Source organism: Vicia villosa, linkage group LG4 (assembly GCF_029867415.1).
Source record: "Vicia villosa cultivar HV-30 ecotype Madison, WI linkage group LG4, Vvil1.0, whole genome shotgun sequence".
Lineage (NCBI taxonomy): Eukaryota > Viridiplantae > Streptophyta > Magnoliopsida > Fabales > Fabaceae > Vicia > Vicia villosa.
In genome coordinates, this window is record NC_081183.1 from 66,542,364 (window position 1) to 66,614,452 (window position 72,089).

At 37.4% G+C, this 72,089-nt stretch overlaps 2 protein-coding genes across 2 annotated transcripts; one reads left to right on the plus strand and one right to left on the minus strand.

Moving 5' to 3' along the window:
- The first annotated feature begins 20,439 nt into the window (after positions 1–20,439).
- On the plus strand, positions 20,440–20,928 carry LOC131597317 (uncharacterized). The gene has a single exon (XM_058870021.1). It carries the CDS (start codon positions 20,440–20,442, stop codon positions 20,926–20,928), a length of 489 nt encoding a protein of 162 aa, XP_058726004.1.
- Positions 20,929–27,326: 6,398 nt separating this feature from the next.
- On the minus strand, positions 27,327–29,366 carry LOC131597318 (uncharacterized). Its single transcript, XM_058870022.1, has 2 exons — positions 28,515–29,366; positions 27,327–28,253 (listed from the first exon to the last, which is right to left on the minus strand). The coding sequence occupies exons 1-2, from the start codon at positions 29,364–29,366 to the stop codon at positions 27,327–27,329; spliced, it is 1,779 nt and encodes a 592-aa protein (XP_058726005.1).
- Between the last annotated feature and the right edge of the window lie 42,723 nt (positions 29,367–72,089).

The following is a 72,089-nucleotide window of genomic DNA, read 5'->3' on the forward strand; positions in this document are numbered from 1 at the left end:
GGCAAGTTGTGATCCCGACCAAGAATGAAACTAGAACAGGACTCGGATGTTCACCAACATTCTCAAACTGCACCAAGAAGGATGAAACCCTTCGTCCGATCAAAGAAACGTTTCATAGTGGAGGGTTCCTTAACCCAATTCCTCAAGAGGTTAATGTCCTTATTGAAGAATGCATCGGAGAAGGTCTCTCCGATACTGAAGAAGAATGGAAATTTTATCTCAATGACTCGGGATACATACCTCAGGAAGAACCATATCCTCCTTCAGAGAAAACAAGTACTAAAGAAATTCCGCCTGTTCCTGCAGAGGTCTGGGACACCTTGGGACAACCAAGTGGATAATTTGATTATATGGTGAAATATACGGCACCTGAAAGTTCAAAGATTGCGATTGAAGATATCCAACCAACTGGATGGGGAGATTCCTTTGAATATAACAGTCAACCAGAAGAGGCTTACCAATGCTCTCAATTTTCTCAGCAGCCTGAAATTACTGAAGATTTCGGCTTCAACGCATCTACCAAGATTGATAACCCTGAAGATGGTTATTATCACGTAAATGCCATTTTTGAAGATGAAGGGGAAGATGGCCCCGCATTTGACTTGGAAAGTGTCTCTGACAATGAGTCTCTTCATCCTGAAGATTGGGAATTACATCCTGAAGATCCTGAAGATTGTGACTCATCTTATGCTCTTCAAGAAGTAGAAGAAGACCGTTTCAACTCTACAAAGAACAAGGTTGACAAACCAGGACCTTCGAATCCTACTCGACTAGTGGTCAATGTCAATACTGAAGATAATTCTGAGGGGAAGTTTCCTGAATACATAATACACAGAGGAGTTCGTTGCTACTGGAAAGCTGTCGACGTTCCGAATGTTGTTCGCCGCTCAAAGTAATCACCTCGCTGTTATTTTGACCTCCTGCCTAGCCCAAAGCAGAGAGATGTTTTATAGGGCTTTGCTTTTAAATGTTCCGCCCAAATAACTTTGTGTATAGGGCTTTGTTTTAAAAGTTTCCCTCTTTGTCCCGCCCAAGACAAATGAGTTTGTGTTTAGGGCTTTGTTTCAAAAATGAATCATAAATAAAGTGTCCTTTTGAATTCCCTACATTATATGTTTTATTTTTGCTTTTTTCTGGAAATGGTAATCCTAAAAAACCAAAAAAAAAACTTTTTCAAAAAAATCTGCATACACTCTTGCATTCATAAATTTTCTGAAATAAATATAAATCATATGTGCAGATTTACTATTGAAAAACCCATTGAATGCAATAACCCTATGCCCTCTCCCAACTTTGAGTTTCCTGTGTTCGAAGCCGAAGAAGAGGAAGAAGAAGAGATCCCGGATGAGATCTCTCGATTACTTAAGCACGAGGAAAGAGCCATTCTGCCTCACAAAGAGCCTTTAGAAAGAATCAACTTGGGTTCTGAATAAGACAAAAAAGAAGTGACCATTGGATCGCTGCTTGATGCTGATATCAAGAGTAAGTTGACAGACCTTCTCAAAGAATATGTTGACGTGTTTGCCTGGTCCTACCAAGACATGCCTGGGTTGGATACCAATATTGTTCAGCATTACTTGCCATTGAAGCCAGAATGTCCGCCAGTTAAGCAGAAATTGCGAAGGACTCACCCTGATATGGCTAACAAGATCAAAACAGAAGTTCAAAAGCAACTCGACGCAGGTTTTCTTGTCACCTCAGAATATCCTCAATGGTTGGCCAACATAGTGCCAGTTCCGAAGAAAGATGGTAAAGTCAGAATGTGTGTTGACTACCGTGACTTGAACAAGGCCAGTCCAAAAGATGACTTTCCATTACCACATATTGACATGTTGGTTGATAACACCGCTAAGTTCAACGTCTTTTCTTTCATGGACGGGTTCTCCGGTTATAATCAGATCAAGATGGCTCCCGAAGACATGGAGAAGACATCTTTCATTACCCCATGGGGTACCTTTTGCTACAAAGTGATGCCGTTTGGATTAAAGAATGCAGGCGCAACTTACCAAAGGGCAATGACTACTCTCTTTCATGACATGATGCATAGAGAAATTAAAGTTTATGTGGACGACATGATAGCCAAGTCCAGCACAGAAGAAGAACATATTGAATACCTTTTGAAGTTGTTTCAACGACTAAGGAAATATCAGCTTCGCTTGAATCCTAACAAATGTACTTTTGGGGTTAGATCTGGAAAACTCTTGGGTTTCATTGTCAGCCAAAGAGGTATCGAAGTAGATCCCGACAAAGTCAGAGCTATTCAAGAGATGCCTGCACCAAAAACTGAAAAGCAAGTAAGAGGATTTCTCGGACGATTGAACTATATCTTCAGATTTATCTCTCAAATGACTGCTACTTGTGGGCCAATTTTCAAGCTTCTCCGCAAAGATCAAGGGGTTGTATGGACTGAAGATTGCCAGAAAGCGTTCGACAGTATCAAAGAGTACCTGTTAGAACCACCAATATTGATTCCTCCAGTTGAAGGAAGACCATTAATCATGTACCTTACCGTGTTGGAAGAATCTATGGGTTGTATGCTTGGACAACAAGATGAAACCGGTAAGAAGGAGCATGCCATCTATTACCTGAGTAAGAAATTCACAGATTGTGAGTCTCGTTACTTCATGCTCGAAAAAACATGTTGTGCTTTGGCTTGGGCTTCAAAACGTCTCCGCCAATACATGATCAACAATACTACTTGGTTAATCTCCAAAATGGATCCAATCAAGTATGTCTTTGAAAAGCCTGCATTAACAGGAAGGATTGCCCGATGGCAAATGCTGTTATCTGAGTATGACATTGAATACCGTGCTCAAAGAGCGGTCAAAGGAAGCATTCTCGCCGATCACTTGGTGCATCAACCAATTAATGAATATCAATCTCTCAAGTTTGACTTTCCTGACGAAGATGTCATGTACTTGAAGATGAAAGATTGTGACGAACCATTACCTGAAGAAGGTCCTGATCCTGGATCAAGATGGGGCCTAATTTTTGATGGAGCAGTAAACGCTTTTGGCAATGGAATTGGGGCAATCATCATCACTCCCAAGGGTACTCATATCCCGTTCTCTGCCAGATTGCTATTTGATTGTACCAACAACATCGCAGAATACGAAGCTTGTATCATGGGTCTCGAAGAAGCCATTGACTTAAGGATCAAGATCCTAGACATATATGGAGATTCAGCTCTCGTGATCAACCAAATCAAAGACAAGTGGGAAACTTACCATCCTGGTTTGATTCCTTACAGAGATTATGCAAGACGTCTGTTGACTTTCTTCAACAAGGTTGAATTGCATCATATACCTCGAGATCAGAATCGAATGGCAGACGCCTTGGCTACTCTATCTTCCATGTTCAAAGTCAATCATTGGAACGATATGCCTACAGTCAGAATTACGCGCCTTGAAAGGCCCGCCTATGTGTTTGCAACTGAAGCAGTCATCGATGATAAACCGTGGTTTCACGACATCAAACGCTTCCTTCAAACTCAAGAGTACCCACTTGGGGCATCAAACAAAGATAAGAAAACTCTAAGGAAGCTTTCTGGCAATTTCTTCCTGAACGGAGATGTGCTATACAAAAGAAACTTCGACATGGTTTTGCTCAGATGCGTGGACAGACACGAGGCAGACATGTTAATGCATGAAATGCATGAAGGGTCCTTTGGAACTCATTCAAATGGGCATGCAATGTCCAAGAAAATGTTAAGAGCTGGATACTATTGGTTGACAATGGAATCTGACTGTTATAAACATGTGAAGAGATGTCACAAGTGCCAGATCTACGCAGATAAGATCCATGTGCCATCGACTCTACTCAACGTTCTCTCATCTCCATGGCCTTTTTCCATGTGGGGTATCGACATGATTGGAATGATTGAACCAAAAGCTTCAAACGGTCATCGTTTCATCTTAGTGGCTATTGATTACTTCATCAAATGGGTCGAAGCAGCATTTTACGCCAACGTTACAAGACAAGTGGTTGTAAGGTTTATCAAGAACAACATCATTTGCCGATATGGTGTTCCCAGCAAGATCATTACTCACAATGGTTCAAACTTGAATAACAAAATGATGAAAGAACTGTGTGAGGAATTCAAGATTGAGCATCATAACTCTTCTCCTTACCGGCCAAAAATGAACGGCACAATTGAAGCTGCCAACAAGAACATTAAGATGATCGTCCAGAAAATGGTCGTCACTTACAAAGACTGGCACGAAATGCTGCCATTTGCTTTACATGGGTACCGTACTTCAGTGCGTACTTCAACAGGGGCAACTCCCTTTTCTCTAGTATACGGCATGGAAGTTGTGCTCCCTGTAGAAGTTGAAATCCCATCAATGAGAGTCCTCATGGAGACTAAGTTATCAGAGGCTGAATGGTGCCAAAGCAGATACGATCAGTTGAACTTAATCGAAGAAAAACGTATGACTGCTCTATGCCATGGACAGTTATACCAAGCAAGGATGAAACAAGCCTTCAACAAAAAGGTTCGACCTCGTGAATTTCAAGAAGGCGACATCGTGCTTAAAAAGATCTTGTCTTTTCAACCAGATTCTAGGGGCAAATGGTCTTCTAATTACGAAGGCCCGTATGTTGTCAAAAGAACATTTTCTGGCGGCGCCATGACTCTTGCAACCATGGATGGTGATGAACTTCCACATCCTGTGAATGCTGATGCAGTCAAGAAATACTTTGTCTAAAAAAATACAAAAGAACAGCTCGGTAAGTCGAAAACCCGCAAAGGGCGACTTAGGCAAAAATGAGCGTCTCGGTGGACTGAAAACCCGAAAGGGCGGTCCAGGAAAAAATTAGAGACAATAAACAGAAAAAAATCATCCTGGTAGATTGAAAACCTGAAAGGGCAATCTAGGCAAAAATTAGGGATTCATGACAAAGTAACTGCATCAGTTCGTACTTCGTCACCTGAAGAGTCTTTTTCATCAAAGGATCTACAATCAAATCATCGCCAATCTGAAGCAACAAGCACAGTTGGAACTCAAAGTTGTTAGGGTGAATAGTGGTTATTGCTTTCAATGTAGCCTTTTCCGCATAATTACCATTTCCAACTTTTGTAAATACTCCATGGAATCACGCCTTTAGCTGATTACCATCCTATTAAATAAATTTGAGCCTTGTGCCCATTTGTTTGCAATCTTTAATTTCTTTCAGCTTGCAAAATGACGCTTTAATTGTGTTATTCACTTTTGAAAAAAAAAAGAAAAAATAAGTTTTAAATGAATTTACTTTTCCTTTCTTTTCAAAATAAAAGCGAAACTTTCCTTTGAGTTGTGAACAACGGAAGGAACATCAGCAGTTGTCTCCGTAAGATGAACAAAAGGATTCTCCCTGAAAATTGTTGAGACAACGGTATTCTGGTCCCAGAAAAGAATTCCTGAAGCAATTACCCCTCGAGGTAAAGAAGCTCTTCTATCCCCAGTGAAGAAGCTCTTCTATCCCCAGTGAAGAAGATCTTTCATCTCCAAGTGAAGAAGTCCTTCCATAAGAAAAGATGCTTATCTTCCCCAGAGAAGTTTAAAGCACCCAGCATCATTCATCACCTGTGTTATCTACACTGTGTTGAAGAACATTTGCCAAATATCTGGTTGAATTGCGACGTTGGTCCGTCTCTAGTATATACTTCTTTGTCTGTCAGTATCGTCAGCATGCATGTGACAATCATGACATTCATCATTCATACATATTAGCATCATTTATGCATTCTTGCATTTTTCAATGTTTGCTTTAAAATTACTTGTCTAGGATATATCTATCCTCAAAAAAAAAAAAAAAAAGAGAAACCAGTACGGGTGTGTCATCTCTCCAAGTAGGTTGTCACCCATAAACAGAAAAGAACATATCCTTTCTCCAGTTCCCCACTGAGATCATCCCTCGTGGAAGAAGGTTGCTTTAGTTTCTCCTCTCAAAACGAAGGAGAAAATCCCCAGTTGAGTTCATCCCTCATTGGGTACAAAGTCTTGTTTGACTGTTTCTTTCCAATTCATTCTTGGTTAGAACCTTGTCTTTACCAAAGATTCAAGTTCCGATTCCTCAAACAGAGTCGTGAAAAATAGAACCATAAGCAATAGCCTCATCATCTGAGCAGCTTATGTCTCTTTCAAAAGATTTTTCCTCTTTAGGAAATCAATCGTGAAGACCATGTGACAATCAGGGCCTTATTACTGTTCACAAGGCTAAATAACCAGTAATTTCCCTAGCAAAGTCTCCAGAATCATTTTATCACTCGGCTGATAATTGATCATGTCTTCAAAACCGCTATCACGAGGCTGGTAGTAGGTAACCTTTTGTTCTGGTTATATTATTTAAACATGTCTGTCACCATGCTGATAGTCGGTAATATTAACCGAACCTTTGAAATGTATTTACCTTGTCAAGTCTATCACAATGTTGATAGTCGGTAATACAGTTTCATACCTTTCACCTTCGCATTATTAAACAAGTGTATCCCCATGTTGATAGTCGATGATGTCGATAGGTAAGCTTTTCTTACAAAGCTATCATTCCCCGGTGAAGCATACACTTGCTTTCCCGAAAAGGAAAAAAACGGATTCTCTTCCTAAAACGGATTGAGACATCCTTCCCGATCTCTTTTCCCCAGCGGAGTCAGTTCTTGATATCCCCTCGGTAAAGACATCCTTGCATCATTCGCGATTTTGGTATCTTAGGTCCAAAATTCGCGTCTTCTGATATTTAAGTCTCTTCCACCCTATCAAAACGAAGATTTTTAATCTTCATCTCTCAGGTTGAAGAAACTTAAATAGGGGCATCTGTCATACCCCAATTTTTGACCTAAGATACCACCTCATATCATTTGCATATGCATCATTTGCATTTCTAACAAATTGCATAGCTTGTGTTTGCTACTTGTGCTCAGCAGGGTTTAATCAAGAAGCACTCATCAGTACAAGCCACCATCAATTAGGGTTTTGTTCTCCCTTCATCTCAAAGGAACTATCTTCATCAACAATCAACATTTGGTCCTCAAAGATTCACTTCAATAAGCTCAACAGCTTTGAATTGACCAAATTAGGGTTTTGACTGAAGACAGCATACTCCTGACTTTTGCTCAGAATTTGACCTAATGGCTTGGGTCATGACTTCAAGACCCTAAGTGCATTATCTTGACCTAATTTATTGGTTCAAAACATCCCTCATACAGAGATTGATCAAACAAATCTTCAGATTAGGGTTTTGAACTATCAGGGACTGAAAATCAGGGATCACATTTGGGAAACCCTAAACAGCTCCAGGGCATCAATCAAAGGCTTCAATCATCTTCAAATAATCCCTATGACAACATACAATGGAAATTGTATCTCAATTCAAGACCTACAGTCATCAATTTCATCTGGTCGACAATTAGGGTTTTTGACCTAATTCATATGAACAACTGATTTTTTAATCAGGACATGGTGCCACAACTCAAACCATGGCTCAATATCCTCTAATGCCTCAATATTATCCATTCATACCATTCATTTGGTGAGGATAGCTTGGTTCATTTGAAATCTCCAAAAACACGATTCGTCTGAAAAAGTCAACTGTACAAGATCACCATTGACTTTTGGGGAATTTTGGTCAACCATGACTTTTGAAGTTTTGAATCATCAATATATGATGTATGAAGTCATTTGATCAATAAAAATCAAGAAAATCAATCAAGAATCAAAAAGTCAAAAGTTTGACTTTCCATACTTAGAAAAATTCTAAGTGTTTTTCAATGGTTTTTTCCAAACTTTGGAAGGGAATTTCTCAAAATTTCACCTACAAACTGAAAAAAACTTCCAACATGAAAGTTGTAGATTTTGATCCAATAAACAACTTTGACACATATAATATTTTTCCAAAAGATCAACCATTTAAGAGATATGGAGCTTCAAAGTTGGTATCTTTTGAAAATTTCACTTAAAACCTCACTTTCTTCAAAGTTCATAGATCTTTTTCACCCATTTCCTTAAAGGTCTTGAAGAAACTTTCAACTAGGGTTTTGAAGTACATAACATGAGCTTTCCAAAATGTCCAAGAGCATAAAAAAATATGGAGTGTAGCTATGGTTTGGAATTTTGACATTAGAGGTCATTATGCATGAAATTACAAGCCATTTTCACTAAGTTCATACACTATATGGCCTATAACACAAGTGATGACACACCAATGCAATAATTGGAAGATATTTTTCTGGTTTGAGATCAGAATGGAAAGAGATAAGAAGCTTAGAGAAATAACCATGGTTAAGTCACTTTTAACCATATGCATTAAATGTGAAAGATTCCATTTTATCTCTTAAGCCAAATCATCACTCTTTGATCCACTTGCAAGGGCTTGTATTCAGAAAGCTTGGCCTATAAATAGAGGTTCAAATCACTCTTCAAATCACACCAAAACCTCATAATCATAGGTTTTCTCTCTTCTTTCTTAAGCTGCAAGTTTCATGAGTTTCAAAGAGGAAGAATTGCAATTTCCATCTCTTGCAATTTCTGAGCAAAGTGAGGGTTCTAACATCTCATAAACATCATATGTGATGTGTTTGATCCACTCACACACCCCAAATCACCCCAAAACTCAGAATCATCATCTCACCTCCATGTTTGCATAAAGTGAACCTTAACATGCCAATTCTCACATCAAGCCATATCTGCCCAAACTATCACTTCTACCACCCTCCATATACTTCATATGAATGATCCAAACACTCACATATGACCTGTAACCCCATAATCTTCAAATTCGATTCACACTCCAAGGCTCTACAGATCGGGTTCCATAGCTTAGCACAGGTGAATTCAAATTGTTCCAAGCATCCAGACACCTCCCATAATCATCATTGAAGCTATCCAGATCATCACAAGGCGTCTGTAACACCTCCAGATCAAAATTCAATTCTCAGTTTGGCCGTTTTTGAGGTAAGTGCACTTGAACTTCAAACTCTATCATACATGCATCATAAACGAAAAACTGATTTACCATCTTGTTTCTGCACCTGTGAGGATCATTAACCCTCAATCAATTGCATCATATCATGATCATACACGATTTCACATTAAAATTCAGTTTTAGGGTTCTTCATGTTCATGCGAAAATTGAGCCCCTTAGAGCAAAAATAAATGAATTATGAGGGCACCATCATGTTCCTCGTAAAAAACCAAGTGAGATAGACCCTTTACTTGATCAAAACAACACAGTTTTGGAGATTTTCAAAAATCAGTTAGGGTTGTGTTCTTGGCGCGTTTTTTGGTTTGAAAAATTCAAATTTTTGTTTTAAAATATATTTAATTGAACGCGTATGTATTACAAGCCATAAGCGTGGCTCAGTTGGCAAGTGTTTTGGTTGGTGAGAGAAAGGGCGTGGGTTCAAACCCTGGCAGGACCAAACTCTATTTTTTTTATCACTTTTTTTCTTTAATTTCTTCACAACTTTAACTAATTATTTAACCAATCAAAACTCATCATTTTTACTTCATTTTTTGAACACTCATTATTTACTATATGTATTTTATGAATATAAAAAAAAATCACAAAAAAATGTTTATTTAATATGTTTTTTATTAGGTTAAAAAGGACATGTTTTTAAGTGTTTTTAAAATACTTTAAATAGTGTTTTTATTTGATTTTTCAAACCTAATCACTTGTAAATATTTTTGTGATCAAACCCTAATCACTTAGGTCTTAATTAAGCATTAAAATTTGTTTTTAACTTGATTAAGTTGACTTTTGTCAAAATTCAAATCATTTTGAAACAAGCGATCACGGTTTTTGTACAATAAACCATTTCTTTTTGATTTTTTTCTTTTCAAAAGAAACTATTGATTAAATCTTTTTGGATTGATCAATTGATTTTCAAAACGATGTGGGGCCTCTCGAATATTAGAGAGTATAAGTCCCATCCCTTTTTTTTTCTTTTTGTACAGTTTTTCAAAACAGAAAACTTCTTTCAAAACAAAACCTTTTCAAACCGTTTTCGAAACGACAAACTTCAAAATGACAAACTTCAAAAAAAACAATCAACAATGTTTTATGAAAATAAAACATGGGCCTCCACATAGGTATAAGTCCCATTCCCGTACATGAAATTAGGTATGTCATTGTAGAAACACCTTTTTGTACATATCTCGATCAATTTGATTTTTAACCTCGAATAACAAATCAAAAATGAAGGTTTTCTTTAAATCTTCCCAAAAATACCATGGGCCTCCATGTAGGTATAAGTCCCAGAGCCCTTTTGTAAATATTTGTTTACATAGCTTTTGAATAAACTCAAGTGGGCCTCTCCCCGAGTATAAGTCCCGAGCCCCCGTGTATACAAATGGATCATGCTTACAGGTATATTTCCTTCATAAACTCCATTATATACACACACCTTGTCATATATATGTAATTGTTCATACTTTTCATGTGTGTCCATGTTTGTTCATACTTGTTCATGTGTTTGTTCATGTAATATATGCTTGTTTAACTTAGTACAACACTAGGTTCCCCGTAGCCTCCTATTGGGCTTCGTGCAAAGAATCTCCCTAGTTTAGGTTAGGACATAGAGTATGGTTTCCCGGTGAAATCGCTCTAAGAGCTCAAACCAACTATACCATGCCTCCCCTTCGGCTTCGTACAAACGACTTGTCCCTCCCATAGCCTCCTCTTGGGCTTACAATGCAAGGACCCTCGATTGTCCCTCCCATAGCCTCCTCTTGGGCTTACAATGCAAGGACCCTCGAATAGCCTCCTCTTGGGCTTCGTACAAGGACCCACGGGCTTCTTATAAGCATCCCCAATATCCAAATCAAATACCCTAGGAGATTAGACATTTATCATCTCTATGATAGGAGTATCTCTTCTATATCATCACAAACAATCAATCAATCAATCAATTTCTCTTTTGCCACAAGGCTGGCTAATCAATCAAACCTTTTTGCCACCATACTGGCTGATTAATCAAAGTTTTTGTCACAAGGCTGACTTCATTGAAACTTTTGCCACAAGGCTGGCTGATTAATCAAAACTTTTTGTCACAAGGCTGACTTCATTGAAAGTTTTTGCCACAAGGCTGGCTAAAAAGCATCTTTATCATTCTAAGCACCATAAGTGGCATGGCTCAGGGCTTATAATGAAAAGATTTTCAAACAAAAACAAACAGATGTATGTGATGATATAGATTAGATACATCGAACACTTAGATGACATTTGTCTCTTATCCTTTGCTTCCACTAGCATAAGTGGGAACTACGATTGCTCTGACTTTTTTAACATCCCTTTGAGAATACGTAGGCACAAGGTCGTATCCTTGGCGAGCAAAACTTCTCCCTCAAACCACTCAAACCTTAGCACCCTTAGACCCCGAGCTACAGATGCTCTGATTCCCTCTAGGGGATATGTATGCAGAGGATCGCGATGATCTTTGCGAGCATAATCAAACAAACACCTTAGGTCCCACCTATTTCATAACAGAACCTCCCAATAGCATAGAATGAAACAAAAACAACAAAGAAGCCTATAGAGTACTATAGATACGTTGGGTGCTAATACCTTCCCTTCGTATAACCAACCCTCTTACCTAAAGATCTCTCCCCCACTTTTAAGGTTATTGCAGCTTTTTTCCTTTTTCCTACTTTGGAAACAATAAAAAGTTTGGTCGAAACAAAAGAAAAATCATTTTTTGAGCACTCGAGCCCAAAGAAGGCATCAGGTGTCTCATCCCGAAAAAAGATACGATTTTTCCCCGCGACAGGATGGAAATAGCAAGTTATCATGATATTTCCAATCAAATATTTTTCAATATTTCCAAATATTCAATCACACAATTCTTTCCAAATTAAGTGGACTAAATACTCCTCATATATATACACAAACATGCTGAGCCAAAGGGGAACGAAAAAAAAAGGAGAGGAGGAGGAGAATAATAGAATTACTAAGTTCTAAAGTTCTAAGAAAGTTAGGGCACAAGTAAAAAAGTTTCTTCGGCCAATCTCCACCAGTTCTAATCACCCTATTGGCTTCCTGACAGCGCCAGCAACTTGTTCCAATCGTTACTCAACGCTGCCACGGCCTGGGAGCTCGTGTTTAACTCTCGCCGGAGGTAAGGTGTTCAAACTTATGAACTCGTGAATTCTTACGTTACTAATCTTTTTGAAACTTATGGTTAGACTCAGGAGGTTAATTAGAGCAGGCTAGATGCATCGCATACAAGTTTAGGGGCCAGTACAGTGACCTGCCACTGTTAGGGCACCAAGGTCATGCATCTTCGTTTTTATGGTTGCAAGACGTTTTAGATCCAAATAATTATCTCATCGAACTCGCAGCGTCCCTTTTGTTCGGTCTGGACTGTTTTTGTATTCGTTGTGACTTGGTTTCGCAGGTTTCAAAAATACCTTCGCCGGAGAAGATGAAGGCACGCCGGAGCTGGAAATAAGAAACCCAGAAATATATGATGTATACGTTTTCTGTTTGATTTATTATCACATGCTACGACTGGTGAAGTGGCAAGAGCGCGTTTTGGTATTAAATGCAAGGGCATGGGTTCGATCCCTACCCTTGACACTAATGTTTTTTTATAAATTGAATGCATTGGTTTGTTCACAGATCTGGTGCGTCCCTCCTATATGCATACGACGAACGCTGTCCTTATATAGCCGTCAGATCATCTCAGATCCCAATCCAACGCTCCCAGGCACTCAGGCCCACCATGCTCCCTCAAAGAGACGCTACACATAAGGACCCCACTTCTGACTTCTTTTGACTTTGATTGTTTCTATTTGTTTTATTATTTATTTAATGTTTTGTGCTTCTTTAACAGATTAAGTGTGCAGCATGAATGGCAGGGAGTGTTGATTGGTAACTGATGGAGCCTGGGTTCGACTCCCCCCAAGGCTTGTTATTTTTACAAGAATTTACTTTCGGATCCAATACATGCAGGTGCACCCGTCCACGACGCACCCCTTCATATCCAGCCATCCAGATCAAAGTCATCAAAGATCCAACGCTCAGAAAATGCAGTCCACCCTGAACCTTCAGCAACGTGGAACACTCAATTAAAGCTAAGTTTTCCTAATAATTTTTCTAATTTTTATTATATAATCTTTTTATTTATTTATTTGAATTCAATTTTTTTTCTTGGTTCTCTTTTTTTTGTTTTCCTTGTTTTTTAATAATAAACTAATTACTCTTATTTTTCTTAAATCATTACTAATCTTTTAAAATTTGTTTTAGATTAATAAAATTGAGTTTTTTTAATTTAAATAATTAATATCTAATGTTAGGCTAATTTTTTTTTTTTAGGTTTTCAAACCATAATTTTAGTTTTGGCTAGGTGTTTTATCATGATAATTAAACACTGTTAGGTAGATGTTGTCCATTAACTTAGTGTTTTTCTCATAAAACCTCATTCCCTAAAAATTCAAGGTTTACCCTCGCTTTATTTGCCTCAATTGTTACTAATTTTAAATTTGCCACATTATAATTGTTGGGAATTTTAATGCACTAACGCATTTTTCTTCTTTTCTTTGCGCAAATTTTCAGGGTTACTTCAAAGATCTTCCGACTACGCGCCATGTTAATTGAAAAGCTAAGTTCTGATCCTTCCTTTTTTATTATTTAAATTATTTTACCTTTTATTTTAATTTGTGCCTTATAAGTTTAAATTAAGGTTTATTTTCAAATGCCAGGGAATTCCACATACACTCACCCTTATTTTTGTTCAGTTTAATTCTCAGATGTTCAGAGTCAATCGAAGGTTCAAGGAAGATCAAGGCTCAAGATAAAGATAGTTAAATTAATTATTTATCTTTATTATTTCCTGTCTTTTATTTCCCATTCCCCGCAGGTTTTTATTGTAATAGCGTAGGACTTTTAATTTCTGCCTTTAGTTTTTGCTTATTTTAAACTGCGTGGTTAGTAATTTTAGGGAGTGCAAGCCTATTAATCCAATATAGATCACTAATTTACAAGATAAATATCATCGAAGTTAACCACGTGATTGTGCCACACACACACCTTTAAGGTAATTCCTCTTGTTGCCTTATACTGTTGCCTTAATTGTTGCCTGTTGCCTCCCATTGTACTAAATAGTTAAGTCCCTCGATTCCGAGGATACCTCAAGCAAGGTTGCCTTAAAGAATAAAAATCATCTAGTCCCTCGATGTTGCCTCGGAAAAATAAGATGATTGTCCCATTGCTAAGGTATCCTCGCATGATGCCTAAAAAGATTAATGACTATTATATCCTTCCCTTAGACTACCTGCCTTCTTTATGGCAAGGGACAGTCTTATGGCGAATGATATCTCGATGACCCTTCAAACATCCAATTGAAAGACTTCCTGCCCTCTCATGGTGTGGATAGACCCTTTCGCCCGAAAGGCTAAAAGAACAAATTTCTAAACTTAGGGTAGTTGCTATTAATTGCTTGCTCTTTTTCAAATTCGAATTAAAAATCTTTTCCCACTTCTTTTCAAAGAATACTTTCAAAAAGGCTACGCTTATTTACAAGCTAAAGTCCTTAAACGAATCATTTTCTATTCACACCCTACTTTTCAAACAATTCAAAAGTGAGCTAAGCAATTAAGAGCCCATGGATAACCATGGATGCAAAGGGTGCTTTACACCTTCCCTTTGTATAACTTACCCCCGAACTCAATCTCTTCCAAAGGTCTTTTCCTGTTCTTTTAGCCTTTCCTAATTGGATAAAATAAAAGTCGGTGGCGACTCTTGCTTACCGCGACATTTCGATAAAGCCAGTTCACCGTATTACAACAATAGATAATGAAGACAGTCTATTGAAGAACATAAAGAAATTATGAATGGTTAGTCTCTCCAGCGTCGAGACAGTTCGTGTTAAAGTTATTATGAATGGTTGGTCTCTCCAGCGTCGAGACAGTTCATGTTAAAGTTATTATGAATGATTGGTCTCTCCAGCGTCGAGACAGTTCATGTTGAAGATATTTATGAATGGTTGGTCTCTCTAGCGTCGAGACAGTTCATGTTAAAGTTATTATGAATGGTTGGTCTCTCCAGCGTCGAGACAGTTCATGTTGAAGATATTTATGAATGGTTAGTCTCTCCAGCGTCGAGATAGTTCATGTTGAAGCTATTTATGAAGGGTTAGTCCCTCCAGTGTCGGGATAGTTCATGTTGTAGTTTATTATCCTTTATGAATGGTTAGTCTCTCCAGCGTCGAGACAGTTCATTAAGAAAGCCCATTGATTTCCTTCCCCAGCATGTGAAAATAGCCCAGGGAGAAAAATTAACCTTGTTGTGTGAGAATCCATAGCTTGGTGTTGTGTTATGTGTGAATCCATAATGTATCTTTGTCATTGCGAGAGAATCCTTAATTGACACCTTTTGTTCTGAGAGAATCCGGAACCCCTTTTAATCTTGTTCTATAAAAATCTTGAGTTTACCAAAGTCTATTACATTGTCAGAGACTGTTTATCCTGTGTCCCTAGTAGATCTGTCTCCTTCCTCCTAGTTTGTAGGAAGATTGTTGTTTTTGTTTATTCCATATGAAAATAAAAAATATATATGTTGCTTTCATACCATGCATGTGGGCTCTCAGGGTCCAAAATTGTGCTATCTTCTATATTTAAGTCCCTCCTACAGTGCTGAGACGAAGATTCCATCTTCCCCTCATCAGGTATCAGGAACTTAAATAGAGGCATCTGTTTCACCCCAATTTTTGACCACTGAGATCCCACCACATCCTAAGTACTAGGATCATCATTGTCATCATAATCATCATGCATTTATCATTTGCTAACCAAAATTACCAAAAAAATTGTTGTTTGTTGCTTAAGACAGGAGACTGATCAAGAAGAAATTGAGGAAATTAGGGTTTTGAGGCCCACAAAGAAATTCAACATTATTCCATGATTCAAAGGGTTCTCCAATCAATATGAAGGCCCAAAGATGGTTCAATGCAAGATCAATCACCTTCAAGTTCATCAGAAGCTCCAATTAGGGTTTTGACCTAATTTCAATGGAGGATTGACTTTTAATCAGGAGATGGTTCCAAGACTCAAAATATGATTCAAGGGCATCCAAATCAACATTATAGTCCATTCATATCATTCATTTTAATATGAGAGCTTGATTCATTTTGAAATCACAAGACAACCATTCATTTGGAAAAAGTCAACTATACAAGTCAACCTTTGACTTTTGAGAAAAATGGTCAACCATGGACTTTTAAAGATCCAAATCATCATCATACGGGTATTGAAGACATTTGATCAAATAAAATTCAAACAATTCATCAAGAATAAAAAATTCAACAAAAAGTTAAACTAGGGTTTTTAAGTGTATTTTAACCTAGTTCATGGATCTCAAAATTTGACCTACACAACTCAAAAAACTCCCAACATGCAAGTTGTAGATCTTGGTAAAACAAACAACTTATCACAATGGAACTTTTTTCAAAAAATGATTATTTTGAGAGAGATATGGAATTAAGAAGATAATTTTCAAAGACATAGAAATTTTTTCAAGTGTTTTACTTGGATTTTTTCTTAACTTTATGGCCATTTTTCTCAATGATCCAAAAAGAGTTTGGGGAAACTTTCAACTACTCATTTGAAGTATGTAGCAAGGGCTTTCCAAAGAGCTAAGTAGCATGAAAATACATGGCTCCATTCATGAGATATGATTTTGTCAATATGCCACCATGAACACTTGAATAATGATGAAGAACATGAAGAACAAGTTTGAATTTGTCCAAAATCTGCAAGAATCTTCAATGTACAACCCCTCTAACTTGTTTAATAGACCATAATCAAAATATTACACAGTCTTTAGGGCTATGATCCAAGTGTTTAAGCCATTAACCATTGAATCATTCTATTTCAAGCATAAAGGTTACACTTCCATTCTAGTAAAGTGACTTTAATCACCAACAACTCTTGCATTGAGCTCCCAACTTGTTTCTTCTGTCCCAAAAGCAATTGGAATTCAGCAAACAGGCCTCCAAGATCAAATCAAACTTTGCAAGCATGCTTAAAGCTTTGTACCTCACCATTGAAACCATAACTTTCACATAACTTCACAAATAAGCAACATGGTACAAGATCACATGTGAGCTTCAAATCTCTGAGATTTTTCCCTCCACAAACCCTAAATCTTGCCTATAAATAAAGGGCATTGCTCATTGCATCCCTTAAACCAGAAATCTCCAAGTCCATAGTCACTTGAAATTCTCCATTTTCTTGTTCTTTTCACTTTTATAGTAAATTCTTGTTCTGAAAGTTCTGGGTGTCAACCAATAGTATAGACAACTTCTAAACATCATTTATATGGTGTCTATACCTTCCTTAGCCTTTCAAATGTCCCCAAGTGAAATTTCACTTTTCAACCTCCATTAAAGACCTTTTTAAGATCATAACTTGTCATTTTTCAAACCAAACACTCTCAAACAAAACCAATTGTTCTAATAGCTTCTATTTACAATATTAAAGCTATTCAAAACCCCTAAACACTTGCCAAATACCTATAACGAGAAATCACCCTTCAAATTTTCATTTTAAAGAACCATTGAACCAAAGTTTGGAAAACAAGTTTTACTCGTTCGTTTTGAGGCCTTTTAAGTTTGATAGTTTCTAAACATCATATAGAAACTATCTAAACTTCTGTTTTGCATCCGGAACATCATTTCCATAGCACGCTAACCATAACTTCTTCTCCTCCAAGTGGAAATTGAATTTTGTTTTGCAGATACAATCAAGAAGTTTTGAGCATCCTAAAAGCTTCCCTGAGGTTCATAGAAGCTAATTGAACCCTTGAAGCATTCCCAGGTCCATTGAATTACTCCACCTGAAGCTGTTTTCATAGGCACTGAGCTTAAACTCGGGCATACTCATTCAGGTACTATTCTGAACAAAGTTTGTTATCAATCCACTCTAAAGCATGTGAGGATTAAAAGCCCTAAGGTTTTAGGGCTTGATTGGTTGTTTTAAAAATTTAATTTTGAAAATAATTTTTAGGGTTCTTGCTATTTTTTCAAAAATTCTCATTCATATCTGATTATTAATGTTAGTTAGTGATATGGTTGAATTCGTGTGTTAAATCTGATCATGTTAGACCCTTATTTTGTTCAAAATGATTAAGTTTTTGAGGAAATGGGAAAATCACCGTTGTTGTGTTGGTGATGGTCGTGAGGAAGAAGATCTTCTGAGTTTTTAAAATTTGAAAAATGGTGCACAAGTTTAAAATATAATGAATTGTGTGTATTGCTTTGTGACTACATCGTACACAACTCACTTGGTTCTCCTCTTAACTCTAAAACGCGCGCCCTTGACCTCTGTTGCGTGGGTTCAAACCCACCTTTTGCACTTTTGTGAATTTATTTTGCATTTTCTCATTTAGAACCAAGTTTCACATATAATCAATTTGATTCCCCTTACTTTCAACACACGCGCGCTAGCCTGATGGTGTTTGTTTTGTGTGGTGACCTAGGGTGCGTGGGTTCAAGCCTTGGTTCCCACATTCCTTATTTTTTTTATCACTTGTTTTATCAAGCTTTTTATTTATCTTTGAAAAATCACCAAAAATAGGTAAGTTAACCTTTTTAATCCCTTTTTTTTGTGTGATTTATTTACTTTGTGTATTTTAATACCATGTTAAAAAATCCCAACAGTATTTATTTTATCATCATTTGAAAATTAATCAAAAACATGTTCTTTATGTTTAAAAAAATCAACTAAAGATTGTTTTATTTTGATTGTTTCTTTTATAGAACTTTGTGAATGTTTGTTAATATTTGTTTAGGGTTAGGTTAGAGTGTCTTTCACTTATCTATGTACCCTTAGACCATTTCTCTTAAAGAAATTGATATTTAACAATTAAAATTAATTAGGTTTAGGTGTATGTTTCAAAACCCTAATTTGAAAACCTTAGGTTTAAAACCCTAACAAAAAAATTTGCAACATGTTGATCTTTGTTTATCCATGTTTATTTGTGCTTTGTACATACTAGTTGATTTTAATCCATGTGTTTGTACTTAAATGTTAAAACTTGTCTTGTACATATACTTGTTGATTTTATATCCATGTGATTTGTACTTGTTATTATTTTTGTTTATCTAACCCAATGTTTAATCATCACATTAATCATTCATACATGATTTGAATCCAAGGGCTTAGATACATCCATCTCTTGCTTGTTAACACTCACTTGTTTGTTCTTGTACATACATGATATTTATTGTTAATTGTTTAAGCTTGATGTTTTATCCAAAGGATGGGAATGATATTGACTAAATTGTCAAGGTACTTAAATTCTTTTCCAATCTCTGTTACTTTTGTGTTAAGTATTTTAAAGCTTTTCACTTGTTTATGGTTTAGTATTGTTAAAGCTTAGCCTAAACCCTTTTGTTTTGAAACCTTGGTATTAAGAATAGAATTATTCCCGGTGAAACTATTCTTGATCCATTGATCTTGTTTTTAAACCTTGGTGTTAAGAGATGAATTATTCCCGGTGAAACTTCTCTTAACCCATTGACCTTGTATTTTAAAGCTTGGTCCTTCTTTGATTTGTTTTAAAACTTGTTAAGTATTTTAAAGCTTAACCTTTTAAAAATTATTAGGTATTTTAAAGCCTAATTCCTTTTCCAAAATTGTTAAGTATTTTAAAGCCTAATCTTCTTTTAAACTTGTTAAGTATTTTAAAGCTTAACCCTCTTTTAAAACTTGTGAGTATTTTAAAGCTCACACCCAAAAATATTTTGGCCACTTTGGCCCCCTTTTTCCTTTAAAAAAAAAAAGAGGAACTACAGAAGCTCTGACTTCCCTATTTCACTTAAGGGGTATGTAGGCCTAAGATACGATATCTTATCGAGCCCACTTTCAAAAACTTCTCTTCCCATCCCCACCCTCTATTTCAAACAAGTTTTTCACATAGGATTTTCAAAAAAGGTTATTTATAAACAAAAGACTATAACACAAAAACAAAGATGTTCCCATGGAGTACCATGGATATGAGGGGTGCTTAAAACCTTCCCCTTGTATAACAAACCCTCCGTAGCCAGAACTCTGATAAGTTTATTAGTTTTGATTTTAAAAACTTTTGTGGGTTTTATTCGCTCTTTCACCCATTCCTTTTTGGAAACAATAAAGCGCGGTGGCGACTCCGTTTTAAATAAGCTAAGTCTTCCCATGAATCTAGTCTCATCAAATTCACCGCTACAAAGCTCAACCTGAGCTGGAAGTTTCTGACAACAAAGTGTGTCAGGTGATTACTACTAAGCAAGTGAAGAGCTGGCCCCTCAAAGGGAAATTAACTTCTAGCAAGCTAAGCATCAAGTATGCCATGCTTCACAAGATAGGAGCTTCTAACTAGGTGCCTACTAATCACAAGTCCTCTGTTTCTACTGTCCTTGGAAAGTTCCTGTATGTTGTGGGAACAAAGGCTAAGTTTGATTATGGAACTTACATTTTTGACCAAACAATGAAACATGCAGGAAGTTTCAGTGTTAAGGGTCCAATTTCCTTTCCTTCCCTTATTTGTGGAATAATCTTGAACCAGTATTCCAGCATTCTCAATGAGAATGACTCAGCCTGCAAGAGAGAAAGCCCATTGGCATTCCACTATAAATTGTTTCAAGGAACACATGTCCCAGACATTGTTATGACTTCTACAGAGACATCCAAAAGTAGCTCATCTTCTAGTAAAGCTGAAGTCATTGCTATGCTCATGGAGACTTGCAAAGAACTGGATACTAGGAAGGTGACTATAGAGAAGATGATCAGCACACTGGAGATGGATGAAAATGATGATTTTACTGGTGCTGCAGAGACAGAAGGTCAAGAGGATAAAGATGAACAGGAAAATGGAAGTGAGTTTGAAGAAGAGGTGGAAGAAGAGGCCAGTCCAGCTGATGGTACAGATGACGAAGGTGATGAAGACAACTCTGATGACTCTGAATCTGAAGACTAGAGCTGCTGTTAGTGGTGATTTTTTTTGGATTTTAATGATTTTTGTATCTTTTGATAATGGCTTGTAATTGTTTGAATATCAAGGTCACTTTGGCAACATTTCTGGCAAAAATGGGGAGTAGTGTATGGTGTCACCCCAGAACAAGTGATGTGTGTTTCAACTAGTATTCCCAATGAAGTAGTTGAATTAAGTGTCTTTTTGCTAATGGTAGTGTAGCTCTATGTGTGGTACCAGTAGCAGTATGCTTGTGTGGTAGTGTAACATTATGTTTTATGTAGCTGGTTATGTAGGTATGTATGTTGTCTGGTAGTAGTAGTATAATGCTAGCTATGCTTGATGATTTTTTGTAGATGTATTAGCTATGCCATGCTTGTGTGATTGTGTGCTGTGTGTTTTTCTGTTGCAAAGAATCTCTGATATGGTGATAGAGTGTTTTAGCCAAAAAATTTCCCAAGGGGGGAGTTTGTAGATGTTTTCATATTGGCTACATTTCGTGGTAAAACATTCCTGTGTGTTATGATGTCTTGACTAATGTCATGACATGCTATGTGTAGTGTTATGCAGATTTGTATGATTAAGAAAATACAGGAGTTAGTTGGATGTCATACTCGATGTCATGACATCAGTAATTGACAACAGTGGCTGTTATGTTTTGGCTGTTATGTTTTGCTATTATGTTCCCTTATTTATCTCAGGATACAATTTAGGAAACTATAAACTTAGTGTTGTATGGTTTACGCTAAAAGATCTCGTCTACATCATATGAGTTAACACCCTGATGATGTGGAAATTAGGTTAACTTGGTTAACCCTAATTTATGTTTGGAAGGCCCAAGGCCCAAGTGCTGCCTATAAGAAGATTATTAATCCTACATTCAAGCTTGATTGAAGCTTTTAAGCAAGATCAAGATTTGTTTGAAGTGTTTCTTCACTCTGTTGTTATTTTCATCTGTTTGTTATCACTGCTGTGATTGAGGGGGAATGAGTAGTAACTCAGGTCTAGCACTAGATTGAAATTGCATTGGGTAGGTCTTTAATGAGGAGGGTAAACTGGTAGTTTAACTCTGAATTAATACTGCTTATAATGGATTTCCTCCCTGGCTTGGTAGCCCCCAGAGTATGTGTTATTGTACACCGAATTAGGTAAACAATTCCCTGTGTTCTTTACTGTTTTTATTTACTTACTGCTAAAAGTAATTATCTGCTCAGTAGTGGATGTCATAACATCTGATACGACATCGATTACCTGTTACTAGATTTCATCTGGGAAGAGCTTCAAGCTTCAAAACATGGTTCACACATCTCAAATTCCTTCACATGCTTCCATCATCAATGTCTAAAGAAAAATATACTTCAATTCAATATCAACAATTCTCATATTCATCTGGACAATAAAATTAGGGTTTTGACCTAATTCTTCTAGACAATTGACTTTTAATAAGGAAATCGCTCCAAAACTCAAACCATGATTCAAAGACCTCTAATACTTCAATATAATCCATTCACTTTCTTCATTTGAAGAGGAGGGCTTGATTCATCACAAAAATCCAAGATTGCACTTCAATTGGAAAAAGTCAACTATACCAAGATTGGCTTTGACTTTTGAGAAATTTGGTCAGCCATGAACTTTTAAAGATCAATATCATCAATATATGATTATTGAAGTCGCTTGGCCAAAGAAAATCAAGAAAATCAATAAGTCAACAAAAGTCAAAATTAGGGTTTTTCAAGGGCATTTTGGGAACTGAAAATTTTGCCTACACACTCAAAAATCTCCCAACATGAAAGTTGTAGATCTTGAAAAAACAAACAACTCTTCAAGGGGGGACTTTTGGCAAAAATTCAATCATTTAAGAGTTGTGGAATCAAGAAGCCAAAGTCATCAAGACTTAGAAAATTTTCTAAGTGGAAAAACCTAGTTTTTCTTCCAACTTTCAGGGCCAATTTTCACAAAATTCCCAAATGATTTTGAAGAAACACCAAACTAATTAATTGAAGTATATACCAAGGGCTTTACAAGTTATGCTCAACCATCTCCAATTTCATTTTGAGCAAAAAGTTATGCATGTTCGAAGTTGGGCATTTGAAGTTGTTTAAGCCATGACAAAATTTTTACCTATTGCTAATTTTGTGCAAATGCCTCTACCAATTGATGCTACATGCCACATAATACATCAGTTGAGATGCCATGTATTCATTTTCATCATTGCATAAATATTGAAGCATATTCCCAAAAACAAAGACATGTGATTATGTAATGATTACATTTGGGAATTTATGGCAAATAAGTGAATCACCAAAGGAATCTCTTCCCAACACATTGGAACACATCTCTGCATCAGATTTGTCCCCCAAGATCAAGCAAAACCGAGGGCTAGGGAGTGGTATCAAAAAATCCATCATTGCACTTGGATATTCACATTTCTTCACTACTAAGTTTCAAATGTTATGACCTCATCCAAGCTTATTTCACTTGAAGGATAGAAAAACACTTAGAAAGGGGGGGGGGGGGGTTTGGATAAGTGTGACTTTAAAAACTTGTAAGATAAAAGTAATGAACACAATTATTTTTATCCTGGTCATTGTTAACGAAACTACTCCAGTCCACCCCCTTAGAGTGATTTACCTCAACTGAGGATTTAATCCACTAATCCAACTGATTACAATGGTTATCCACTTAGAAAACTTCTAAGTCTTCTAGAGTATACAGATCACAACTTGATCACTCTAGGAATCACCATTTAGAAAACTTCTAAGTCTTCTAGAGTCTACTGATCACAACTTGATCACTCTAGGAACCTTTAACAATGTAAAATAATGTTTACAAGAGTATAGTTTTACTTCTTAAAAAGCTATAATCACAACAGAGATATTTCTCTTAAGTTCTAAGCTTAACATTCACTAAATATTACAAGAGTTTGTAAGGTTGAAGATGAAGTTCGTGGGCTTTGATTTTGACAGCGTTTTGGTATATTGCGCAAGTGTTCTCTTTGTTGCTTCTGATAAGAACTTCTATATATAGGCGTTTGAGAGAAGATGGCCGTTGGGTTGCATTTAATGCTCTGCGTGAATAGTACAACGCTGCATTTAATGTTTCACACTTTTGTCAACTACCTCGAGCCATGCTTTTGCTGCTTTTACTGACTTTGCCTTGTGTAGCTTCTAACGTTCCTTTTGTCAGTCAGAGATTAGACTTAGTAGCCTGTCATCTTGTACTTGCTTCTGAACTCAAATTTGTAGATAACAACGTTTGAATATCAGAGTCAATCAGCTTGGTGCAAAGCATCTTCTTGTCTTCTGACTTTGAAGAGCTTGAGCGTGATACCATTCAGAACATCAGTGCTTCTGCTTCTAACTTCATGTTCTTCTGATGCTTCACAGTTCATGTTCTGATTCTGCTTGACCATCTTCTGATGTCTTGCCAGAGCATGTTCTGATGTAGCCATCTAGAACCTTCTGAGTCAGTGCTTATGAGCGCTGATTTGTGCATACTCTTTATATATTTCCTGAAATGGAAAATGCAAAGGATTCAAGTACCACATTGTCTTATACAAAATTCATATATAATGTTATCATCAAAACATAGAATATTGATCAGAACAAATCTTGTTCTAACAATATCCCCCTTTTCGATGATGACAAAAACATATATAATTGATATGAATTTGTAACCAGAATATCATATGACAAAAGGCAATTACACAGATATAGCATAAGCATATAATCAGAGTGTGTGAATATGTCTCCCCTAGAGATTAACAATCTCCCCCTGAAATTAATACTAGAAGAATTTTTAAATAAAAGACTTCCCTGAGTATTTTTCCATTTCAGTCGAGAGTTTCACGTAGCATAGAACTTCAGAACATTCAGAGCTTCTTCTTCTTGCTTCCATAGGACAACTTCAGAGCTTTGAATTTCTCTTTGTAATCAATTGAATCCGAGCATACTTGATTGTATCAGAACATTCTTGAATGTATCAGAGCATTCTTAAAAAAATGTATCATATCATTCTTCTTGCTTCTGATCTTGAGGCTTCACAGCACTAAGCTTGCTTTAATTTTCTAAGAACATGCTTTTTTATAGAATTGCTTTTCCTCATGTATTTGCTTCTCATGTTGAGCTTTTTCAGAATGTCTTCAATCCTCCAAAAACTATCAAAGACATAGAACTTGCAAATAAAGTTAGGAAATGTTGAGACTTAATCCCAGTAACTGATATAATAAATCAATTCAATTATCATGTTTCTCCCCCTTTTTGTCATAACATCAAAAAGCGTAAAAGATTCAGATGAAAAAGACACACAGAGTGAAGAAGATAAACTTTCATTGATTAATCAGAAGATACAAAAGATAGAAACAGATGCAAGTCAAGCAGATGCATAGAAACAAAGAAAACAAACTAAGACCAAAGACAGACTACGACGGGCCAAGCCTAGAAGCTAAGACGGCCAAAAGGTTCTTAATCTCAGTAGTGTCTTCCTTCTTATTCTTCATGGATGATCTGAACTCATCATGAGTATCCTCGTGCTTGTCTAGACGAGTAGCCAAATTAGCTTGATTCTGTTGAAGAGCCTTCATAGTGTTCAAGAGAACAGAGGCAGAAGGTCCAGCAGAAGAAGCATCAAAGCTATTGTCTATATCAGGAGGATTCTTAGCAGCTTCAACCATGAGAACATCTCCTTAATTTTCCTCAACAGAAATTTTCTCAGCAGGATGATTCTCAACATGATGATTCTCAACATCAGCTTCAAAGACAAAAACATCTTCAGAATAAACAGGAGCAGGGATTTCAGCATCTGCATTTTCAAGAGCCAGAAGTATCTCAGCAAGATTCTCTGGAGGTGTTGGAGCAACAAGATTCTCCCTAAGCCAGTTGAATAAGGACTGAAAGTCTCTAGTCAAAACGTTGTATTGAGGCTTCCACACAACCATAGCCAGAAGATGCACTTCTTCAAGCTCATCAACAGACTCCTTCTCTTCAAGAGATTTCCAGGTGGTGATGGGAAAGAAGTAGCTTTCTTCAAAGTCCCGAAGAAATCCAGAAGGACCAGGAGCATCAGCCAAACAAGCTTCTTGAAGCTTCAGAAGGTCAGATTGAATATATCTTCTGAAAGCTCTCCAGAGATTCCTGAAATTCTGGACTCAGACACGCGATGTCGAGAAGGATGTTACGACATTACTATCTGAATGCTTTTAAACAAATGAACAATAAGTAAACAGAATAACAACACAAGAAAGTTGTTAACCCAGTTCGGTGCAAACACACCTACATCTGGGGGCTACCAAGCCAGGGAGGAAGTCCACTATAAGTAATATCAATTTAAAGGTAATACAGATCAAGATTACTCCTTTCACTTAATATCTACCCAATGCAACTTCAATCTAAACAACTTAGATCAGAGATCCTACTCACTCCCCCTCAATCACAGCAGTGATGAAAAACAGTCAACGAATAACAAAAGAAGACACACTTCTAAGACACAACTTGATCTTGCTTAAAAGCTTTGATCAAGTACAATAGTACTCTTGCTTAAAAGCTTTGAGTACTTCTTACAACTCAAATCAAAACACCTAGACCAAGACAACCATCATGATGATTTTTTGGCTTACAAGAGAGCTAGAACGAAAACTTAAACAACGAACTCTTAAAGCTTCTCAACCAAAAACCCTCACGTCATCAGCAGCTCTTACGTAGAATATATAGCCTTCATAAAAATACAGCAGCTGGGCCTTGGATCCACAAATAGTTTTAACCCTAATAAAACTAATCTCCATAAATCAAGGAACTAAAATATTAACCATCAAAGACGTCCTTGAATCAGATCAGAATCCATCATTACCAAATAAAGCGCATAGGATCTTATCAGATCACATAACCATAAATAGAAATAGAAAAGAACGTAACAGCTGCGAATGTCATGACATCGGCCTTGACATCAGGTAAAGGCCTGCATAAGGAAAAACTTCACAACAGTAGAATGCATGTCATGACACCAGGTTTGACAAGATAGAACCACAATTAGTTTTACCAAAAATTACAGCCAATCAACAACATCTACAAACTCCCCCTTTGGCAAATTTTTGGCTAAAACACTAATAGATGTAACCAAACAGATATCAGAGCATACACAGCAGCCAACAACAGAAAAAAATTCTGTAAGCAACAACAGCATCTTGATTAATCACCAGAAAACCAGAAAATATCTACTTAATCAACTGTTACAGAAACCACTTGTCATTGTCAGGGAGAACCAGGTAACACCCAAAGTAAAGAAAACAACAAAAACAACCATGTCCAAGAAAAACCAAAAGACCACCAAAACAAAACAACAAAAACAACCACCACTATTACTCCCCCTTTTTAGCCACAAAAGGAGCCAAAACACAATCATAATCAGAGCTAATCATCAGACCCATCACTGTCTTCATCACTAGAGCCACCAGGATTGTCATCACTTGAGCCACCAGGATTGTCATCACTTGAGCTACTAGTCTCTTCAGCAGCATCACTACTCCCACTTTCAGCACCCTCAGCCTCAGTATCCTCAGCCTCTTCCTCAGCCACTTCCTCAGCACCTTTGTCTTCATCCATATTGTCACCATCATTTTCACCAGCAAGGTCATCATCTGTGGACTGCTCAAGACTCTGGATGAGCTTTTCAAGTTTCAGCTTCCTGTTGTCCAACTCTTGACAGGTCTCTTTCAGCTCAGCAATAAGAAGAGCTTTGTTCACAGACTTGCTGGGTTGTGATGTCCCAGCAGATGTCATGTCATCAGACCTCTGCAGCAGCTTGTAGTGAAAAGACAAAGCACTCTCCCTCTTACATACAGAATCTTTACTTTTTAGAATTCCAGGGTGTTGCTTGAGGATTATCCCACATATCAGAGATGGGAAAGCAATGGGAAGCTTGGTAGCAGAGGTACCAACATGCCTCATAGTTTGATCAAATATGTAAGTCCCATAGTCAAATTTTGTCTTGGTTCCCACAGCATATATGAATCTTCCTAGGCCAACAGCAATGGTAGAAGTGTGATTGGTAGGCACCCAGTTAGCAGCACCAATTTTGTGCAGCAATGCATACCTGACATTAAGAGAACTAGCAGACAGTTTGCTTTTTATGGGCCACTTCTTAACCTTACCACCAGTGATTACCTTGCACACCTCATTATCAGTCACTTCAAGCTCAGGTTGAGCCTCAGCATCTCTACCTAGATATAGGTTGATAACCGCAGGGGAAAAATCTATACACTTTCTTCTAACATACAACTTATGAAAATCATCAGTTCTTCCATCACCACAATCTTGAGACAAATTCACAATAAATTCCTTCACAAGCATTTCATAACACTTAGAGAAATGAGTAACAGTTTTAATCAAACCTGCAGACTTGATGAGCTTCATGACCTCTTGACATTCCAGAGCATCATTAGCTAATTCTCTTTCTAGAGCCAGCCTTCTTTGATACACAAACTTCCACTGGATAGCATTTGAAGCATAGTGCAAGTAAATGTTGTCCAAAGGAACATCACGAACCTTTGTGGAGGATTTTGTGACAGCAATCTTCTTCTTTGATGGGATGTCAGGGACATCACTTAAGACATCATCTTCAGGGGCAGAAACACTTCTTTCCTTCCTCTTCTTCACAGCAGTCTTGCTCCCAGTGGTTGAAGGTTCAGCAGGGACCTTCTTGATCTTCTTTATAGTGACCTTCTTTTGAGGAGTAACTTGAGGAGTAGCTTGAGGTTTGGAAAGATCTTGATCACAAACCTGTTTGCCCTTACGAGTCTTGACTCTATGAGAGATGCTAGAGATGAGCTCATCATCAGCAATGTCAATAGAATCATCCAGATCATCCAGATTCACCACATCATGCACAGTAGGGCCTTCATTAGGGGTTTCTTTAGAAGGAGCAACAGGAACCTCTTCAGCTTTCTCAGGTTCAAGAATCTCAGCATCTTTAGTACCAGATGTTTCAACATTGATAGCTTCAGATGTCTCAACATCTTTGTCACCAGGGGTCTTCTCATCATTGTTGCCAACAGATGTCTCAACATCACCCTGATCTTTGCTAGCATCATCTTGACCATCTTGATCATCTTTGCTGTTCTCAGAGGCAGGAATTTGGGCTAGAGGAACAGATATTCCATCAACCTGGTGCCCTTCATTCAAGATTCTTGTGACAATATCTGCAATCGCATTGTGAACATAAGCAGAGCCCTCTCTACCTTGAACAGAAAAAGTTTCTCGAACAGATCCACCAGTTGATTTTCTTGCATGCATCTTTCTTGGTGGATTACGAACAGGATCGGTAGCAGGAACAGAGTTCAATGGTACAACATTCAACACAACATCTTGATCACTCACCACATTGGGTGCCCTAGATCCTGATGCTGTTTCAGAGGAAGGAGAAGATTTCTTTGAGGGAGAACTCTGAGACATGGTGAGAGAAAATGGAAAGCTGGGTAAAGGTTTGTGAATGCAGAAAAACAAAGAGATAGCGTGAGTGTGGAGGATAGGTTTTGAGGGAATGGAAACCGTTTGGGCAGATTGTAAAAAGGGGGGAAAACACACTTTAATGTGTAATGATATCAAATATTTGGAGAGAGAAATAATGCTGGCCCCACCCCCAATTAATTGCTATAATCCTTCACAAAGACAAATGCCTAGTTTACTTCTTAGATTTTCAAATTGATTTGCATCCAAAGCTTTTGTGAAAATGTCAGCCAGTTGAAGATTTGTAGCAACATGTTCCAAGGCAATTATTTTATCCTCAACAAGATCTCTAATGTAATGGTGTCTAATATCAATATGCTTGGTCCTGCTGTGCTGAATGGGATTCTTTGAAATGTTAATGGCACTTAAGTTATCACAATATAATGTCATGACATCTTGTGTGACATTGTATTCTGTTAACATTTGTTTCATCCAAACAAGTTGAGAGCAACTACTTCCAGCTGCAATGTATTCCGCCTCTGCAGTGGATAAAGACACACAGTTTTGTTTCTTGCTGAACCATGAAATGAGATTATTCCCCAAGAAGAAACATCCTCCCGAAGTACTTTTTCTGTCATCAGCACTTCCAGCCCAATCTGCATCACAATATCCAGTGAGAATAGGTTCACACCCATGAGAGTAGAGCATCCCATACTCACAAGTTCCATTGACATATTTCAGGATCCTCCTGACTTGATTGATATGACTGATCTTTGGATCTGCTTGATACCTAGCACACACACCAACAGCAAAAGCAATATCAGGTCTACTGGCTGTGAGATACAGCAGACTTCCTATCATGCTTCTATATAAACTTTGATCTACACTGGTTCCCTTTTCATCTTTTGACAACTTTAAGTGAGTAGGAGCTGGTGTTCTTTTGTGAGTAGCATTTTCCATTCCAAACTTTTTAACAATGTTTTTAGCATACTTACTCTGAGAGAGAAAGATTGAATCTTCCATCTGTTTAACTTGCAGCCCAAGAAAATAAGTTAATTCTCCAACAAGGCTCATTTCAAATTCTGATTGCATCTGATCAACAAAATGTCTGGTCATCTTGTCTGACATCCCACCAAACACAATATCATCCACATAGATTTGAGCAATCAGGATCTTTCCTCCTTCATCTTTAACAAAAAGTGTTTTATCTATTCCTCCTTTTCTGTACCCATTACCAGTAAGAAATTCAGTTAGTCTCTCATACCAAGCTCTAGGGGCTTGTTTTAGTCCATAAAGAGCTTTTCTTAGTTTGTACACATAGTCAGGATGATTTGGATCAGCAAAACCTTTAGGTTGCTCCACATAAACTTCCTCACTCAAGTATCCATTCAAGAAAGCACTCTTCACATCCATCTGGTATAGTTTGAATTTTAGAATACAAGCAACTCCTAGCAGTAATCTAATTGACTCAAGTCTAGCAACTGGAGCAAAGGTTTCATCAAAGTCAATCCCTTCAACTTGAGTGTATCCTTGAGCAACTAGCCTTGCTTTGTTCCTGACAACAGTTCCCAGTTCATCTGACTTGTTCTTGTAAACCCATTTTGTTCCAATGACATTAGTACCTTTAGGTCTTGGTACCAGCTCCCATACTTCATTCCTTTCAAACTGCCCTAGTTCTTCCTGCATGGCATTAATCCAGAACTCATCTGTTAATGCTTCCTTGACATTTTTAGGTTCAATTTTTGACACAAAACAAGAGTTTGAAACTACTTCCCTTGACCTTGTAGTAATTCCACTGTTGGGGTCTCCTATAATAAGTTCACTAGGATGATTCTTTTGAACTCTTATAGATGGACTCTTGTTAGGAGGTTCAGTCTCAAATTCTGTGATAGTAGGATTGCAATCATCTTCTCTTGTAGATCCTTCAGCTGTAATATCCCAGAATGTTCCGACATCTTCTGTGACATCTGCTTGAGTGTGAACATCATCAACCACAACATTTATGGACTCCATTATTATTCTGGTTCTTGAGTTGAACACTCTATAGGCTCTACTGTTTGTAGAGTAGCCCAGAAAGATTCCTTCATCACTCTTGGGATCCATCTTCCTTCTGTGATCTCTATCAGCAAGAATGTAACACTTACTACCAAACACATGGAAGTATTTGACAGTGGGTTTTCTTCCCTTCCAGATATCATATAGGGTGGTAGAGGTTCCTTTTCTTAAGGTAACTCTATTATGGACATAACAAGCAGTATTCATGGCTTCAGCCCAGAAGTAGATAGGAAGATTCTTAGCATGGATCATGGCTCTGGCTGATTCTTGAATAGTTCTATTTTTTCTTTCAACAACCCCATTTTGCTGTGGAGTAATAGGGGATGAGAATTCATGATGTATTCCTTCAGAGGAGCAGAAATCAGCAAACTTTTGATTCTCAAATTCCTTTCCATGATCACTTCTAATTCTCACAACACCATTTTCCCTTTCTCTTTGAACTCTTTGACATAGATCCTTGAAAACATCAAACACATCTGACTTTTCTCTGATGAAGTTTACCCAAGTGTATCTGGAGTAGTCATCCACAACCACATAAGCATATTTCTTTCCTCCAAGACTTTCTATTTGCATTGGTCCCATTAAGTCCATATGGAGCAGTTCAAGAACTCTGGAAGTGGTCAGATGTGTAACCTTTGGATATGACATCCTGGTTTGTTTTCCTACCTGACATTCACCACATATTCTTCCTTCATCAATTTGTAGCTTAGGAATTCCTCTCACAGTTTCTAGAGAAATAATCCTTTTCATACCTCTTAGATGAAGGTGACCAAGTTTCTGGTGCCACAGCTTTGCTTCTTCTTCTTTAGAACAAACAGTTGAGTAGCTGGATTCATGAGACACCCACAAGTAGCAGTTATCTTTGGATCTGACTCCCCTCATTACTACTTCCTTTTCTTCATTAGTAACCACACACTCAGCTTTAGTGAAGTTGACTTGGTATCCTTGGTCACAGAGTTGACTGATGCTTATGAGGTTAGCAGTCAGTCCTTTGACCAACAAAACACCTTCTAAATTTGGTACTCCTGAACAGTCTAGTTTTCCAACTCCTTTGATTTCTCCTTTAGCTCCATCTCCAAAGGTTACATAGCTAGTAGAATGATTCTTGATATCAACAAGCAGATTCTTGATTCCAGTCATGTGTCTGGAACATCCACTGTCAAAATACCAATCTTCTTTGGCTGAAACTCTAAGAGATGTATGGGCTATTAAAGCCATATTTTTAGGTTTCCATTGTTGCTTCTGGATGGGCATGATCTGCTTAGGTTTGTAGTAAGGAGCTTGATCTGGGTATCCATATAATCTGAAGCAAAAAGGCTTAATGTGCCCAAATCTTCCACAGTAATGACATCTCCATCTTTGAAACTTTCTCTTCATTTCACTTTTCTCGTGATGTTGAGTCACATGTTTTGACATAGGTTTCACCATCTCAGCTTCAGGTTTGGTTCTGCTACTGTCTTGTGAAATTTTCTTTGCACCAACAAATCCTATGCCAGACATATCTCCTGAACTTTTTCCAATCTGCAAGATCTCTTCCAACATATCTGAGCCACTGTTCAACATTTTTACAGATTTTGACATCTGATCGAGTTTGGATTGTAACATGATAATTTCACTGTTTAATTCAGATATAGTTTTACTAAGCCCTTTGTTATCAGCCTCCAACTGAACTATGTATTTCTTCTGCTTTTCACCTTGTTGACAAACTTCAGCACTTCTGATACACAGCTTTCTGTAGGAGGTTGCCAGTTCTTCAAAGGTTAGCTCATCTTCACTAGAATCTTCATCAGAATTGCAAACCCCAGTAAGGGCTGTAACATGTTTGGCTGATTCTTCTTCAAAATCACTTTCAGAATCTTCATCAGACCAGGAGACTGACAATCCTTTCTTTTGTTTCTTGAGATAAGTGGGACATTCAGCTCTAATATGTCCATACCCTTCACATCCATGACATTGAATCCCTTTGCTGTGATTGTATTTTTCTTCTGGTTTAGCTCTTCTGCCAGAGTCATAGGATCTACTGATGTTAGATGAGATGTTCTTGGCATTAGGTCTTGGCTTCTGATCCATTCTTCTCATAATTTTGTTGAATTGTTTACCAAGCATAGCTATAGATTCAGATAGATTCTCTTCTCTACTTTCCTCTGCTTCTTCTTGAGAGTTGGACACAAAAGCTATGCTTTTGTTCTTCTTTTCAGAATTTTCACTGATCCCCATCTCAAAGGTTTGAAGAGATCCAATTAACTCTTCTACCTTCATTTTGCTGATGTCCTGTGCCTCTTCTATAGCTGTAACTTTCATATCAAATCTCTTAGGTAGGGACCTAAGGATTTTTCTCACCAGCTTTTCATCAGACATTTTCTCTCCCAAAGCTCCTGAGGTATTAGCAATATCAAGTATATTCATATGAAAATCCTTAATACTTTCATCATCTCTCATCCTCAGATTTTCAAACTTCGTAGTTAGCAGTTGAAGTCTTGACATCTTCACTTTGGAGGTGCCCTCATGAGTAGTCTTGAGGGTATCCCAGACATCTTTGGCTAGTTCACACTGGTGTACCAGTCTGAATATATTCCTATCAATTCCATTGAATAAAGCATTTAAGGCTTTAGAGTTGCCAAGCGCCAATGCCTCTTCATCTTTGTCCCATTCTTCCTCTGGTTTAAGAGTTTTCTTGCCATCTTTATCAGTAATGACAGGATGTTCCCATCCTTTGTTCACAGCTCTCCATGCTTTACTATCCACGGATTTCAGAAAAGCTACCATGCGAGGTTTCCAATAATCATAATTGGAACCATCCAGAATGGGTGGTCTAATCACAAATCCACCACCTTCTTTGTCCATAGTACCAGAAAATATTGTCCCTAGATCTCACCCAGTAAAAACAGGCAGGGTGCCTGCTCTGATGCCAATTGAAATTCTGGACTCAGACACGCGATGTCGAGAAGGATGTTACGACATTACTATCTGAATGCTTTTAAACAAATGAACAAGAAGTAAACAGAATAACAACACAAGAAAGTTGTTAACCCAGTTCGGTGCAAACACACCTACATCTGGGGGCTACCAAGCCAGGGAGGAAGTCCACTATAAGTAATATCAATTTAAAGGTAATACAGATCAAGATTACTCCTTTCACTTAATATCTACCCAATGCAACTTCAATCTAAACAACTTAGATCAGAGATCCTACTCACTCCCCCTCAATCACAGCAGTGATGAAAAACAGTCAACGAATAACAAAAGAAGACACACTTCTAAGACACAACTTGATCTTGCTTAAAAGCTTTGATCAAGTACAATAGTACTCTTGCTTAAAAGCTTTGAGTACTTCTTACAACTCAAATCAAAACACCTAGACCAAGACAACCATCATGATGATTGTTTGGCTTACAAGAAAGCTAGAACGAAAACTTAAACAACGAACTCTTAAAGCTTCTCAACCAAAAACCCTCACGTCATCAGCAGCTCTTACGTAGAATATATAGCCTTCATAAAAATACAGCAGCTGGGCCTTGGATCCACAAATAGTTTTAACCCTAATAAAATTAATCTCCATAAATCAAGGAACTAAAATAATAACCATCAAAGACGTCCTTGAATCAGATCAGAATCCATCATTACCAAATAAAGCGCATAGGATCTTATCAGATCACATAACCATAAATAGAAATAGAAAAGAACGTAACAGCTGCGAATGTCATGACATCGGCCTTGACATCAGGTAAAGGCCTGCATAAGGAAAAACTTCACAACAGTAGAATGCATGTCATGACACCAGGTTTGACAAGATAGAACCACAATTAGTTTTACCAAAAATTACAGCCAATCAACAACATCTACAATTCCTAGAAGCAACATAATCCATCCTGGAATTATGTGCAACCTTCAGTGCATCTAAACCTGCATGTACCTTAAGCTTTACAAATTTAAAACGAACACCAACAGAAAGTTCAGAAGGTTTGGTTTTGAATTGGGTGGTTGAAGAGTCTGGGTTCAGAATGAAGTAGCGTTCAGGTTCTCTTGAGAACAAGACAAAGGTTAAAGAAGAGGATAAAGAAGATGAAGAATCTGCGGTGGAGGAGGTTGAGGGATCAATTAAAGGTGAGATTGCAGAAGGAATGGATGTGGTTGAGAATATATTTTCAGAAGGGATTTGAGGAAAAACAACGTTGAAACGTTGGGGGTCAAGAGTTGGTAGTGGTTGATGTCTTTTAGAAGTGGTGGAAGAGGATGGAGGATCAGAAGGAGGTGATCTTTTCTGAGGTGAAGGGTCAGAGGTAGACTGTAAACTGGAGGAGTCTACATTGTCTATATCTTCTATGAGCTTCTGAAGTTGTTTATAAGTTCTGGGTATTTTCAGGGATTCTGTTGATATTCGTTCAAAATTAGTATTATTAGGTACAAAATCAAAGATAGCAATACCTGAAGATTTCTTCTGCTTCTTTGCTTTCTTAGCATCATGTCCTTCTTCTGTGACCTTTCTTTTCAGCTTCTTCTCTTTCTTCTTCTTATCCTTCTTCCTTAACTCATCCAGAGATGGAAGAGTTCTTCCACAAATCCAAACAGGATCAACAATAGATTGTGCTTTAACACAAGATTTCAAATAGCGTTTGACATATTTATCTAGCTCCTCTTTGCACATATGAGAGAAACCAACAACAGGAGTTCTTCTGGTCAGAATATCTGGAAACACTTTTGGAGGAGTGGTCACCTTTTCAATCAAGTGCATCCTTTTGAGAGAGTGAGCATTTAAAATACTCCCACGAATAGCAGTCAAGTTCTAAGAAGAGCCAGCTGCTCTCAGAGTATCTATCAGACCACTCTCAGTCAGAATATCTGATACCATTCTTCCAAAAGGAATAGTATTCTTCTTAATCTTGGGAAACTTTAGAAGTTCTTCTTCCCTTGATTCTTCAACATTAGTCTTCAGATGTTGAAACAGAATATGAGGTAGATTGACTCTCATACCTTTTCCAATGCAGAACAAAACATACTTATGATCTTGATTGACATAGGTAGCAGAGTTTGTTGTCTTATGTGATAGAAAGATCCCAGAATGATCTTTGCCCATACTCTGTAGGAAGGCTTCAGGTCAGTAGTGTAGGGAGAGGCGACTCCAGAAGTAAATAACTCTAGGTCAACTTTTTCCCAATCAGCTCTACCTGGGAGAGCTCCAGTAATTCCACCTATACCATCAAGGTTGTACATTTTCCTTACCAGCTTTTCAGTCACAACAACTTCATGACCTAACACGAAGGAAATGATAGCAGTTGAAGTAATAGTGGCATGTGTCCAGAATTCCTTAACCAACGTAGGGTAAACTGGTCCAATCAACCATTCAAAGAAGTTTGTCCATCCTTGTACTAGCATTCCAATTTTGATTTTAAAATCATGAGCCATAAGATTTTCAAAATCCATCATAGTTTCACAGAGAACCTCCAGCTCGTCATAAGGAATCAAACAAGTCTTCAAAGGAGTGTTTGCAGATTTCTTTTGTTGAACTTGTTTTGAAGTTGAGACCTTACATTGAACATTTAAAGAAGAAGCCATGGATTCACACTGAGATTTAGGGTTTCGTAACTAGGGTTTATGAAAAGAGAGAGATAGAGACGAAAATGCACAGACAAAGAATAATGAAGATGAATGGAAAGAGATGAAATGATATAGAGATGAGTTTATATAGGCACGGATTTAAAATGATATGCAATATGATTCTGAATGAAAGAGATTACAGACAATGAATCAAATAGCATTTAATGTTGAATGATGTTAGGGTAAAACGTGATATTTGAAATGATTTGCATAGTTACCTAGGGTGGCGTCTCATCAACTGCACGCATGCTTATCCCTTCAGAGTGAACACGTGTTCATCTTCTGGAATAGCTGGTGACAGCTGTTTTGCTTTAAAAGTCATTCTGAATCAACTTAGACATATGAAACGTTAGCAATAACAGAATCAGAATATCTAATTGATCAACATTTTCAGAACTTCTGATAAGAGAAATAAATGATCATTTCAAATTTAATCCATATATCAGAACTTCTCATCCTTTCACTCTGGGCATAAATCCATACTGATATTCTTCATAATGAACTTAAACCTATCTTCAGCAAGGAGTTTTGTAAAGATATCAGCCCATTGATGGTCTGTATCAACAAATTTTAAAGATAGAACACCCTTCTGAACATAGTCCCTAATGAAATGATGTTTAATCTCAATATGTTTAGCTTTGGAATGAAGAATTGGATTCTTAGATAAACAAATAGCAGAAGTATTATCACAGAAGATAGGAATGTTACTCTCATATATCTGATAATCTTCTAGCTGACTTTTCATCCAGAGCATCTTTGTACTACATCCAGCAGCAGCAACATATTCTGCTTCTATTGTAGAGAAGGCAATTGTAGCTTGCTTCTTGCTATACCAGGAGATCATATGACTTCCCAGAATCTGACAGCTTCCAGAAGTACGTTTTCTTTCAACTCTATCTCCAGCGTAATCAGCATCACAATAACCTACTAAGTTGTATTCTTCAGATCTTTTGTAGACTAAACCAACATTAGTAGTGCCTTGCAGATACCTCAGAATTCTCTTAACAACAGTTAAGTGAGATTCTCTAGGATCTGATTGGAATCTTGCACACAGACAAACACTGAATAAAATATCAGGTCTAGAAGCAGTAAGATATAGAAAAGATCCAATCATACCTCTGTAGAGCTTCTGATCTACCTTCTTACTTACCTCATCCTTACCTAATACACACGTTGGATGCATAGGAGTCTTTGCTTCTTTGCTTTCTGAAAGATTAAACTTCTTCAAAAGTTCTTTCACATACTTGGTCTGATGAACATAAGTTCCTTCAGAAGTTTGATTGATCTGGATCCCAAGGAAATACTTGAGTTCTCCCATCATGCTCATTTCAAATTCTGCCTGCATAGACTTAGCAAACTCCTTTCCAAGTGTAGCATTAGATGTTCCAAAGATAATATCATAAACATATATTTGACAAATTAAAATATCCATTTTAAAGGTTTTACAGAAGAGAGTTGTGTCCACTTTTCCTCTAGTGAAACCATTATCCAGAAGGAAAGAACTTAATCTTTCATACCAAGCTCTAGGAGCTTGCTTCAGTCCGTATAATGACTTCTTTAGTTTAAAACATGTTCTGGAGACTTAGAGTCTTCAAAACCAGGAGGTTGATGGACATAGACTTCTTCATCTATATAACCATTTAAAAAGGCACTCTTAACATCCATCTGATACAGAGTGATGTTGTTCTGAGTGGCAAATGAAATTAACAAGCGAATTGATTCTAACCTGACTAGTGGTGCAAAGGTTTCTGTGTAGTCAATACCTTCTTGCTGACTATAGCCCTAGGCAACCAGTCTGGCTTTGTTTCTTACAACTTCTCCTTTTTCGCTTAGCTTATTTCTGAAGACCCACTTAGTTCCAATGATGTTAAATCCTTTTGGTCTTGGAACCAGATCCCAAACATCATTCCTTGTAAACTGATTTAGTTCTTCTTGCATGGCAATTATCTAGTCAGCATCTTCCAGAGCTTGATCAACAGAAGTTGGCTCAATAAGAGATACTAGACCAAATTGACATTCTGCATTGTTCTTAAGGAATGCTCTAGTTCTGATGAGATCATCTTTCTTTTCAATGATAACATCTTCTGAGTGAGCAGAGTTGAGTCTAGAAGATCTTCTGATAGTTGGCTCTTCAGAGATTCTGAGATTCTCTAATGAAGCGGCAACTTGATCTTCTGAAACTTTGCTTCTAGGTTCTTCATGATCTGAGATAGGGATATCTATATCTGCAAAATTCTCAAACTGCTTTGGTTTTTCAAGACCAAGCTTATCATGAAATCTGATATTGATTGATTCTTCAACAACCAATGTTTCAGTATTGTATACTCTGTAGCCTTTAGAGCATTCAGAATATCCAAGAAGGAAACACTCCTGTGCCTTAGAATCAAACTTATGCAGATGATCTTTGGTGTTCAGAATATAACATACACATCCAAATGGATGGAAAAATGAAATGTTAGGCTTTCTATTCTTCCACAATTCATAAGGAGTCTTATTAAGAATAGGTCTTATGGAGATTCTATTCTGAATATAACATGCAGTGCTAATTGCTTCTGCCCATAAATGCTTAGCCATATTGGTTTCATTGATCATGGTTCTGGCCATTTCTTGTAGAGTCCTATTCTTTCGTTCTACAACTCCATTTTGCTTTGGAGTTCTAGAACGAGAGAAATCATGGGCAATACCATTTTCTTTGAAATAAATTTCAAAGAACCTGTTCTCAAATTCACCACCATGATCACTTCTAACCTTTATGATCTTACACTCTTTCTCAGATTGGATCTGAGTGCAGAAATCAAAGAACACTGTATGTGACTCATCCTTGTGTTTCAAGAACTTTACCCATGTCCATCTGCTATAGTCGTCTACGATGACTAATCCATATTTCTTCCCTCTAATTGATGTTGTTTTAACTGGGCCAAAAAGATCAATGTGCAGAAGTTCTAGCGGCCTAGAGGAAGAGACAACATTCTTAGACTTGAATGCTGGTTTTGAAAACTTCCCTTTCTGACATGCTTCGCAAAGAGCATCTGATTTGTATTTCAGATTAGGGAGTCCTTTGACCAGATTAAGTTTTTTAATCTGAGAAATCTTTCTCAAATTAGCATGACCTAATCTTTTGTGCCAGACCCACTGCTCCTCACTAACAGAAAGAAGGCAAGTAACCTTTTGATTCTTAAGATCTGTAAGATCAATCTTATAAATGTTGTTATTTCTCCTTCCTGTAAATAGGATTGAGCCATCCTTCTGACTAATAGCTTTACATGAATTTTGATTAAAGATTATGTCATAACCATTGTCACTTAATTGACTTATGGACAATAAGTTATGAGCTTATCCATCTACTAGCAGAACAATAGTTATAGAGGGAGAGTTACCAATGCTTATAGTTCTAGAGCCAACGATCTTGCCCTTCTGGTTCCCTCCAAACTTAACTTCTCCAGCAGATTTAAGCACCAGGTCTTGGAACATAGACCTTTTTCCCGTCATGTGCTGCGAGCACCCAGAGTCCAGGTACCATGACATGTTTTCCTTTGTCTTCTTGGCTGCCAAGGATATCTGCAGCAGGAATTATCTTTTACTTAGGTACCCACATTCTTTTGGGTCTTTTTGGGTTAGTCTTCCTCAAGTTCTAATTGAACTGAGGCTTAACACAAAAATTAATAGGAGGTATAGCATGATATTCCCTATTCTGAATAACATGATATTTTCTAGAATGTGCAACATGCTTCTTGGTGTGTGTTATGTGGAAACTCTTAGCATGTGATGTGTGCCTAATATCACGTGAGTGGCCATACTTGAATTGATCATACAGAGGTTTGTATGTGATTTTCATCTCATCAACAGATTCAAGTTTATATGGGGTTTCACCCTCATAGCCTATGCCAATTCTTTTGTTTCCACTAACTGCATATATCATAGAGGCTAGTTGACTTCTGCCAAAACCTCTAGATAAAAACTTCTGAAGTTCTTGAACTTTCTTTGCTTACTTTTCCAGAGTTGATTTACTCTTCTGGAGATCATGGAAAGTTCATCTTCTTCTTCTTCTGATTCTGACTCTTCAGAATCTTCTTCTTCAGCCTGAAAAGCGTTAGTGCATTTTTTATTATTAGATTTTAATGCAATAGACTTACCTTTCTTTTGAGGCTCATTTGCATCCAGCTCTATTTCATGACTTCTTAAGGCACTGATCAGCTCTTCAAGAGAAACTTCATAAAGATTCTTAGCAATCTTGAATGAAGTAACCATTGGGGCCCATCTTCTGGGCAAGCTTATGATGATCTTCTTGACATGATCAGCCTTAGTATATCCCTTGTCAAGTACTCTTAATCCAGCAGTCAGAGTCTGGAATCTTGAGAACATTGCTTCAATATTTTCATCTTCCTGCATCTTGAAAGCTTCATACTTATGGATTAAAGCAAGAGCTTTTGTCTCCTTGACTTGGGCATTACCTTCATGAGTCATCTTCAAGGATTCAAAGATGTCATAGGCAGTTTCTCTGTTTGTTATTTTCTCATATTCAACATGAGAGATATCATTCAGCAGAATAGTCCTTGACTTGTGATGATTTTTGAATTGTTTCTTTTGATCATCACTCATTTCTTGTCTTGACATATTTACTCCACGAGCATTTATAGGATGTCTGTAACCATCCAAGACTAGATCCCATAAGTCACCATATTGACAAAGAAAGTAACTTTCGAGTCTATCTTTCCAGTACTCAAAGTTTTCACCATCAAAAACTGGTGGTCTATTATAGCCATTGAAGCTACTACTTCCAATACCATTGTTGTTTTGTTCAGTAGGAACAGATGTAGCTGTTGTATCACCCATATAGACTTTGTGTTTTTATCCCTGAATCTGTTGTCTAACACGGTTAAGTGCTTGCACCTAGAACCGGCGCTCTGTTGCCAATTGAAGGATAGAAAAACACTAAGAAGGGGGGGGGTTTGAATAAGTGTGACTTTAAAAACTTGTAAATTAAAAACAATGAACACAATTATTTTTTTCCTGGTTCATTGTTAACGAAACTACTCCAGTCCACCCCCTTAGAGTGATTTACCTCAACTGAGGATTTAATCCACTAATCCAACTGATTACAATGGTTATCCACTTAGAAAACTTCTAAGTCTTCTAGAGTATACAGATCACAACTTGATCACTCTAGGAATCACCACTTAGAAAACTTCTAAGTCTTCTAGAGTCTACTGATCACAACTTGATCACTCTAGGAACCTTTTATAAACAATGTAAAATAATGTTTACAAGAGTATAGTTTTGCTTCTTAAAAAGCTATAATCACAACAGTGATATTTCTCTTAAGTTCTAAGCTTAACATTCACTAAATATTACAAGAGTTTGTGAGGTTGAAGATGAAGTTCGTGAGCTTTGATTTTGACAGCGTTTTGGTATATTGCGCAAGTGTTCTCTTTGCTGCTTCTGATCAGAACTTCTATATATAGGCGTTTGAGAGAAGATGACCGTTGGGTTGCATTTAATGCTTTGCGTGAATAGTACAACGCTGCATTTAATGTTTCACACTTTTGTCAACTACCTCGAGCCGTGCTTTTGCTGCTTTTACTGACTTTGCCTTTTGTAGCTTCTAACGTTCCTTTTGTCAGTCAAAGATTAGACTTAATAGCCTGTCATCTTGTACTTGCTTCTGAACTCAGATATGTAGATAACAACATTTGAATATCAGAGTCAATCAGTTTGGTGCAGAGCATCTTCTTGTCTTCTGACTTCGAAGAGCTTGAGCATGATACCATTCAGAACTTCAGTGCTTCTGCTTCTGACTTCATGTTCTTCTGATGCTTCAGAGTTCATGTTCTGATTCTGCTTGACCATCTTATGATGTCTTGCCAGAGCATGTTCTAATGTAGCCATCCAGAACCTTCTGAGTCAGTGCTTCTGAGTGCTGATTTGTGCATACTCTTTATATATTTCCTGAAATGGAAAATGCAAAGGATTAGAGTACCACATTGTCTTATACAAAATTCATATATAATTTTATCATCAAAACATAGAATATTGATCATAACAAATCTTGTTCTAACATCACTCTCTATTACTTCAGATCATTTGCCTATAAATAGAAGTTCTCTCCTCAGTATTGATGACACCAAAGCAACTTCAATTATTGTTTTCTCCTTCTTTCCCTCTTGCTTATTGTTTTCTTAGGCTCTTTGGGAAGAAGAATCGAATTCTTCAAAACAAAGCTCTTCCTTTGAAAGTAAATTTTCTAACATCTCAGGGAGGTTCATTAGAAGTGATCCAAGCACCTGGAACACTTCTGAAAGCGGAGGATCACCATATCCACTTTCAACTTGGAGCTTAAGCAAGTGGAGTCGTGCAGAGAAATTCAGAGGGTGTAGTGAAGCTATTCAGATGCCTGCAACACATTTGTAAGTACAGAATCCCCATATTCCATTTTCTCTTGGAGCTCGAGCAAGAAGGATCGGGTAGAACGATTCTGAAGCTTTCAAGTTGAAGCATCCAATTAGCATCAGTGAGCTACCAAGAAGCTTTTGCAATCATCAATTCATAGCTGGGATCTCTCTACCATAGCCATCGATCATTAGTTTCAAAGGTAAGTTTTTCAAAATCAAAATCTATCATTCACGTACGCTTTTCAACAAAGCTTGATACCAGTTTGTTCTGCATCATTAGAGGATCAGAAAACCACTATTATCATTCATTTATTCATCTTCATCATCATTTAATTTTAAAATTAGGGTTTTTGTGTTCTTCATGTTTTATGAGAAATTAGATAGTTGTATTTAATATAAATTAGTATTAGTTACATATCTAGAATCGTGAGGAAATTTAGAGCAAAATCAATGTTTACATCATCCAAATCGGTTGAGAAACGAGCAAGTTAGAAATTCAAAATTTCTGAGCTCAAGGTTGAAGATGAAGCTGGTGGCGCGCGTTTTTGAATTTACCAGGAAAGTTCAAAATATAATTAATTCATTGCAGATGGTTAACAAGCCACGCGAGTGGCTCAGTTGGTAATCTTTTGCGCTGGTAACCTAGAGGGCGTTAGTTCAACCCTTGGCAAGACCAAAACCAAATTTTTACCACTAAATTCCTTCATTTTTTTTTATAACTTCACATAATCATTTAACCTATCAAATTTAATCATTTTCACTTGATTTTTCAGACACTACTCATTTATCATACCTATTTTATGAATATCCAAATAAATCACAAAAATATTGTTTATTTGACATATTTTTATTAGGTTTAAAATGATAAGTTTTTAGGTATTTTATAATACTTTAAAATATAATTTCATTTGAATTTTTAAACTAAATCATTCTTGTAAACAATTTTGTGATAAAACCCTAATTCATTAGGTCTTAATTAGGCATAGACATTATTCTTACCTCAATTAAGTTGACTGTTGTCAATTCTTAAACTGTTTTCAATCTTCGATTACACAGAAGATCAGGGTTTTCAAAACAACTAAACCTCGCATCCTTCAAAACAAAATCAACCAATTGTTTTTCATAAACAGAAATCAATTTTCACATGGGCCTCTAATAGAGTGTAAGTCCCACCCCTTTTTCCTTTTTCTTATTATCTTTTAAACTGTTTTTTTTCTTTTCAAATAAGTAGTAAACAACTCCTCATCTGTTTTCAAAACTTTCTTCTGGTATTGAAGGGCATTATTCCCGATGAAACTCTTCATATACCTATGTGACTTAGTGTCCATCTTCACTTCTTCTGTTTTCAAAACAAAACTTCCCAACTGCTTTTCATAAACAGTAATAAAATAACTCAATTTTAAATCAACTTCAAAACTATTTTCAATAAACAATTCAACTGTTTTCAATAAAAAATTCAACTGTTTTCAATCAAACTCTCAATCTATTTTCAAAACAACTTCAATTTCAAATCAATTTCACATGGACCTCTCCTTGAGTCTAAGTCCCAAAACCCTTTTTCCTTTCAATACTGTTGCCAATAAACAACCAAGCTGACGTTAGGCTTTGTACATACATCTTTCAAAGGCCTCCTCTTCATCCAGGTTAGGCTTTACAGTTTTCAATTTACAGTTTTCATTTAAATCCCTATCAAATATACACTGTATATACATTGTTTAGAACTCCGTCTAAGAGAAAAAACCTGAAGACAAATAAACTGTATATATATTATAAGACTATGACCAGGATTGAGGATTACTTCCCGGCGAATCCTCTCCTAATTAGATTTCCATAGTTTCTTGCCACAAGATGATTAATTCCTGGTGAAACATCTTGAAACCCTTAGAACAAAAAATTGGGCACATCCACCTTAAAGAGGATTGATTCCTGATGAAACCTCTTACCATTTGCTTAGAGCCAAACTAAGTTCAAAAACCAACATAGCTTTCTCTTGTGCTAAAACAAGGACCCTCGATGACCCTCGATTAGCCAACTCTTGGGCTCACAATACAAGGACCCACAGGCTTCTTAAAAGCATATCTCACAGCTTCCTCTTGAGCTTGTATACAAGAACCCATCAGGTTTTTTATAAACATAAGAACAGGTCTTTAGTCACCTTTTAACCTACCCTGGTGAGATTCTTCTATTCTTCAAACCAGACTTCGAACAAGCCAAGTATGTCTCAATCTCAGTATTGAGTTCACCTTTTTGAATGAGAGACATGGATAGTATCTGTCACCCATACTTTCAATCTCTAGTAAGTCTTCTCCTTACTAGAGTCAAGATTCCACATCGGGTTTCCTCGACAATGTTAGCCTTAATCTTAGGCTTTAAACAAGAAGTACTCTATCTTCTCTAAGTCAGCCACAATTCCGGGCTTCATACAGAACACAAAATAAATCTTTCAGTCAAATAAAACAAAACACTCTCCCGTTAAAGTCAACCACAATTTTGGGCTTCGTACAGAACACTGTCAAATAATCAATCAATAATCTTCCTGTGGCAACAACCCATAGAGTCAGTCAAACTCTTTTAAGCCTCAAGCTTGGGCCTTGTGCAAGCCAATCAAAAAAATCAAATCTTTCTTACAGATGTGAGACATGATTCATCTCTATGAATATACTTTTCCATTGTTATATCATATTTAAACATGACAAACATCATTTTCATAAAAAAAACATTACCCATTTAGATTGATATAAGACTGCCTGCTCTGTCGATTTCATGTCCAGACTGTTGTCTTCCTCTAATGGTTGAAATCTTTTACTTCATATAAGATGATACTGGCATACTTGCACACACATAAGTAAGGTCCCTTTCTTATCATGAAAGAACCCTCACTTCACCCACTTTCAAAATGTTTGTGGTAAAACAATTGAAATATCTCTCCGTTATGATGACAACTTGTCTCTTTTCTGCAAGCACAGATTTAATTCAAACTTCAACCTTGAATTCAAGCAAGGCACCCAAAAACAATTCATTTCCCTAATTAGTTCCCCGAACTACAAAAAGCTCTGACTTCCATTAGGGATATGTAGGTATGAGATTCACAAGAAATCTTTGCGAGCTAATAAAAAACCAAAAATAGTTAGTTCATCTGTTTATCAATTCAATTCAATTCTCTCTCCTAACACAGAGGAGAAACTTTCCCACTCAAGCAGCAAACACACACACAGACACAGAGAAGGTTCACGTAGAGTACTGCGGATATGTAGGGTGCTTAAAACCTTCCCTATGTATAACCAACCTCCCGGACTCCAGAATATCTATTTAGGTGAAATCCCCACACCTAGAAAACTTTTAGGGTTTAATTGAGATCTTTTCCCCTTCCTCTTCGTAGGACAATTAAAACGTTCGTGTGCTTTCATATGAAGAATTGAAATAAAATTCCTCCTGCAAGGACGCCTCTCTCCTTGCAAATTTCGCGTGAAGGGTCCGGCGTGTCGTTCTCCCAAGTAAAACGGGGAGGCAAAAAAAGCAATACCATAGTCGACTACCGAGATTAGAAGCTTTTTGGGACTAGCCGGTTAATATAGAAGGTTTGTAGAAGGTTTTTCTTAGTTGGCACTTCCGTTGACTAAGTTGACTTGTAAGGGTAAGGCTTTTGTGTGGGATCTTCAATGTGAAGAAAGTTTTACCGAGTTGAAGAAGAAATTAACGTCGGCTCCGATCTTGATATTGCCTAATCCGGAAGAATCTTTTGTGGTATATTGTGATGCTTCTAAAATGGGTTTAGGAGGTGTGCTTATGTAGAATGATAAAGTTATTTCTTATGCATCGAGGCAGTTGAGAGTTCATGAGAAGAACTATCCTACGCATGATTTAGAGCTTGCTGTAGTTGTGTTTGTACTGAAGATTTGGAGGCATTATCTTTATGGTTCTAGATTTGAAGTATTTAGCGACCATAAGAGTTTAAAGTACTTGTTTGATTAGAAAGAGTTGATTATGAGACAGCGAATGCGGTTAGAATTGTTGAAAGAATATGATTTCGGTTTGAATTATCATCCAGGAAAAGCTAATGTTGTGGCCAATGCTTTAAGTTGAAATACTTTGCATACGTCGACAATGATGGTCAAGGAATTGGAATTGATTGAGCAATTCAGAGATATGAGTTTGGTCTGTGAGGTGACACAGAAGAATGTTAGGTTGGGTATGCCAAAGATTCATAATGACTTTATGGATAGTATCAAAGAAGCTCAAAAGTTAGATGTGAAGTTGGTGGATTTGATGGTTGGAATCGATCAATCTGAGAATAGTGACTTTAAGTTGGATGCGCAAGGTGTGTTGAGATTTCGTAATCGAATTTGCATTCTCGATGATGTGGACATGAAGAGAGCGATTCTTGAAGAAGGTCACAGAAGTAATTTGAGTATTCATCCAGGAGCTACTAAAATGTACCAAGATTTGAAGAATTTGTTTTGGTGGCCTGGAATGAAGTGAGATATAGCGGAGTTTGTGTATGCATGTTTGACTTGTCAGAAATCAAAAGTTGAACATCAGAGGCCTGCAGGGTTGATGCAACCGTTAGAAGTTCCGGAATGGAAATGGGATAGCATTTCAATGGACTTTATGACAGGTTTACCTAATACTTCAAGAGGACATGATTCGATTTGGGTGATCGTTGATAGGCTTACGAAGTCGGCTCATTTCATTCCTATTAATATCACTTATCCAGTTTTGAAGTTTGCGGAAATTTATACTAATGTGATTGTTAAGTTGCATGGTGTTCCTTTGTGTATTATTTCGGATAGAGATTCGAGGTTTACTTCTGATTTTTGGAAAAGTTTGCAAGGAGCACTGAGTTCTAAGTTGAGGTTGAGATCGGCGTATCATCCTCAAGCAAATGGTCAGACGGAGATGACTATTCAGTCATTGGAGGATATGAGAGCTTGTGTCCTTGAGCAGGGAGGTCCGTGGGATACTTATCTTCCATTGATCGAGTTCACTTATAACAATAGTTACCATTCTAGTATTGGATTGGCGCTTTTTGAAGCATTTTATGGTAGGAGGTGTATGACTCCTTTGTGTTGTCATGAATCCGGAGAAAGTGTAGTGTTGGGACCGGAAATTGTTTGGGAGAATACTGAGAAAGTGAAGTTGATTCGAGAGAAGATGAAAACTTCTCAGAGTAGACAAAAAAGTTACCATGATAAGCGAAGGAAAGATATGGAATTTTAGGCTGGTGATCATCTGTTTTTGAGAGTCACGCCGGTGACCGGTGTGTGGCGAGTATTGAAGTCTAAGTAGCTCACTCCTCGTTTAATTGGTCCGTATCAGATTCCGGACAAAGTTGGAAATGTAGCGCATAAAGTGGCATTACCGTCGAATCTTTCGAATTTGCATGACGTGTTCCATGTGTCGCAACTTCGGAAGTATATTTCTGATCTGTCTCATGTGATTCATATGGATGATGTGCAAGTACAGGATAATCTAACGGTGGAGACTATGCTGGTATGAATTGAGGATCGCTAGACAAAGACGCTTAGAGGCAAGGAGATTTCTTTGGTGAAGATAGTCTGGTCGGGAGCTACCGGAGAGAGTATGACGTGGGAATTGGAAGGCAAGATGCGGGAGTCTTATCCAGAGTTGTTTGATTGAGGTAAATTTTCGAGGACGGAAATATTATAAGTGGGGGAGAGTTGTAACGCCGGTTTTTACTTTAATTATTTATTCCATTATGTGTTGTGTGATTTATTGTTAATTATGTGATTACTTGGTTTTATGTTATTTTATTGGGAATTAGTAGAAATAACATGATTTATTGAGATTATTAGTATTGGGCCTAACTTAGAGAGTTAGCAGTAGTATTTGGGAGTTGTTGATTAAGCCCATTAGTAATAATAAGAAAGTTAGTAAGATTTACAAAACAAGAGAGAATTGAGAATAGAAAGTTAGAAGTGTCATTTGGTGAAACAAGAGAAGAGAAAGAGGAGAGAAGAGGAGAGGAAGCTAGGGAAAACCCCATAGAAGATTAAAGTTGTATTCAATCGGAACCAAGGTATGGGTGGGATTCTTTCATGATAAGGGATTGTATGATGATAATGTTAGACGCTGGCCTAAGGATCTAGAGGGGGGGTGAATAGATCTCACAGAGTTTTTCGGAATTATTTCGAACTAAGGCGAAAGCGGTTCTGAATCGACTTGCATCTATTCCGGACCGTTATTGCAAGGGTCGTATATGTGACAAAACCACGAGATAATTGAGATTAACGATGAAATGATATGTTATCGAATCAATATGTTTCACTATAGAAAATCGATTAGCTTCTAATTTGATAAACTTTGATTTGCAATGCAGTAATAATGAAAGAAGCAAAAACACAAACACTTGGTGTTAATGATCAAATTGATGGTGATTCAATGTGTGATGAATTGTGATGTTTATACAAGTTCTTAATTCACAATTTTAACACTCGAATCGTTGATCAATTTGCAATTATAACCAAATATGAACAGAACGTAAATGAAAAGATAAAAGCGACAAGAACACGATATTTGTTTAGGCAGTTCGTCGATCGTCCTCGCTACGACTACGTCTGCCCCCAATTCCAAACTGAAATTGGGAAATCTTCCATTAATGTTGAAAGCAGTTTATACAAAGAAGATAGCAAAGCGATAAACAATAAACCAAATTTGTCGATCCTTTGAATCTTCTTCCCCCTTAATCTTGAGCCAGATCAAGGTCTTCCAAGAGCTTCACTTTGATCCCTTTCTGCAGTGTCTTGAATTGCTTGAACACTTGTTCTTCAATCTTCACACTCAGCTGGATCCTTGATGAAGCCTCTTGATAAAAACCCCCAAAATTCACCAATCTTGGAGGACAAAACCCTCAGATTTTATTCACCAAAAACCCCACAAATCTTCACCGACTAGGAATCTTCAATTCCGTTCCATGGACGTTATCGATCTTGAACGCAAACCCTCAACGCAAAAATGATTGTGTGTAGTTGTGTTGGAGTTGTGTCGATGATCGAAGATGAGAAGCCTTTGTGTATCTTTCAGTTGTTGGTGTTAAGAGACTGCAATAATGAACCTTGGACAATATATATGAGAGCTAATCAGTTGGAGCAGAGAGAACCAGAAATTTTGGCATTTTTGATCAAATAGGTCGACCTCTTGTAGTGCTTAGGTCGACCTAATAGAGCTGCATTTGCTTTGAATAACATTTGTTCCCAGTTAGGTCGACCTGTTAAGGAAGTAGGTCGACCAGAATCCTCTTCAGATATGTTTTGGGGACTTTTCTTCAGTTTAGGTCGACCTAGTTGTTGTGTAGGTCGACCTATCAGAAGGATGTGTAAATTTCTCCACTTTAGGTCGACCTGGGTTGGGAGTAGGTCGACCTGACTGCTGTTTTTCTGAGTTCTTCTTGTTTTACTTGTATTGAGTCGACCTATAGTATAGTGGGTCGACCTGCTCTGTCTTGAGTGACCAATGCTTGCTTTTCTTTGAGTTCTTCTGCTTGTGCCTTGTTGCTTGTTTGCTTGTGGAGTTTGCCATGGATCAAAAACACCTTTGTGAGTGTGATCTTGTATTCACATACTCCCCGTTTTTGATGATGGCAAACCGGTTGCAAAAGCTTCGTCAAAAAGTAGTGATAGCTCCCCCGGACTTGTATGTGTAAGCTGAAGCTTCTTCATACTGAGCTCAAGCTCCCCCGTACTCTCAGCACCTATCTCCCCCTTTGACAACATCAAAAGAAATACAACAACGGGACACTAGAAGCGAGTAGCGAGATAAAATAGATATAACGCTAGCATGGCATAGTATAATAGATAAAGATAGGTAGAAATAGCATAAGAACCAAACATATTTAAAGGTACACTTTAACATACATAATAATCCAAGAGATTAAAAAAAAAGTACGACAACATATAGCAATTTGAATATAATGATAAAGAAATGAAATGCAATGACATGATGGTATGATAGAGAATGCATCCTAACGCCTACCCCTTCTTCCCCTTCCTCTTTGATATGTATGAGGACGATCTTCTTCAACTTCTTCCAACAGATCAAGCACAGAAATATTGAGGGTATTGAAGCTTTGGCTTAGATTGGCATGACGGTTCAATGCCGTTTCCTCAAATTGATTCTGTCTTAAAGTGGAGTTGGGTGCAAATGTCTCAAAGTCAGTTTTGTGGTCCTGAACCAAGCCATATAACGATTGATATTGTCGTTGTTGTTCATCATAGAGGTCTTGTTGAAGCTGTTGCATTTGTTGGAATTGGAGCTGCTGTGTGTCGAAGTGCTGTTGTTGTAGGAGTTGCATATTCTCTAACATGGATATGATGTTGGTTTGATCCGGCGGAGGCGGAGCTGTATATCCCCAAGGGATATCCTCTTTTTGAGGAGGAACATATCTCCAATTTGCATCTGTATCTTGTGGAACATCTTCCATAGGGTGATCATCATCATTTGCATTGTCTTGATCAAATCCTTCTTCTTCATTTCCTGCAATGTGTCCAAACTCCGTGGGATCATCATAATTGTAAATAACCTTCCTGGTTCCCTTTTGAATGAGATAGTAGGTTTTCCTAATTGGATTCCAATGATATCCCATAAGGGTCAAGGTTGTTTGTGAGAATTCTTGAGATTGTTGCATGCGGATGTAGTGCAAGTGATCAAGCCTCATGCCGAAATGGTTGACAATTGTTTGAATTATTGATCCATAACACAAGGCGGTAAGTTTCTGTTGGACCTCATGAAACTTAGCAGCTAGAATGTAAGGCCAATGTACACGCGTTCTGTTTTGCAGCAGATACATGAGCACAACTTCATTTCGTTCAATTCTTGAGTACCCTCCTGCTCTTGGTCGAATGACTCTTGAGATGACCCAATTTAGGAGCCTAGGATCTCGCTTCAGGTGACCGGCTGTTATTGTTTCCTTTGGTTTGTCAAAGACGGAAGGGTCTTTGAGGATATATTTCATGTAGGCCACATGGTCATAGTTTCCCGGTACATCCCCGTCTTCCATACAGAATTCATCGCCTACAATTTTGAGACCAAAGATGCTTATCCAAGCCCGTTTGTCAACAACATGCGACCTAGAGCCCATTTTTAATCGGAAATTACAACCATCCCCTTTTGTAAATCCTGCATAGAAAGCCCTGACAGTATTTTCACAGTACGGAGTATCACATTGCACTAAGGGATGAATATTTTGATGTTCAATCAGATCAGCGACATCGGGGATATGCATATTTTTGACAAGATTTGGATCATAGATATATTGCCTAACAATTTTTTCGTTTCATCTGCCACTTCTCAAAATTTTCCCTACAGTCAGGATGAACAAGAGCACTTACCGGTTGAGAAGATGAACTAGTAGCAACTTCCTTTCCCTTTCTTGATTTTGGAGGCATGTTTGTTGAGTAGGAGAGTGAGAGAGAAGATTTGTGACAGAGTTTGCACTTGAGGAATTAGGGTTGGTCGTACAAATGGTATGCAAATGAGCAAAAAGAGGTAAAAGAGATGATTATGTATGAGTGGGTATGGGTCGGGTCGACCAACAGACCCAATTTGGGAAATATTTGTAGCAGTAGGTCGACCTAATTTAGGGCTGGGTCGACCTAACAGAGAAGCCTTAAAAAAATGCAGATTAGGTCGACCTAAAAGAAGGGTAGGTCGACGTAACTGGGCATTTTAGTTTAGATGTTGAAAAATGACTTGTGTAGGTCAACTCAGAGGCAGATTAGGTCGACCTAAATTCCAAATATTTGTGAAAATGCTCTATATATGATGTGTTTATGCCTAGTTATTTGCTTGTATGTTTAGAATATGATATGCTATGATTAAAGATGAAACACATACATGAGTAAGAAAGATATATGTATGAAGTCACTATAAGCATGTTAATTGATAGCATATTATAGCATCAATGATATTTTTGGAAGTGAACAACAACCATGTTACCGCCTTCTCAATATGTAGGTGTCACCGTTTAGTGGAAGCCTTTAGTCAATGTGGAATGATTCCTGGCTTGATGAAGAACTACCTTTACACTAAGAGAAATGTTAGCTTGAGAATAATCAATATATATATATATATATATATATATATATATATATATATATATAAAGTAAAGGAATAATCTTAAGTGAAACAAATGTGATTAGCCCAAATTAGAGATATCGAGTATCCCTAATTCCCTACGAATGTTGAAGTATTGCTCCGTTGCTAGAGGTTTGGTGAAGATGTCAGCTAGTTGCTTCTTGCTCTCTACATGTTCAAATATGACGTCTCCTTTCTCTACATGATCTCTTAGGAAGTGATGCCTTATTTCAATATGCTTGGTTCGTGAGTGTAAGACAGGATTCTTACTCAAGTTTATGGCACTTGTGTTGTCGCACATGATAGGTATACGATCAAGCTTAATACCAAAGTCAAACAGTTGTTGCTTGAGCCATAATATCTGCGCACAGCAGCTTCCGACAACTACATATTCTGCCTCTGCAGTAGATAATGCAACCGATACTTGTTTCTTGCTATGCCAACTTATCAATGAATTTGAGAATAGATGACATGTTCCACTGGTGCTCTTTCTATCGGATTTGCAGCCAGCAAAATCTGAGTCGGAGAATCCTACCAAATAACACTCATTTCCCTTCGGATACCATAGGCCATATGTAGGAGTTCCACGTAGATATCGCAGAATTCTTTTGACAGCTTTTAAGTGAGATTCCTTTGGACAAGATTGATATCTTGCACACATACACACACCAAACATGATATCTGGTCTTGAGGCAGTAAGGTACAATAGTGAACCTATCATACCTCGGTACAATTTCACATCAACCTCTTTACCTTTCTCATCTTTGTCTAGGTTAGTATTTGTTGCCATAGGTGTGTCAATCTCCTTCGCTTCACTCATTCCAAATCTTTTGAGCAGCTCTGTGCAGTATTTAGTTTGACTTACAAACGTTCCATGACTGAGTTTCTTGATTTGTAGGCCAAGGAAGAAATTTAGCTCACCCATGAGACTCATCTCAAATTCACTCTGCATAAGCTTAGAAAATTCTTTGACAAGTTTTGCATTAGTCAACCCAAATATAATATCATCTACATAAACTTGGACTAAGAGTACATCTTTATCTTTTCTTTTAAGAAAGAGAGTAGTATCAACTTTACCCCTAGAGTACCCTTGGCTAAGAAGAAATTTACTCAAACGTTCGTACCAAGCCCGAGGGGCTTGTTTAAGACCGTATAGAGCACGTTTCAGCTTATAAACATGAGTTGGATGCATGTAATTCTCAAAGCCGGGTGGCTGAGCAACATAGACTTCTTCATTTATATAGCCATTTAGAAAGGCACTTTTAACATCCATTTGGAATAGTTTGAAGTCTTTTGAACAAGCATAGGCAAGTAAGAGGCGAATAGCTTCGAGACGTGCTACAGGAGCGTATGTCTCTTTATAATCAATACCTTCCTCTTGATTGTAACCTTGGGCAACTAATCTAGCTTTATTTCTAGTAATAACGCCGTTTTCATCAAGTTTGTTACGAAAAACCCATCTAGTGCCGATTACTTGATGATCTCCCGGGTGAGGGACTAAGTCCCAAACATCATTCCGTTTAAATTGGTTTAATTCTTCTTGCATGGCCATTAGCCAATGCTCATCAAGTAATGCGTCCTTAGCGTTTTTCGGCTCAACTTGTGAAACGAAAGCAAAATGATGACAGAAGTTACTTATCTTTGAGCGTGTTGTAACGCCCTTTGAGATGTCCCCTATTATGTTGTCAATTGGATGGTCTTTCACATTTGTCCAGGCCTTAGGAAGTTCTTCATTGTTTGAGATGCTCTCTTTTTCATTTTCATCATGAGACTCATCTTTCTCTTTCTCAGCATCTTTCTTTATAATATTTTCATTCTCGTCTTCCTTATCTTTGACAATATCTTCAGTGGATGGACCTGCACCATTAAACGAAAGACCTTTCTCGACATATTTTGTATAAGATTCATCAAAAGACACGTGTACTGACTCTTCTACTATAAGTAATCTTTTATTATATATCCGATATGCTTTGCTAGATTGTGAGTAACCAAGGAAGATGCCCTCGTCAGCTTTAGCATCGAATTTACCAAGATTATCCTTACCATTATTCAATACAAAACACTTACAACCGAATACATGGAGATGAGATACATTTGGTTTTCTACCCTTTAGTAATTCATATGGAGTTTTGTTTAGTATAGGACGTATTGTTATCCTATTCAAAACATAACACGCTATGCTAATCGCGTCAGCCCAAAAATACTTAGGTAGACTACCCTCATTCAGCATTGTTCTTGCCAACTCCTCTAGAACACGATTTTTACGTTCAACCACTCCGTTTTGTTGTGGTGTTCTAGGAGCTGAAAAGTTATGCTCAATTCCATGTTTATCACATTATTTTTCAAAAAGATAGTTTTCAAACTCTCCACCGTGATCACTTCGAATTGCAACTATTTTGGTGTTCTTTTTGTTCTGACATAATCTTGCAAATTGCGTGAAAGCTGGAAAAGTTTGATCCTTACTAGGTAGAAAGATTGTCCAACAAAATCTAGAGTAATCATCGACAATGACAAAACCATATATGTTTCCACCTATGCTTTTAGTCCTTGAAGGGCCAAAGAGATCCATGTGAAAGAGTTCAAGAGGGCGTGATGTTGAAACCACGTTCTTTGATTTAAAAGAGATTTTTGTTTGCTTTCCCTTTTGACAAGCATCACATAGATGATCTTTTGAAAACTTCATTTTAGGTAAGCCGATTACTAAGTCTTTTGTGACAACCTTGTTAAGTAAGTCAAAATTTATGTGGGCGAGACGTCTATGCCAAAGCCATGAGTCTTCGCCTAGAGCAATTAGACACTTGGTACTAGACTTAGATACTTCATCCAAGTTTAGCATATAGATGTTGTTTACTCTTAAGCCATTAAACATAATGTCTCTTTTCTTAGTATGTTCTATTGTGCAGCCAGAATTTGTAAATGTTACTTTAAAATCTTTGTCGCACAATTGACTTATACTTAAGAGATTATGCTTAAGACCTTCTACTAGCAGTACATCAGTTATAATTGTGGTAGAAGGGTTACCTACACTTCCTTTACCAAGTATGGCTCCCCGATTGTTATCTCCGTAGGTGACATACCCCTTTTTCTTTGCGTGAAACTTAACGAAAAGAGATATGTCTCCAGTCATGTGTCTTGAACATTCGCTATCAAGGAACCACAACCTTTCGGCAATGTCAAGACACTTTTCCTGCAAAATTAATTTAGAGAGGGAGGTCCCCAATTTTCATTGGGTCCTTGGTAGTGAGTACATAATTTGTTGCACTTAGGCAACCATTGAAATACTCCTTTAGGAACCAAAATCCTCCTAAATTTGCATTTTTCAATGGTATGCCCCTTTTTGCAACAATAGTGACAGGTAATATGATGAGAATATGCTGTTTTGCTAGTTGATACTTTTGGTACAAAAGTATATTTGCTATATAAAGGAGTATACGACCTTTTGAACTTATTTGGATCAACCGCAAAAGTCACTGTTGGTTGTAGAGCCTTGTCTAATTTGGCTTTTAGATCTCTTACTTCTTTTTGCCAAATATGACATGTCTCACAACCAAACCATGATGTAGGATCTATCTCAACTTTATCCTTTTGAATGTCTAGCATAGATTGTTTTAAAGCTTCCATATCCTTTTCGGTTTTCTCAACTTTTGATTCAAGATATGAAAAGATTTTCTTATTTGAGGCCAAAAGTTTGAAAGCTTCAATGGCATCTCTATGTAATTCTTCAAAAGCAAGTTTTAATTGAGAATGAGATACCTTGTCTATGAGTTCAGGTTTAAGATGACTTACAAGTTTCTTTTTCTTGTGTTGATGAGCCATAAGGCATAAGTTTGTCGATTCTTCTTCATCGCTTGATGAGCTTTCACTAGATGAATCACTTTCCCATGCTATGTAGGCTCTTCTAGATTTGTTGTGACCTTTGCTTTGGTTCTTCTCTTTTTCCTTCTTAAGGTATAGACAATCCGGTTTGTAGTGACCGACTTTGCCACAATTAAAGCAAGGCCCTTTGATTTTTCCTTTGTTGTTGTCATCTTGTTTGAGCTTGTTTGATTGCTTTCTATAGTTGATCAAGCCTTTGTCGGAATGTTTTGCTCCATTTTTCTTTAGGTATTTGTTGTATCTTTGCACAAATAGTCCCATTTCCTCATCATCGGAGTCTTCATCATCACTTGTATCACTATCCTCTAGCTCTCTTCTTGAGGTTTTGGAGCTTGAAGCTTTTAGAGCTATTGACTTCTTCTCTACCTCTTTCTCCATGTTCTTCTCTTTCTTTGCTCTTTTCTCATGCATGTCAAGGCATTTAAGATGTTGTTCATGTTCCTCTAGTTTACCAAAAAGAGTGGTAATGTCTAAGGTGTTTAGATCATTTGCTTCCTTTATTGCTGTAACCTTGGGTTGCCATTCCCTGTTCAAACATCTTAAGATTTTGTTAGTAGCAACTGCATTGGAAACAGGTCTATCAAGAGAATTTAAACGATTTTTCAGGTGAACGAATCTCTTCTGCATGTTTTCGATGGATTCACCATCTTCCATGTGGAAAAGTTCGAACTCTTGAGTTAACGTATTGATTCTAGCTAGTTTGACATCATCTGTTCCCTCATGGGCAACTTGCAATGTGTCCCACATAGCTTTAGCGGATCTACAATGGGAAACGCGATAGTATTCATCAACTCCTAGAGCTGAGATTAGAATGTTTCTCGCTTTCCAATCGTATCCATATCTCTTTTCATCTTCAGCATCCCAAGTATTTTCTGGTTTTGGAACAACTACACCAGCTGCATTTGTCATTGTGATCTGAAAGGGACCATTGACAATAGCTGTCCAGATGTTCCTATCAATTGCATTGATGTGGACACACATACAATCCTTCCAATAGCCATAGTTTTCACCGTTGAAAACTGGAGCTCTATTGTGAGCCCCTTTAGGTCCGGAAGCCATCTTTCCAATAAGTGTTTCACGTAGCACGGAATAAACCAGAGCTCTTGATGCCACTTGTTAGACGCTGGCCTAAGGATCTAGAGGGGGGGTGAATAGATCTCACAGAGTTTTTCGGAATTATTTTGAACTAAGGCGAAAGCGGTTCTGAATCGACTTGCGTCTATTCCGGAGCGTTATTGCAAGGGTCGTATATGTGACAAAACCACAAGATAATTGAGATTAACGATGAAATGATATGTTATCGAATCAATATCTTTCACTATAGAAAATCGATTAGCTTCTGATTTGATAAACTTTGATTTGCAATGCAGTAATAATGAAAGAAGCAAAAACACAAACACTTGGTGATAATGATCAAATTGATGGTGATTCAATGTGTGATGAATTGTGATGTTTATACAAGTTCTTAATTCACAATTTTAACACTCGAATCGTTGATCAATTTGCAATTATAACCAAATATGAACAGAACGTAAATGAAAAGATAAAAGCGACAAGAACATGATATTTGTTTAGGCAGTTCGTCGATCGTCCTCGCTACGACTACGTCTGCCCCCGATTCCAAACTGAAATTGGGAAATCTTCCATTAATGTTGAAAGTAGTTTATACAAAGAAGATAACAAAGCGATAAACAATAAACCAAATTTGTCGATCCTTTGAATCTTCTTCCCCCTTAATCTTGAGCCAGATCAAGGTCTTCCAAGAGCTTCACTTTGATCCCTTTCTGCAGTGTCTTGAATTGCTTGAACACTTGTTCTTCAATCTTCACACTCAGCTGGATCCTTGATGAAGCCTCTTGATAAAAACCCCCAAAATTCACCAATCTTGGAGGATAAAACCCTCAGATTTTATTCACCAAAAACCCCACAAATCTTCACCCACTAGGAATCTTCAATTCCGTTCCATGGACGTTATCGATCTTGAACGAAAACCCTCAATGCAAAAATGATTGTGTGTAGTTGTGTTGGAGTTGTGCTGTATATACATTGCTTAGAACTCCATCTAAGAGAAAAAACCTGAAGACAAATAAACTGTATATATATTATAAGACTATGACCAGGATTGAGGATTACTTCCCGGCGAATCCTCTCCTAATTAGATTTCCATAGTTTCTTGCCACAAGATGATTAATTCCCGGTGAAACATCTTGAAACCCTTAGAACAAAAAATTGGGCACATCCACCTTAAAGAGGATTGATTCCTGATGAAACCTCTTACCATTTGCTTAGAGCCAAACTAAGTTCAAAAACCAACATAGCTTTCTCTTGTGCTAAAACAAGGACCCTCGATGACCCTCGATTAGCCTCCTCTTGGGCTCACAATACAAGGACCCACAGGCTTCTTAAAAGCATATCTCACAGCTTCCTCTTGAGCTTGTATACAAGAACCCATCAGGTTTTTTATAAACATAAGAACAGGTCTTTAGTCACCTTTTAACCTACCCTGGTGAGATTCTTCTATTCTTCAAACCAGACTTCGAACAAGCCAAGTATGTCTCAATCTCAGTATTGAGTTCACCTTTTTGAATGAGAGACATGGATAATATCTGTCACCCATACTTTCAATCTCTAGTAAGTCTTCTCCTTACTAGAGTCAAGATTCCACATCGGGTTTCCTCGACAATGTTAGCCTTAATCTTAGGCTTTAAACAAGAAGTACTCTATCTTCTCTAAGTCAGCCACAATTTCGGGCTTCGTACAGAACACAAAATAAATCTTTCAGTCAAATAAAACAAAACACTCTCCCGTTAAAGTCAACCACAATTTTGGGCTTCGTACAGAACACCGTCAAATAATCAATCAATAATCTTCCTGTGGCAACAACCCACAGAGTCAGTCAAACTCTTTAAAGCCTCAAGCTTGGGCCTTGTGCAAGCCAATCAAAAAAATCAAATCTTTCTTACAGATGTGAGACATGATTCATCTCTATGAATATAGTTTTCCATTGTTATATCATATTCAAACATGACAAACATCATTTTCATAAAAAAAACATTACCCATTTAGATTGATATAAGACTGCCTGCTCTGTCGATTTCATGTCCAGACTGTTGTCTTCCTCTAATGGTTGAAATCTTTTACTTCATATAAGATGATACTGGCATACTTGCACACACATAAGTAAGGTCCCTTTCTTATCATGAAAGAACCCTCACTTCACTCACTTTCAAAATGTTTGTGGTAAAACAATTGAAATATCTCTCCGTTAAGATGACGACTTGTCTCTTTTCTGCAAGCAGAGATTTAATTCAAACTTCAACCTTGAATTCAAGCAAGGCACCCAAAAATCAATTCATTTCCCTAATTAGTTCCCCGAACTACAAAAAGCTCTGACTTCCATTAGGGATATGTAGGTATGAGATTCACAAGGAATCTTTGCGAGCTAATAAAAAACCAAAAATAGTAAGTTCATCTGTTTATCAATTCAATTCAATTCTCTCTCCTAACACAGAGGAGAAACTTTCCCATTCAAGCAGCAAACACACACACAGACACAGAGAAGGTTCACGTAGAGTACTGCGGATATGTAGGGTGCTTAAAACCTTCCCTATGTATAACCAACCTCCCGGACTCCAGAATATCTATTTAGGTGAAATCCCCACACCTAGAAAACTTTTAGGGTTTAATTGAGATTTTTTCCCCTTCCTCTTCGTAGGACAATTAAAACGTTCGTGTGCTTTCATATGAAGAATTGAAATAAAATTCCTCCTGCAAGGACGCCTCTCTCCTTGCAAATTTCGCGTGAAGGGTCCGGCGTGCCGTTCTCCCAAGTAAAACGGGGAGGCAAAAAAAGCAATACCACAGTCGACTACCGAGATTAGAAGCTTTTTGGGACTAGCCGGTTAATATAGAAGGTTTGTAGAAGGTTTTTCTTAGTTGGCACTTCCGTTGACTAAGTTGACTTGTAAGGGTAAGGCTTTTGTGTGGGATCTTCAATGTGAAGAAAGTTTTACCGAGTTGAAGAAGAAATTGACGTCAGCTCCGATCTTGATATTGCCTAATCAGGAAGAATCTTTTGTGGTATATTGTGATGCTTCTACAATGGGTTTAGGAGGTGTGCTTATGCAGAATGATAAAGTTATTTCTTATGCATCGAGGCAGTTGAGAGTTCATGAGAAGAACTATCCTACGCATGATTTAGAGCTTGCTGTAGTTGTGTTTGTACTGAAGATTTGGAGGCATTATCTTTATGGTTCTAGATTTGAAGTATTTAGCGACCATAAGAGTTTAAAGTACTTGTTTGATTAGAAAGAGTTGATTATGAGACAGCGAATGCGGTTAGAATTGTTGAAAGAATGTGATTTCGGTTTGAATTATCATTCAGGAAAAGCTAATGTTGTGGCCAATGCTTTAAGTTGAAAGACTTTGCATACGTTGACAATGATGGTCAAGGAATTGGAATTGATTGAGCAATTCAGAGATATGAGTTTGGTCTGTGAGGTGACACAGAAGAATGTTAGGTTGGGTATGCCAAAGATTCATAATGACTTTCTGGATAGTATCAAAGAAGCTCAAAAGTTAGATGTGAAGTTGGTGGATTCGATGGTTGGGATCGATCAATCTGAGAATAGTGACTTTAAGTTGGATGCGCAAGGTGTGTTGAGATTTCGTAATCGAATTTGCATTCCCGATGATGTGGACATGAAGAGAGCGATTCTTGAAGAAGGTCACAGAAGTAATTTGAGTATTCATCCAGGAGCTACTAAAATGTACCAAGATTTGAAGAATTTGTTTTGGTGGCCTGGAATGAAGTGAGATATAGCGGAGTTTGTGTATGCATGTTTGACTTGTCAGAAATCAAAAGTTGAACATCAGAGGCCTGCAGGGTTGATGCAACCGTTAGAAGTTCCGGAATGGAAATGGGATAGCATTTCAATGGACTTTATGACGGGTTTACCTAATACTTCAAGAGGACATGATTCGATTTGGGTGATCGTTGATAGGCTTACGAAGTCGGCTCATTTCATTCCTATTAATATCACTTATCCAGTTTTGAAGTTTGCGGAAATTTATACTAATGTGATTGTTAAGTTGCATGGTGTTCCTTTGTGTATTATTTCGGATAGAGATTCGAGGTTTACTTCTGATTTTTGGAAAAGTTTGCAAGGAGCACTGAGTTCTAAGTTGAGGTTGAGATCGGCGTATCATCCTCAAGCAAATGGTCAGACGGAGATGACTATTCAGTCATTGGAGGATATGAGAGCTTGTGTCCTTGAGCAGGGAGGTCCGTGGGATACTTATCTTCCATTGATCGAGTTCACTTATAACAATAGTTACCATTCTAGTATTGGATTGGCGCCTTTGGAAGCATTTTATGGTAGGAGGTGTATGACTCCTTTGTGTTGTCATGAATCCGGAGAAAGTGTAGTGTTGGGACCGGAAATTGTTTGGGAGAATACTGAGAAAGTGAAGTTGATTCGAGAGAAGATGAAAACTTCTCAGAGTAGACAAAAAAGTTACCATGATAAGCGAAGGAAAGATATGGAATTTTAGGCTGGTGATCATCTGTTTTTGAGAGTCACGCCGGTGAACGGTGTGTGGCGAGTATTGAAGTCTAAGTAGCTCACTCCTCGTTTAATTGGTCCGTATCAGATTCCGGACAAAGTTGGAAATGTAGCGCATAAAGTGGCATTACCGTCGAATCATTCGAATTTGCATGACGTGTTCCATGTGTCGCAACTTCGGAAGTATATTTCTGATCTGTCTCATGTGATTCATATGGATGATGTGCAAGTACAGGATAATCTAACGGTGGAGACTATGCTGGTATGAATTGAGGATCGCTAGACAAAGAAGCTTAGAGGCAAGGAGATTTCTTTGGTGAAGATAGTCTGGTCGGGAGCTACCGGAGAGAGTATGACGTGGGAATTGGAAGGCAAGATGCGGGAGTCTTATCCCGAGTTGTTTGATTGAGGTAAATTTTCGAGGACGGAAATATTCTAAGTGGGGGAGAGTTGTAACGCCGGTTTTTACTTTAATTATTTATTCCATTATGTGTTATGTGATTTATTGTTAATTATGTGATTACTTGGTTTTATGTTATTTTATTGGGAATTAGTAGAAATAACATGATTTATTGAGATTATTAGTATTGGGCCTAACTTAGAGAGTTAGCAGTAGTATTTGGGAGTTGTTGATTAAGCCCATTAGTAATAATAAGAAAGTTAGTAAGATTTACAAAACAAGAGAGAATTGAGAATAGAAAGTTAGAAGTGTCATTTGGTGAAACAAGAGAAGAGAAAGAGGAGAGAAGAGGAGAGGAAGCTAGGGAAAACCCCATAGAAGATTAAAGTTGTATTCAATCGGAACCAAGGTATGGGTGGGATTCTTTCATGATAAGGGATTGTATGATGATAATGTTAGACGCTGGCCTAAGGATCTAGAGGGGGGGTGAATAGATCTCACAGAGTTTTTCGGAATTATTTCGAACTAAGGCGAAAGCGGTTCTGAATCGACTTGCATCTATTCCGGACCGTTATTGCAAGGGTCGTATATGTGACAAAACCACGAGATAATTGAGATTAACGATGAAATGATATGTTATCGAATCAATATGTTTCACTATAGAAAATCGATTAGCTTCTAATTTGATAAACTTTGATTTGCAATGCAGTAATAATGAAAGAAGCAAAAACACAAACACTTGGTGTTAATGATCAAATTGATGGTGATTCAATGTGTGATGAATTGTGATGTTTATACAAGTTCTTAATTCACAATTTTAACACTCGAATCGTTGATCAATTTGCAATTATAACCAAATATGAACAGAACGTAAATGAAAAGATAAAAGCGACAAGAACACGATATTTGTTTAGGCAGTTCGTCGATCGTCCTCGCTACGACTACGTCTGCCCCCAATTCCAAACTGAAATTGGGAAATCTTCCATTAATGTTGAAAGCAGTTTATACAAAGAAGATAACAAAGCGATAAACAATAAACCAAATTTGTCGATCCTTTGAATCTTCTTCCCCCTTAATCTTGAGCCAGATCAAGGTCTACCAAGAGCTTCACTTTGATCCCTTTCTGCAGTGTCTTGAATTGCTTGAACACTTGTTCTTCAATCTTCACACTCAGCTGGATCCTTGATGAAGCCTCTTGATAAAAACCCCCAAAATTCACCAATCTTGGAGGACAAAACCCTCAGACTTTATTCACCAAAAACCCCACAAATCTTCACCCACTAGGAATCTTCAATTCCGTTCCATGGACGTTATCGATCTTGAACGCAAACCCTCAACGCAAAAATGATTGTGTGTAGTTGTGTTGGAGTTGTGTCAATGATCCAAGATGAGAAGCCTTTGTGTATCTTTCAGTTGTTGGTGTTAAGAAACTGCAATAATGAACCTTGGACAATATATATGAGAGCTAATCAGTTGGAGCAGAGAGAACCAGAAATTTTGGCATTTTTGATCAAATAGGTCGACCTCTTGTAGTGCTTAGGTCGACCTAATAGAGCTGCATTTGCTTTGAATAACATTTGTTCCCAGTTAGGTCGACCTGTTAAGGAAGTAGGTCGACCAGAATCCTCTTCAGATACGTTTTGGGGACTTTTCTTCAGTTTAGGTCGACCTAGTTGTTGTGTAGGTCGACCTATCAGAAGGATGTGTAAATTTCTCCACTTTAGGTCGACCTGGGTTGGGAGTAGGTCGACCTGACTGCTGTTTTTATGAGTTCTTCTTGTTTTACTTGTATTGAGTCGACCTATATGTATAGTGGGTCGACCTGCTCTGTCTTGAGTGACCAATGCTTGCTTTTCTTTGAGTTCTTCTGCTTGTGCCTTGTTGCTTGTTTACTTGTGGAGTTTGCCATGGATCAAAAACACCTTTGTGAGTGTGATCTTGTATTCACAGATAAATTATGGTGAGGTTTGATTATATGCTTAGTATCCATGTTTATGTGAAAATTTCAATGTTAATGATATTGATGAATATGGAAATTGATCAATGGTTGCTGAGTATTTAATGAAATTGTTAGAGATTACCATGGATGGATGTTGATGTTTAATTTGTGTTTAATCTTTCAATTTCATGGATTTGGATGAATGTTAGGGTTTATATGAAATTAATTGGATTTTGATTTGTTCATGTTCAATGTGTTGTATAGATGACCCAGAACTAGAAACATGAATAGGAACCCATATTATGTGATAATTTGTTGTTGGAATGAGTTTTGTTGTGTTAAAATTGGATTTGGTTTGGAGTTGGAATGCTGAAAATGAATCAACATTTTTCTGTTTCTAGTGCAGAGCGCCGGGTGTAACACCCTTTTCTAATACCCCAAATATTTAACATATAATCAGAGAAAATAAGTATGCATATAAACAAAAGGCGTCACATCGATATTTCCAAAAACTAAAAGCCTTCAAAAACCAACATCATTCATCATCAAATATACAATTACACCTGGTCATCAAGGTAACACCTTTCACTTGTCATAATTCATCAAAAATATGTATTCACAATGGAAATTATAAATACTCATGTATTTCATAAATGATGATGTCACATACCATAATCATATCTCAATAATAATCCACAAGATAATATAACGTCATATCCAAGATATTCGGCACTATGGCCTCTCAACAACAAATAACAAACATACATGTTCACAAGATAGTATCATAATACATATCCAAAATAAAACATGAGTTAAAAACTACTAATCTCAACCCAGTGTTACATGACCAGAGCATTGACTCACTACCTAATCACCTAACAAATGTGGATACTCTCCGGTTAAACCTTGCACGATCTACTAATCGTCAAAACCTGCACGTTACCAACAAAGGGGAACATTCAAACAGAAGGGTGAGAATTCAAATCATTATGATGAAAGTATAATAAATTACAATGAGTTAATTAAAAATCATAGAAATTCATCACACCTAGCATAATCATGTAAATAGTATTATTCAATATATTTCACATGTTCAAGTATGCAACAAGTTCAATAATATAATATTCAAAAGGATTCAATAATATTATTCCAAATATGTACACAAACAATCATTATCACATATTCACATTTATCACCAAATTATGTATCCACACATCACCAAATTCAATTATCACATCTCATAGACACATAACAATCACATGATTGCATATATTCAAACATCACATAACACCAATGTGACTCAATGCAAGACATGTGACTCTATGCATGTGGTATCAAATGTGAACCCAAGCCACGCTTTCCGATCCTGACAAGACCAAAGTCCACCAAACGTAAACATATAGCTTACCGCTTCTATATCCATCTCAAGGATCAAGCCATCACTTCTATTTCAAAGCAAACCACCTCTATCTCAAGGAAAACTATGCTATGAATGTATGTACAATTATCACCAACACATATGCAATTAAGATCATCTCTACCATCTTAATATTCTGCATATCACAATAATTCAACTCTATGAATTATCCACCAATTTTACATATACACATTCATAATGAATATACTATTCACATATATAGGCCAATTATCAAATACGAACACAAATTCTAAGATTTTCACCATAGCTCTAAGCTTTTCTCCAAAAGAAATCCTTTCTAACATCATTTGGAGACACACCTAAAAACAAGTCTGGGAATCAGCTTATCAGACGAACATAAAACTCTCAAAATCAAAATCGCTTCAGTCAGAACTTACCTCTACGGGTTAGGAACGTTGTGTCCAATTACCGCAACAATCCAACGGTTGGATTGAGAGATACGCCTGGTTTGCCAATGTGACTCTATGCTGAAACTTGCTACGAAAATTGAGGCTTCCTCCATAATTTTTCTTCTTCTCTCAAGTGCTCCTCCCTTCTTTGTCCCCCAAAATAAGTTTTGAAACTCCAACTCTAAAACCCTAACTTTCTACTCTTACTATCTCTATTATGTCAATTGGGCTTAACCCACTAATCCATCCATTATGTTTCTACCACTTAGACTCATTTAGTTATATCTCTCTAATAACTCAATCAAGTCAAACAACACAAACATTCATATAATTAAATACTTAAATAATTATTGTATAACATGATAACTAAATAAATAAGTAATTATTAAAAACACCAAATAATATAATTACTAATATAATTAATAAAAATATTAACAAAAAATCGGGATGTCACAACTCTCCCCCACTTAGAATATTTTTGTCCTCGAAAATACAATCGACACAACCATCTCATCGCCAAAACTACACTTACTCTCTCCAGACTCACACCAACACAAATGCGTTTCACACCTTCGACCATACAAAGCTTCAAAATATAAGTTCTCAAATGATCCTCAAGCTACTGAATTGTCTTCTCCGTTTTACCATCAGCTCGCGGATGATAAACAGAACTCAAACACAACTTAATAATCAACGCACTATACAAACCTTTCCAAAATCTAGAAGTAAACTTCGAGTCTCTATCAGAAACAACACTCGATGGAATACCATACCAACTCACAATCTTCTCAAAATACAACTTTGCAAGTCTCCCCATCGGATAATCCATGCTTATCAGAATAAAGTGAGCGAATTTCGTCAATCCCTCTACAATGACCCAAATCGCCTCACAATTACTCGATGTCCTCGACAAACCCAAAACATAATCTATAGAAATGCTATCCCACTTCTACTCAGAAATGGATTACGGTTGTATCAAACCAGACGGGTTCTGATGTCCAATCTTTAACTTCTGACAAGTCAAACACGAATACCCAAATTCTGCAATATCCTTCGTCATACTTCGCCACCAAAATAACTTTATCAAGTCTTGATACATCTTAGTAGCACCAGGATGAATACTCAAACCACTACGATGCCCTTCATCCAAAATCCTCTTTTCAAATCCGAACATTAGGAATACAAACTTGATCACGACATCTCATGACACCGTTCTCATCAATCCGAAAATCATTATATCTTTCTTTGATTAATCAATGTCATCTTGTCAACCACTTTCAAATCCGATTTTTGACCTTCTCTAATCTCATCAAGAATACCACAAGTAAGCTTCCACATACCAAGCTTAACACATGAAGAAGTCGCTTTACAAACCAAACTCAAATTTCGAAATTGTTCCAACGATTCCAATTCTCAAATCCTTAACATAGACATATGCAATGGTTTCATACTCAATGCATCGACTACAACATTTGCTTTTCCCGGATGGTAATTCCAACTAAAATCATAATCTTTTAAGAATTGCAACTATCTTCTTTGCCTCATATTCAGCTCTTTTTGATCAAACGAATACTTCAAACTCTTGTAGTCACTATACACATCAAATATCGATCCAAACATGTAGTGCCTTCAAAGTTTCAAAACAAAAACAATGGAGGCCAACTCTAAATCTTGCGTCAGATAATTCCTCTCATGAATCTTAAGTTTCTTTAAAGCATAAGCTACCACTTGCCCTTCTTGCATCAACACAAAGCCTCACAGAACCTTCTTTCTTCTTTAACCAACAGAATAGGTGCACCCCACGGAGACACACTCGGACAAATAAACCCCTTCTCAAGTGAATCCTCAAGTTGACTCTTCAACTCTTTCAACTCTGAAGTTGACATCCGATATGGAGCCATCGACACAGGACCAGTTCCAGGAACTAAATCAATCAAAAACTGAAATTTTCTTTCTGGTGGTAAATCACTTACATCTTCAGGAAACAATTATGCAAATGCGCCTACTATCGGCAATTCCTCAATCGTTCTTTCCTCATGAACATCCAAAGTTGCAAACAACCTAAACAACATTGCACCATCTTGCACATACTCATTCACTTCCAATATTATCAAGCTGGCAAGACAAGTCAATCTCATCCAATACGATCCCGTCTACTATCAACAAGAGATTAAGGGTGATCAGTTCCTCAATTTGTCAATAGATAGCCGACAACCATAATGGCAGCGTAAACCATCGTTACTCAACTGCAATAGAATCCTTTACGTCACTAAAAATACCATACTTCAATAACTCCCAAAATCATCTGAACATGCTAACACACACCTTGTGATAACATTAGAACAAAATTCCTTTACACCATTATCAACACTTTTTATTCTTGGAATCATACTCGTCCCTTCGCATTTCTAACTCCGACTTGAACGTTCCAACAACTTCGACAACTTTTCCAATCTCTTGCCAAGGATCCGTTGACAAGGTCTACCGCAATTCGTCTCTTAATCATTATTCTAACGTCAACATCCTAGGCAACGGTTACTCAAACTGATAACTTCACAGTCCACCAATAATGCTGAATATAGCAACTTCCTAAATTCCATTTTATAACAATTATCCTTATTCCAAGACGTTCCGACTTGTTAAACAACCAAAATCTTAAATCCATGTGACCTTCGAATTCGAAAACCAACAAACTTCTAAATTGCTTGCTTTGTCTCCTTAAGCGGTATATTACACCAACAACTTACAACTGACACATATTCGGGAAGCACAGCTTCTCCTCCACTTCGCTCAAACTAACCCGGCAACAAAACAAACAAGTACCAACAATATTTCACATACATGTCGCGTACTAAGGAATAAAACACTGACAACATTCAACTGTTACACAACTCAAGTGACTCGACAACTTGGCCGGACGGACCGACCTGCTCTGATACCACTAATGTAACACCCCTTTCTAATAACCCAAATATTTAACATATAATCAGAGTAAATAAGTATGCATATAAACAAAGGGCGTCACATCGATGTTTCCAAAAACTAAAAGCTTTCAAAAACCAACATCATTCATCGTCAAATATACAATTACACCTGGTCATCAAGGTAACACCTTTCACTTGTCATAATTCATCAAAAATATACATTCACAGTGGAAATTATAAATACTCATGTATTTCATAAATGATCATGTCCCATATCATAATCATATCTCAATAATAATCCACAAGATAATATAACGTCATATCCAAGATATTCGGCACTATGGCCTCTCAACAACAAATAACAAACATACATGTTCACAAGATAGTATCATAATACATATCCAAAATAAAACATGAGTTAAATACTACTAATCCCAACCCAGCGTTACATAACCAGAGCATTGACTCACTACCTAATCACCCAACAAACACGGACACTCTCCGGCTAAACCTCGCACGATCTACTAATCGTCAGAACCTGCTGATCGGTCACCAATTGTATTGTGTTTTCATCAATCATTTAGCAACAATCTCATCATCTCTGTAACACAATTTTCTGTCTTTTATAGTTTTTGTTGTTATTTTTAATGTTTTGTTGAAGTTGTGTTTTTTGCTTTGATGTTAAAAACTCATGCCATTTAAGGTGCTTTGATGCTTGTTTTGGTAGTAATTATATTTCAAGTATATGTTGTAAAGTCTGTAAGAAGAATTTAGAGCCAAACAAATGCGAGTCGAAGTAAAAAATGAAGATATGGCGCATACAGTGGCCTGACACGGGTGCTAGTGTCGCCTGACACGGCCCGTGTCAGGAAGCAGGATGAAACAAAGGGAATGTGGCAAGTCAGTGGCCTGACACGGGTGCTAGTGTCGCCTAACACGACCCGTGTCAGGAAGCAGGATGAAACAAAGGGAATGTGGCAAGTCAGTGGCCTGACACGGGTGCCCATGTCACCGGACATGGCCTGTGTCAGGAAGCCTGGGGGAAAATTCCATCCATAGTGTTGCACCCCAAAATTTGCCCATTTATTTATATCCAATTGGCTTTCATATCACATTCATGTACATACCTCATGTAGGTCATTCATCTAATACATTCATATCACAGTTACTACTCAAGAAAATTGACAAAAAGAGGCTGAGGTTGGGGAAAATTCTTGGTTAAAAGAGTCAGATCTGAGGTCTTATTGAAGAGGATCATTTCCATGGGCATACTCCTAAAATCAGGGTTTCATTCTCTCCGAGTCAAAGCTCCGGTTAAAAGATACAATCCTCAAGTTCATCAGGCTTTTCAAACTAGGGTTTTGACCAAAGTCAACCCAGTTGACTTCTCGGTCAACATATAATCAGGAGATGATTTTTGAGTATGAAATATGGTTGTCTGGAGGAAGTATTCATTGGAGCCCTTTGGTTGAAAACTGTTTGAGAATCAGATCAGAAACGGATTAATCGGGAAATTCATCTGAAATCGGAAAATCAGGAAAAGTTGACTTTTGTGGTCAAAATCAGGGTCAAATGTCAAATATTGACTTTTGGTTGAAAATTGGTCAAGAAAAGTCAACAAAATGAACAAAATCAAGAAAATGTAAAAGTTTCCAAAATTGGAAAGTTAGGTGAAAATTGAAGTTGCCATAAAAAGAAAGTTCTACACTTAGAATAATTCTGGAAAGTTTGGGAAATGGTTGGTCAGCTCACTTTAGGCCCAGTTTACACGTGTTTCTAGGCCTCATTTCAAAACAAGCTCAACACAAAAATTGTTCATCTCATGGCACACTACAACTTTGTAGTTAAAAGTTTTTGCATTTGAATCATGGTTGAAAAGATACAAAAGTGCAAAGTTTGAAGGTTCCAAGTTATTCAAGTCATGTTGCTGGGTTAAGTCTAAGGCACGCGTGACGCAATTCATCAAACGCGTGGCGTGCTAACTTTGAGGTTGATTATAGAGACACACAAGGACCCATAAGGTGTAAACTTGGTATGCATCTACTCTACTCCATGTCCCCTACACAATAAA

What these genes read in the sequence shown, in the direction of transcription:
- LOC131597317 (XM_058870021.1), top strand. Translation starts at nt 20,440, where the DNA reads ATGAAACATGCAGGAAGTTTCAGTGTTAAGGGTCCAATTTCCTTTCCT.
- LOC131597318 (XM_058870022.1), bottom strand. Translation starts at nt 29,366, where the DNA reads ATGTCTCAGAGTTCTCCCTCAAAGAAATCTTCTCCTTCCTCTGAAACA. An exon ending in AAGATGATGTCTTAAGTGAT is followed by an intron (nt 28,254 to 28,514) that starts GTCCCTGACATC and finishes ATGCTTGTGAAG; the next exon opens with GAATTTATTGTGAATTTGTC.